This window comes from Lontra canadensis, unplaced genomic scaffold, assembly GCF_010015895.1.
Source record: "Lontra canadensis isolate GAN:19392208 unplaced genomic scaffold, GSC_riverotter_1.0 scaffold16, whole genome shotgun sequence".
NCBI lineage: Eukaryota > Metazoa > Chordata > Mammalia > Carnivora > Mustelidae > Lontra > Lontra canadensis.
Window position 1 is genome coordinate 18851874 of NW_022631010.1, and position 72089 is coordinate 18923962.

Sequence of the window (72089 nt, forward strand, 5' to 3'; positions counted from 1 at the left end):
TAGGGGTTAGGGCTTCAACCTATAAATTTCGGGACACAATTCAATCCATAACATGGCTGCAAAATTCTGCAAGATAATCCATGTAACTTATTCAACACAGTGTTGGTACACGGTATACAGTAAATTAATGTTGGTGATGGTTACTACACTGTCACTGTTATTATTTAAAAGTGCAATCGAAGGTATGTGTAATGAGCCAGAAGTTGGGTATAACTCTAAAAGTCTTGGTCATTTTTATGAGACTCAATGTTGGAGACTCAACTCTGCCCCTTATTACAGCTGTGTAAGCTTGTGCAACTCAGTTATTCTCTCTGAACCCTAGTTCTTCAGCTGTAAAATATAAAAATAGTACTCATTTCAGGCTTCTTTAGGGATTAGGCATGTGGAATGAAGCAAAGGATGCATTTAAGGCACTCACACACTGCCTGTCTCATAGGAGCCCCTGAATAAATCATAGCTACTATATTCACTGGGATAGAACATTATAAATAAGAGGGACACCTGGGTGGCTCAGTTGGTTAAGCCGCTCAGATCATGATCCTGGAGTCCCGGGATCGAGTACCATATCGGGATCCCTGCTTGGCAGGAAGTCTCTTTCTCCCCCCGACCTCTCCCCTGTCATGCTGTCTCTCTCATTCTCTCTCTCTCTCTTTCAAATAAATAAATATAATCTTTAAAAAAAAAAAAGAACATTATAAGTAAGAGATATGAGGCAACTTGCAATAAAAAATCCAAAGACCAACACAGAGGACAAATTTCTAGGCATACAGTTTACCCATTTCCAGAGATGAGCCACTTAAATGACTTAGCCTTTTCAGTGAAAGGAAACTGATCAGTTAAAAATCACAGTATCCAGAAGATAAGAAACAACCAACTGTTCAGAAAAGGCACAATTATTTATGATTTTAAAAGTGAAGAATATTTTATTCTGTGAATCTTCATAATAGGCAGTCTAGCAGGTTATCCATTTCCTTCTGCTGCCTGGATTCTTACAGCTCCCTGGGCTCCTGTCCCTCCCTGACTCTTACACTCTATGAGCTTCTTTCCATTGAATTCCCTTGCTTGCTCAGTGTAGGCAAAGTAGATGTCTCTTGCCTGGAAGATCCCTATTTGATCCATATGTCATCATGGAGCACACTTTATGTGCCAGGCAAGGTCCTGGGTACTTGACCTGTGTTAACCGTTTTGATCTTCACAGTAATCTCCTGAAGTTGGTATAAGCAACATGCCCATTTTACAGATGAGGAACAGGCAGGTTAAAAAACTGCCCAAGTTCATTCAGCTACAAGTGACAGATACAATGGGACAGTTTGTCCATGACCTTAACCACTGTTTTTCCATAGGAAAAACCCAAAGCAGTACCACTGGGTGCCTTCTGACAACATCCCTCAGCTTAGGGTCAAGGTATCATGATACAGAACATCCAGAATAAGCAGTCTTTGAAAGGGAGCACGGTGATGTGGCCCAGGCGTGTGGCCATCTGCAAGCCCATCATAATCCAGGGCTATCTCAGGGTGTCCTGGGAAATGAAAGGATTTCCTATCTATTGTGCATTTCTAATTAAATCCTGTTTTCTTCTGCCAACCATTTGGGGATATCAAGCCACTGAGTTTTTTAAATTATATGACCCAACAAATATCAGGGAGTCGATAGCAGAGTGACTACAAGCACAGGTCAGCCTACTTAAAAATCCCAGCCTTGCCATTTCTCAGCTGTGGGATCTGGGGAAGTTACTGAAATTCTCTAAGTTTCTTGACCTCTAAAATGGGTGAAATGATATTTCCCTTACAAGGTTGATGTGACAGGCAAATGAGAAATCTTTTTTAAAATGAGCTCAACTGCTGACAAATAGCAAACGCCAAATGCATGGTGTCCCCGTGTTGTTGTTACTTGAGGCACCATGATCCCATGGTGTCAGTTAAGTACAGAACCACTGCTTGAATGACTCAGGAGCTTGGGGGTAGGATTCACATTGTTTGAAAGCTGAGGGAAAGGGCATGCTCCTGAATGGGTGTCTTCTGCATCTCTCCTTAAAGGTGATCAGAGGAAGTATTTGTCAGCCCATCCATAATCCTCCCCAGAAAATTCCCTTTGGTTGGATTAACCACGTGGACAACTGGGAAGACTATTCTTTCTATGCATGGTTGCAGGAGAATTCTCCTGTGTAACCAACAGTCACTTTGAACAGATGACAGGTAAAATAAAGCTTGGCAAATGCATGAACAGAAGGTCCAGTTTGGGAAGGCCAACTTCTTCCAAAAGTAGTTAACTGCAGAGTGCACATTTGGATGAGGGGACTTGTTTCATAGAGAGGTTAAATGTGTAGATCTTAAATGAAAGCAAATGGAGAATGGAGTCGTTTTCCAAACCAAAGAGTTTGGTTTTAAATGATTGCTCCCCTGTTCTTCTTCCCAGTAATAACTGGCATGGTGATGACACTAAAACCTTACCATCTGTAGACAAAAGAATGCTTATTATCATTATTATTATTATTTGCATTTATTTTCTCACCAAAGGGTATGCATCCAACTGAACACTTAGATAATGTCATTGAATGGAACAAGCACCAAGGGACAGCCCCTCAGTAAATGTAACTGGATCACAGGCATGAAGGAGACACATGGAGCCCCTGGAACCTGCACACATTGCTGGTGAGAATGTAAAATGGTGCAGCCATTGGAAGAGCTGGTAGCTCTTCTAAAGGTTTAACATAGGGTTGCCATATGACCAGCACTTCTACTTCTAGGTGTAATCCCCAGAAAAATGAAACCACACTTCCATGACAAGAAAAAAAACAAAACAAACAAAAAAACAAAACAAAACAAAACAAAAAAAAAACCAAGTTACACATGAATGTTCATTACAGCAATTTTCATTATAGCCAAAAAAATGAAAATGACCCAAATGTTCATGAACTGAAGACTGGATAAACAAAATATGGTCTGTCCACACGAGGGAATATTAGTCAATAATAAAAAGGAATTAATTACATGCTGCAACATAGATAAGCCTTGAAAGCATTATGAAGACAACCACAAAAGACTGAATAGTGCATGATGCTATATATGGGAAAAATCTACAAGAAGCAAATCCATAGAAGTAGAAAGCATATTAGTGGATGCCTGGGGCTGGAGGCAGGGGAGGTGTGTCTGCTAATGGGAAATGAGTTTCTTTTTGAAGTGATGAAAATGTTCTCAGCTTAGACTGTGATACTGGATATTTAACTCTGTGAATGTACTAAACCATTGAGTTGTACACTTGAAGTGGTGAATTTTGTAGTATGTGAATTATATCTCAATAAAGATGTTAAAAATGAAAGAGTTGGGATACCTGGGCTGGCTCAGTCGGTTGAGCATCTGACTCTTGATTTTGGCTCAGGTCATGATCTCAGAGCCCCACGCTGGGCTCTGCGATCAGTGTGGAGACTGCTTGGGACTCTCTCTCTCCTCCCTGTGTGCCTCCCACACCCTCTAAAAAAAGAAAAAATTAAGTAGGCAGTGTGGCTGAAGCTATGCAGAGAAACGTTCTACAAGTAGCTGCAGAAAGAACAGAGATGAATGTCACTAGTACCTAAAGGGTGGAGGCCAATGATGAAACTAAGTATCCTGCAACAAAGAATCATCTAGCCCAAATGTCAATAGTGCTAAAGCTGAGAGCCACCACTTTGGTTGAAAGGAATTAGGTGAATAGTAGTGTTTACTTTGTAGGGTTGTTTCTTGCTCCTTCCAAACCCCCAAAGCAGTATGGGTTAAGTAGAGGTGGGAAGTTGTCACCCAAGGATATCAGTTTCTGAGAATTTCTCTGTCTTGAACAGCCTATACAATCTGGTTTTTAGAGTTCCTTGCTACCCAGGACCTGGTTTGGTGGACATTCACTGACATTTGATCAACTTCCAAGAGCTGATAGTTTGGAAATAAATAAAGCGTAGTCTATCATTAGTCTGTTTCTATAGGCATGTCCCATGTTGAGTGTATTTTCAAAAACTCCCAGGGATCAAAAAAAAGTTACTTGTCATTTATTGCTGAAGACTGGAAAGTAAATTTGTCTTAATGTATAAACAATCAATTCATTATTTGTGTGTTATTTCTGAACCTAATTTGAAAGAACCATAAAATATTCACAAAGTGGAAGAGTTGATTTTTATCCACTCTCTAGCCTAGAAATAAAGTTTGTAGATTTATTTATTTGATGGAAAATCCATCCAGAAGCCAATATAAACACATGGAGGCTAGCAGGTTTCTTCTAGGATTTCCAGAGATTCTTTATGATCAGTCACATTTAGAGACAAGTCAAGCAGCTAATCAATCAAGCAAATTAGAGGTAGGGATTTGGGGGAAAGGATATGTTACTGTAAGACTGGGCACATAGCAGGCACATGCAAATAATTCTCCTGGAACTTGGGCACATTAACTAGGACTCAGTTTGCCTATCAGATATTTAAAAAAAAAAAAGTTGCCAGGGAGTCAGGGTTTGATTTATTCACTCCTGGGGCTTTTAAGATCTCATTTCCTTTACATATGAAATAAAAGGGTTGGAATAAATTAGTGGTTCCCTGAATTTGTGGAGCTTATTAAATAAGTGTGGATTCCTAGGCTGAATTTCTAAGAAGTCTGAGTCTGGAATCAAGCCCAGGCACCCGGGCTTCAATTCATGGATGATTCTCATGTGCATTCCTGATTTGGGAATAAATGGGCATAGTTATCGTGTTGATCCTGGGTGCTTTGCCTCCACAGAGATCCGGGGCTTCGCATGATGTGGCATCAGTTGCCCCTGTGCACTTTGTCCATGTTAATCATGAAGTTTAAAAAAAAAAAAAAAAAGATAGAAATCTGCCAGGGAAGACGAGGGCCTGGCAAGAAGGGTGCTAAGGGGCGGGAGGATTTGAGAGTGCTGGACCGTGTTGCTATGGCAACCCCATCCTTTCCCAGCGTGTGTTCTGAAAGCCTGCCTGTGCTGTGCTGGTGGGGCTCCACCTCCGATGGAGTGCAGATCGCTCACGTCGTCAATTTGGAGATGAGGTCTTGTGAATAGAACAAGATAACTAAATAAAGGTCACATCTGAATATTAACAAGCAGCATTTCTCAATCACCTTTAGTGTTTGGGTGTTGCACAGGTGAATTGCAGGCAAACCAAATGGGGCACTGGTTTCTGGTTTTGTTTTGTTTTATTTTGTTGTTTTCAGAGACTTCTCTGAGTTTGCTTCTTTTATGCTTCTTCTCACTCCAAGCCCCCACCTTGTGGATGGAGTTCGTTGTGTCTTTATTTGGAAGAACAACAAAACTGTCACAAGTTTTAGCTGATTTGAGAAAAGCAGGATACTTAATCTCAGAGTCAGCCCCAAGAGGATGAACTTGGCTTTCACTCTAAGTGCGTTCTTCTGCATCGTTTGCTTTCTCTCCGCGCTGCTTGTAGGATGGTGTGAGTGACAAGAGGGAGGAGGTCTGCTGTGGAATACCAAGTCTGAATGTCCGTGCAAGAGTGTGATGGATTCAGAGTTTGTTTTCTTGCTGATGGCCCAACAGTCCACGCTGATAGACTGCAGGTCTGTCTGAAATGTCAACTCTAGTCACAGCTTTCCTACTAACCCATAAAACCTAGTATTTATTGGAGCCTGCTCTATGCTGTCCTAAGCATTTCTATGAATTATTTGTTTGGTCCTCAGGGCAAGCCTGTAATATAGGTTCTATTATTTATCCCCTTTTACAGAGGGGAAAATTGAGATTTGGAGAGTTTCTCTGACTTGCCCAAGATCTCACTGCTAGGTAAGTAGTAGAACAGATCCAGACATCTGCCTGGCAAATCCCGACAGCCAACACCATCTCCTAATTAGCTACATAACATTTCTTATGTCTGCATGGGAAGGTGGGCTTAGACAAGGCATTTTTGAATAGGTGTCACTTGAAATAAGTTTGGGGAATTCCAAGTGATGTAAATTAAACAAAAAAATTTTACAGGGTTTCTTAAAGGGTATGTATTATGCTACCATGTAATGATAGAATGTTTACCTGCTCCCCACATTCAGTTGACCTTTGAGCATATCTTCCTCTCAACTTGCAAGACTATTGTTGAATAAAACCCACTTTAGGTAATACAGCATGGGATGATTTTTTTAAGAGCCCTGCCAGGATTAAAGCAAAGGTTCTTTGTCTCCCTCACCTGCTAATTCCTGCTGTGTTTTTAATCTGGAAACTTTCTCTGTCTTGACGCCTCCCCTTTTTATCTTTTGGCAACTCTATTTAGGTACACATTCTATATAATAAAATTCACACATTAAATGCATACATTGGATATATCTCGACAGACACATACACCTGTGAAAGTACCACTACAATCATGACACCAATGCATCCCTTGGCAATGCATCTCTCCTGACACCCCACGTCCAGCCAACCACTGGTCCTTCCAGTTTTCAAGTGAATCTTCAGGTTGAAGATTTTTCCTCAGCATGGTGAAAGGCCATGTGGCTTCTCACTCATTTCAGCAGCCAGATAAGGGACTTTCTCTGTTGAATAAATTTCTAAGCCCTCTTCCTTTCAGTTTCACTAATACAACCTGGTGTGCCACCGAGACATTGCACTAGGTGTGTTCATGAAGTCGGCGCGGGTGTCCTCCTTCTGCTCATCTCTAGGACAGAAAATCCACCAATGCCCTGACTGTCAGAAGAGAAATGAAAGGCTTTCATGTGTATTTGAGGAAAGTGGGGAATGGCCACTGTCACTAGAAATAGTAAGAAAAAAAAATAATAAGGCAATAGGAGGTAATCCACTGGGTTCTTCAAAAAGACTTTTAGCATTTCACACACATTTGTATGGAGGGAATTAATCTTGTGCTTTCTTTCTTCATAGAGAAACAAGAAGCGGCAGACTTGTACTATTTTGTTGAGCTGTGTAGCCTGGAGAATATTTCTTAATTAATGCAAAAATTACCTATGCAGCTTCTCTTGTGAGGTCAGAACTTTGTTAGCTCCTAGGGAGACAGAGATGAATAAAACAGAGTATGAGTTATCAAGGAGTTAAAAATCAAGTGTCTTCATATCGTTAATTTTCATTGCAGCATTTAGTTCTTAGCCTTTGTGATGAAAAGTGAATAAAAAGATTTCACTTTCAAGTTACCCTTTGTAACAGTTAAATGTTTAGAGATTGTTTATATATAAAGATCACTTAAATTTCTCCTCTAGCAAGTTTGAAAAAACTGATCCCATAGAAAATGGTAGTGTTAAAAACACATCTTATTTTGAGGTTGTGCAGTAATTTCAACTTTTTCGACAGCCTTCAGCATGAATTAGCTTAACTCAACCCCCAGACAACCTGGTGAAGTAGGGAGCACAGATGTTACAATTCCAATCTGGTAAATGTTTCAGGAAGGACTCTGAAAGGATGGAGGGAATGACACTTTTGTTTGAGGGTTGAAGGATAGCACTTTCTAGCTCTATAATACTTGGCAATGGCTATGGTTGCCTCCACAAGACAGTGATAAATGATACAGTTTGCCCAGGATTATACAGCAGGTTATTGCTAGAGTAAGGCAGGAATTCACCATTGGAAATGAAACAAAACATGGATTTGAATTTGCTGCTCTGGGGTGGGACGGAAGCTGGGCATCCAAAGGACAGTGTGTGAGGCTCCCAGGGGGCTTGAACCAATGCGAGAGAGGAAAATTTCACATCTACAGTGTGGTGAATCTGATGTGAAGTTGACCTAAGATGACTGGTCATGTCTCTACCACCTGCTACTCAGAGCCTTTGGAGAGCTCCCAGAAAGAGAGCTGGACATCCTTGCTGCTCCGTTTGGCCCTCAGGCTGGACAGAAGTCATGCTCAGCTGCCCTTTAACATTTGACTTGTAGGCAGAGCATTGCCAACCAGAGCCCTTGATCAGACCCAAGAAAAATTCAGAGGCGAGTATGCCATGAGTAATCTAAGGCACTGGGGGATGTTCATCCTCAGAGTTCTAGTTCCATCTATCTCCACTTAACCATCTTCATTATAGTGTATTTATGCACTCATTGATTTACTCTTTTCTTCATTCTTTCATTGAATGTCATAATTTTTAAATTCCCAGATAGACATGGTGAAAATAACTACAATCCTACTAGTATCTATCAAGTTGCCTGACATTGCTTCATATTGTCAATCAATAAAACATTTTTTGCAACAAGTCTTTTGGTTTCCATACAGGTATTCTTGAAAAGATGAGGATGCCTATACATTTTCCAAATGTAAACTCTGTGGAAACTTAAAAATACACATTTTATCTGGGATTTTTTGCAGATTTGAGCTATATATTCTTCCTTACCATCTCTTTCTCCTTCAACATTAGATTGCTATCAATATTATTCTTCGTTCTATTTCTATGGTTAAAACAAATCTTAAGCGGGGTACCTGGGTGGCTCAGTGGGCTAAAGCCTCTGCCTTCAACTCAGGTCATGATTCCAGGGTCCTGGGATGGAGCCCCATATTGGGCTCTCTGCTCAGCAGGGAGCCTGCTTCCTCCTCTCTCTCTCTCTCTCTCTCTCTGCCTGCCTCTCTGCCTACTTGTGATCTCTGTCTGTCAAATAAATAAATAATCTTAAAAAGAATAAAAATTAAAAAAAAAACAACTTAAGCTATTAGCTATCATTTGGGTAGTGCTCCAAATCCATTATAGCTATCAGGAGGGATGTAGGTCTAAACTTGGACACCATGGCAGTAAATGACTTCAAAGGAAGCCAACCAGTGAGCTATCATAATGTCTGTTCCCACTAGAAACGTAATGTATTTTCCTAATCAAATTATCTTACATTATTGAGTTGTTCCCTTCACAGAACTGTTCCTAGTATTTCCCCACAAATGATGCTAAGCTGACTAGCATGTAATTTATTACTTCAGTTTATATTCTGGCTTTAAAGAAAGCTATTTAAAAATGTCCAGACCTGCTATTTAATCTGCTATGAGATACTTTGTGTGATTTGGAATTAGGGCCCCAAAGAGTGTGTCTTACTCACCATCCTTGGCAACCTAGTCCAGCAGAGTGCTTGAGATAGTAGGTATACAATTAGCACTTGCTTTCTCTTGTCACCTCCTTGATTCATTGCTACAGAGGTCAAACTCAGGGATTCACTTCATGTCTGTGAGATTGGTCCTTGGATCTCAAAATGTCTCCTAGATTTTCCCACCAAGCCCACTTCCAATCCTGTAATTCTAATAGTCACATCACAGTTCCCCTATAGCAGAAAGAAAGTGACTTGTATGAACAGTTGCAGATGGGGAGAGACCATGACAACCTCTTTGTGCGTATTATCTCATTCTATCCTCCTGGTAGCACTTTGAGACAAGTTCCTTCATCTCCTTTTTACAGATGAAGAAACCATGGAGAGCTGAAGAAACTGTTTTTTTCTGACTCAGGAAATAGTAGAAACAGGACTACTATCCCCAATTTCCTCCTCCTCCTTCTCTTCTCCTCCTATTCCATCTCCTCTTGCCCCTTTCCCTCTCTTCCTCCCCTTCCTCTCCCCTTCTTCTTCTCCCTCTTTCTCTCCTTCTTCATCCTCTCCTCTCTTCTCCTCCTCCTCCTCCTTCTCCTTCTTCTTTCTTCCCCTTCTTCTTCTTTTTCCCCTTCTCCTCCTCCTTCTTCCCATTCCTCCTCTTCCTCCTCTTTTTCTTCCTCCCCTCCTCCTCTTCCTTCTTCTTCTTCTTCTTCTTTTTCCTTCCTTCCTTCCTTCCTTCCTTCCTTCCTTCCTTCCTTCCTTCCTTCCTTCCTTCTTTTCTCCTTCTCCTTATTCTTTCCAATTTCTTTTTCCAGGTCTACTAGACTTCTTTCCTAAACTCTACACCTTGCAGATTATTTGCTATACCTCCCACCTCTACCCCAGTATCTTCAGGCCTTCTCTTCTTTGCCTTACCCTCCACTTCTGTCCAAAAGCCCCATTGCCTTTTCTGCCAGGTACTGGATCCATTCTCCACCTGGTGACAGGGAACACAACACTTGCCTTAGGGAAATTCCAAGCTAATTAAATAAGGCTGTTATACATAAAGAGATAAAATATGATTCAAGATTTAGGTGGTCATTGAAGACTAATTTTAGAATGACTACAAGACGATGTGTGATAATTGTCTGTTGAATGGACAGTTCATGCTGTGTGGGACTGTCAGGGAAAGAGATGTGGAGGAGCAAAATTGAGCTGGGCCAAGGGGGATGGGAGGACATGGATTGGAAAAGAAGACGTCAGGGGCACACCAGTCAGAGCAAATGGCAAGAGGAAACATATGGGGCCCACATGAACATGCGGGTTCAAAGGTAGGAACTTGTTTCTAAGGAGCTTCTGGGTCTCACTATGAGAGATGATGAGTTCTTTGGAAGAACACACTTCAAGATCATTGAGTTTGTGAGGACAATATGCTGTTTCAGTCTTTTCATTACTCCATTCCATTTGTCTGCAGGTTGTTTAGAACATTGCTTTAGCACCACAGAGGACTGATAAATTTAGAACCTAAGATTTAAGTGCAGACCAGAAGATTTGGTTCTAGAGGAATGTACCTTACATCTCCACAATAATAATAATCATTGTTTCCCTAATTATCTATCTTTTCAGGGTTGCCTCTGCTTTATTATTTTTTTTTTTTAGTAATTACTGAGTTGTAAACACCAAAATCAAGTACTTCTCTGTCTTTTTGCAATAAATTCAGCTGCAGCCTGAATATTCTGCCTGAACATTCTGACTGTAACTTTGACCTGACTTCATTTTCAAGACTGTCAAAACTAATCAGGGACAGAGAGATTTTCCCGCTCAGCGTCTGGAAGTGCAAAGATACCAAGGAGGAAACTCAAGTGTCATTAACATCACCTTTCTGCCTGCTTTTTATATCACTCTGTAAAATAGTCGATTTCACAGCCAACAAGGTTTATTATGGGAACTGTCCTTCTCTCCCAGGAGTTTCAGATTTTTCTTTCTCCTGAGAAGCAGGAAATGGGTTCCTGACTTTGGGAGATAACATGGGTTTTGTTGTCACATTGACCTACCATTGATGGCTAGGTGACATTGGGCAACTTGCTTAACCTTCCCTGCCTCAGTTTCCTCATTAGAGAGTACCTCTAGAGATTCAGTGATGACTCCATGAAATAACATGTAAGGCAACTTGCAAAGTAATCAGCACAGTGAAGTACTCCATAACATTAGCTATTAAGATCTGTAGGAGTAGCAGTGGAAAACTTTGAACTCATATTACTTCAAATACAATAGTCTTCTCTTTTAATGAAATGTACAGAAATTTCATTCTAGAAAGACTTTTCTCTTCCCAGAAACAACATGACCAAGAATAGCAATATTTTTTGAGGGATAGAGGTGAGGAGCAGAATGTCAGAAAAGTGAAGAGGGAGGCATATTACTGTCAGGACCTGTCTTTCATTGATTAATAACTACAGTCACAGTCTGTCTAATTTTTTTTTAAATTTTATAATGATTTAAATCTTATGGAAAAAGTGTAAGACTGTGCCCATATATCCGATCAGGAAGGGTAAAAGATGAGCGAGTAGGTCGAGAACAAAGACAATCTTTCATGAATTCACAGGTTCATCAAAGGCTTCCTTTCTCATCATCTTTTTCTTCAACTAGTGGAGAAAAAACACTACATTTGTAGGACACGTTAAGCTCATGGAATCCAGTAAAGCATGCTTACCTAAGTGTTGCCTCTGAGTCGCAAGATAATCCAGTTTCTCATGATTTAAAGAGGACTTGGCTTTAAGCCCAATTTGTTGTTGTTGTTGTTGTTGTTGTTGTTGTTAGAAAGGACTTCATAACAAAGCTATTCTTCACATAATACCTACCTAACTGGCTAGGTCTCAAGCTGCCTCCATCGACTGTGATATTTTTTGTCATTCCATTTTTAGAACAAAGAACCAAATGACAAGGGGAAAGCTTAAATTTTTCTGAACAGCATTGGGTTACAAGGACTCTTCATCTGAGAGATGTGATGTCTGGTGGACCTATGCAATTAAGGTCTGGCTATTCACATCACCCTATATAAAACAACCAGTTAAAATGGAACCATGCAGTGCGTAAAGGAGCTCTCCACTTTTAAGAGGAAGCAGCATTGAATGAGATACCCAACACTGGGAAGAGTGGGGAAAAGTGATTTTTATGATGACATTGGCCAAAAGTGGCAGATGCCAGTGATCTGGATGAGCTGATGGTCACCATGGTTACAAAGAAAGCTTGGGATGAGGAAATCCCAGGGTCTTAGGAGGGTTCTGAAGAGCAGTTGTCCTGGTGATGGTATATGTGTATATGGAAACCTGAATCATAGGCCCTTATATTCTTCCTGTGCCATAGTTTTTCTTTATTCCTGCACTGAAAAATCTTTTAAAGCTAAAGGTATAGTCTCAATTTGGTGGCCTTATCCTCACGGGTCTAGGGTGATCTTTTTTTTTTTTTTCTTTCCTAGAATGCTTTGAAAACATTGTCCAACAGAGTAGTCCTGTCCTCTGGGATGATCTGAAGCCAGTTAGGAGTTCTACATTTCTGTACTGGATTAAATACCAGCCCCCAAAAATGGGGTGGGATAATCAGGTATACTGTCACTTTCTGTGACCCAAATATTCCTCAATCTGCCTAAGGAATTGGAAGGAGCCTAGGCCCTAATGATGAAAACTGAGAAATAAACCCACATTTATGGGAGAGATGGCAGGGTCAGTGAGGGTGCACGCCTGCATGTGCGCGTGTGCGTACACACACACACACACACACACACACACTTCAATCTTTTCATTTTGAATTTGGTAAATTTGCACCTAGAAACCAAAATTCTCACCACAGACCTAATTAAATTAGAAACTCCACAGCAGTGGGGTCCAATAATCTGTGTTTTAAGGAGGACTCTAGGGCATTCTAATGCACACTGATGTTGGGAAATCACTGTGTTAAAGAAAGTTTGAATGGTGGGAACCAGTCCCCAAAGGATCTTCTGCTTTTGTCTCAGTCACCCAGGAAATCGAAGTCATGTTGGTATTACAGCTGACGATTCTGTCTTGGAGAATGAAGGCTCAAAATGTTTATTTTCACATAGAAATAAAAATCATTCTCCTTTAGGTGAATTTCGGAAAAATAAATAGTCATAACCTGAGAAGTCCACATTAATCTTTTTTAGTTTAATGTGATCTTTTTAAAAATATTATTATATTTTTTCAGTGTTCCAAGATTCATTGTTTATGCACCACACCCAGTGCTTCATGCAATACGTGCCCTCCTTAATACCCACCACAAGGCTTACCCATCCCCTCACCCGCCTCTCTTCCAAAACCCTCAGTTTGTTTCTCAGAGTCCATAGTCTCTCATGGTTTGTCTATCCCCTCCTATTTCCCCCAATTCACTAATCTTTTCCTTCTCCTAATGTCCTCCATGTTATTCCTTATGCTCCACAAATAAGTGAGACCATATGATAATTGACTTACTCTGCTTGACTTATTTCACTCAGCATGATCTCCTCCAGTCCTGTCCATGTTGACACAAAAGTTGGGTATTCATCCTTTCTGATGGAGGCATAATATTCCATTGTATATACGGACCATATCTTCTTTATCCATTATTCTGTTGAAGGGCATCTTGGTTCTTTCCACAGTTTGGCGATTGCGGCCATTGCTGCTATGAACATCGGGGTACATATGGCCCTTCTTTTCACTGCAACTGTATCATTGGGATAAATATCCAGTAGTGCAATTGCAGGGTCATTGGTTAGCTCTATTTTTAATTATTTCTTTTTCTTTTTAAAAATCCTCCTAATCTAAACTGAGATTTCAAGTCTTGCGCTTAGTGGAACTATGAATTCTTATGCATTGCAAGCCTTTCTGTGAATCTGAGGATAGCCTCTCCTTGGTGTGTAACATATTTGCATAGCACAGCAGAGAAAAGAATCTATATAACACTGCAGGCTTGAACGGATTCAAAGTAAGTAGGAATTGTGCTCATATTCAGAGGAAAAATGTCCATTCTCTTCATAGCTACTAGTACTAGAGTGTTTCTTATTTGAAAAAGGACTCCAAACAGCTTTGCTTTGAGTAGCCAGATCCTTAGGGAGGAAGAAGGTCTCCAGGAGGCAGGACCACAAAATACCACCAAAGAGGATGCAGTGTGCCAGGGGAGAAATGCATGATATGCCTGAGAGGGAGGACAGAAGATATAAAAAAGACAGAAGGGTTGGAGTGGGAGGAGACACCAACATGGGTGATGTTGGAGCTTGCCACAAGGAGGGGGCTCATGCAGAATGCTCTGTGGTTAGGTGGCTGGAGGAAATTTGAAGATGCCTGATACCAAATGGACAACTTCTGTGTTATTGCGCTAGAAATGCTCCTTCTCTGCCCTTACCCTACTCATAAACATTTTTTTTTTGTGGGCAGGATATTTTGTGTTTTGTGTGTGGAAAACAGAGTCTAAGGGCTGCCTGGATGTCTGGGTAAATGCAGTAAGGGAAACACAAGTCAGGAGACAGAGGTCGCCACGAGAACACAGGTGCCATGGAAACATCCAGAAATCTTGGGCAAGGCTTAAAACTTTCAGAGTGTTGAAGAAGAGTTTGGGCTCTAGAACAAAGAGACCTCAGTGGGTGGCAGGTTTGCATTTATTTGTGGTGATATTTGCTCATATTCACCATTTCAGGAAACAATTCCACCTTGCCAAGTGAGGGATAATTTGTGACTATTGCCTTCTTTAAGTTGCTAGAATATGGTGCAAAAGCTAATAAAAAGGATGGTCTTCTCTCTAGACCAGCGATGGCCAATAGAAGTTTACACAATGATGGAAATGTTTTTATCTGTGCTGTCCAATACAGTAATCATTAACACATGTGGCTACCGCACACTTGAAATATGACCAGTGAGACTTAGGACAGGAACTTTTCATTTAATTTAAATACATTTAAACTTAAAAAGTCCTGTGTGACCACCATGTTGGACAACACAGGTAAAGATTAGTATTTTGGTCTAAAAGCTGCTTCATCAGTAGGATTAGTAAAAGGAGTCAGGTGTGAACATTAGGGAGTGGTGGGGTCTCTGGTAAACCAGAGAGATCCTGCACCATCTGGGAGGGAGAGACAGCCAGCTCCAGCAGTTTGTTGCCATAGAGAAATGCGGACCTAAGATGACAGATATTCCAATTGTTTAAGAGAAACTAGAACTATGAATTTCATGTAATATCTCCCAATCTTTAAATGCTGACAAGTCATTCTAAAATATTACAAATCAATGTCTGAGACAAATAAAACACAACAAGAAAGTATAGCCTAGCACTTGGGATCCCAGGCTTCAGAGACTTTCTGGCTCCTATCCCTGAGTCCTCCACTCCCTTGCTGAGTGATTGTGGCCAAGTGGCTTAACCTCTCTGTGCTTCAGTTACCTCATTTGTGAAATGAGGAGAGTAATCATCTCTATTCCTCAAGGTGTGATAAAGATGGAACTTATTACTATTTATTTTATATTACATTAATTTATTTATTACTATTATATATTATTATATATAATCCATTTAAAGGCACAAAGTAGGTATAATATAGGCAATTGGCTACTCTTCTTTAGCCTGTGGGCTGGTTTTGATCCATGGCCACTTTATAACCTATGATATAGGGGCTTCGGATTTTTGTCCTATAGTGTCCTTGGCTGCCCTGGAAATACATTCCATCAGCCTGGTGTTCCGGCCAGGAGTGAAGAGGTTAGAGATCTGGGTAGGAATCACTCTGTAGCCAGATCCTGATCCCATTATTCAGGACACCTGAGTCCTGACCCTGCTGACAATTTTCTCAGTGTCAGAGCACAGATGCCAGTATCCAGTCCTTCAGGATCCAAGTTTCTGTCTCTAGTTCCTTAGTGACACAGCTTCAGCTCTGTGCCAGTTCATACATTTCCCTATTTCCACTGTGCTGCTTTCCCAGATTGGAATTGGACTTTCTGAACGGGCTTGTCCAGGCCTCATGTCCATGTCCCCTCTGCCCTTACCCTTCCATGTTGACCTATCCCAGCTCACCTTTGTCTAAGTCATTACTAAAGCAAGAGTTAAGTTGGTAAGGAGATAAGCTTACTCTCTGGGTTTCTTTAATTCCATGGTGTGGGAGCTCTGATCCCAGTTAAGGAAATGTTCCCAACTTCCCAGCATTTTCAACACAATACTCCTTTGCTATCTACACACACACACACACACACACACACACACACACATATCCCACAATATAAAAATCAAAGAAAATGGGAGAGCCACAAAATGTGTTTCATAAAGACAAAGAATATATAGAAACAAAAATATTCAGGAGGAAAAGCTAGAAAAGAAAAGCAGAGAGAAGTCTGCAGTTTTAGTATCTAAAGAATCAATAACTAAATTGACCACAATACCAAGACTATGAATTGTAAGAATGTAACTAGTGTACTCTTAGTACACTAAGAGTGTACTATTCCATCAATTGTTGGATGCCCAAGATTATGAGCAGTGCTGGTGAAGATAAAAGCAAGAAGGATGAGACCGTGTGTCTTTACAGCTGTATTTCACTTAGCAGATCACACAGCAGTGAGTGTCTTCCTCATCAAATCAGAGTCCTCTATTTGCACATGGGTCTGTTCAGTCAGACTATTTGCTCTTTGAACACAAGAACCTTGTCTCAATGCTTTTGAGCCTCATGCCAAGCATGTAGTAGGATCTTTGCTTCCTTGTTTTCTTCTGTCTTCACAATCACCGCATGAGGTTGGCAGGTTGGTGTTATAATGGTTGTGTTAGCACTAAAGGATCCTGAGGCATGAAGCTGAGGTGGAAATAAGCACGGTTTCTGATCCCAGAGAACATGAGCTAGATTTGAGCCATGTTAGGGGTGCCTGGGTGGCTAAGTGAGTTAAGCCTCTGCCTTCAGCTCAGGTCATGATCTCAGGATCCTAGGATGGAACCCCACGTTGGGCTCTCTGCTCAGCAGGGAGCCTGCTTCCCCCTCTCTCTCTGCCTACCTCTCTGCCTACTTGGGATGTCTCTCTCTGTCAAATAAATAAAATCTTTTAAAAGGGGGGGGGACACCTGGGTGGCTGATTTTCATACTGATATTTATAAACACGACTGCAGTTTGTTCTGTTATTTTTGGTAGATCTAGATATCATATTAGAACCAGAAACCGTTTGAACACTTTAAATCTTTTTTTTTAAGATTTTAGTTATTTAGTTGACAGAGAGAGTGAGAGAGCACACAGCAGAGGCAGAAGGAGAAGCAGACTCCCCACTGAGCTGAGAGCCTAATGCGGGGCTTGATCCCAGAACCCTGGAATCATGACCTGAGCCAAAGCCAGACGCTTAACCAACTTAGCCACCCAGGGCCCCCACTTTAAATCTTTTACTCTATCTTGGGAGAGTTAAAGTAGGATTAGAATAATCTATTTTTTGATAACTTCAAACTGTCTAAGCTTAGTGCTCTTTAGAGATGTAATTCTTTGAAAGCTTTCTTTTTTATTTTTTTTTAAATTTCTTCTGGAGTTCTTTAGAGTTTCCATTATTCTAAAACTGATCTAGGCTTTCAATTTTATTTCGAAAGTTTTAAGAAATTTTTGGTTTTATGATTTTTTTTTCTATATCAACTAGTGCTTCCCTTTCCATATTTTACCTTTTTTTTTTTGTAATTCCACATTCTTCCTTCTTTTTCTTATTGTAGTCATTTATTATGCTTTGTTGTTGTCATTTTAGTATGGTTTTATTTTAAATTTGCTGTTTTGTATATAATTTTTTATTTTGTTGATTTTCTAACTCCTTATTTGATTTTCTCTTCACTATTTCCTCCCTCTGTTTTCCTTTAGCTCATTTTAGTCCCTTTTTGACTTAGATGTTTAATTTATTTGATTTTATATTTCTAATAATTACATGGCATTTAAGACTTCAGGGTTTATTATTAACTAGTTTTAGCTACAATAAATTGTGTGGATTGTTAGATATTTCTGGCTCTTTCACTCAGTGGATATTTCTTTTCAAAACTATGCTGTATGCTTAGCCTTTTTTCAGTTGATGATGGTGTCCTTTTTGTGGTTTATCGGTTTATTCTTGGTGGAATCCTTAGTATTTTGTGTGGCAAAAAGAAAAGACTTAGTGATCTGTCCTAGAACTTTCCTGTAATCCTCAAGTCCTGGATACATACGTCTATCTACCTACCCATCTATCTGAGCTATAATTGGCACACAACATTACATTAGGTTCAGATGTACAACATAATATTTGATATTTGTATATATTGCAAAACTAACACCACAATAAGTTTTTTACCATCCATCATCACACACAGCTACATTTTTTTCTTGTTGAAAAAAAGTTGAGAACTTTTAAGATCTACTCTCTTAGCAACATTCACATATGGAATATGGTACCATTCACAATAATCACCATGCTATGCATTATATCCCCAGGATTTACTTATTTCATAACTGGAAGATCGATACCTAATTTTTTGACGTGACTAGTTTTGACATAGAACCATGTCAAAATGTTTTTTGTTTTGCTTTGTTTTGTTTTGTTCTAAGCGTGAGGATGTTGTGATAAGTCCAAAAGAACAAACATTCAGCTTTTAAAAAAATATACAAAAACAATGCAGTGTGTATGGAAATTTAGAGTCTCAAAGCCAGGTGTGCCATACACGTAATGTTCTTTTGATTTTGTAACTGAAAAGACAGATTACTCTGCACCCCATCCCTCCAGTACAAAGTGGATCTAACCCAGTCCTGATTTTGTTCCTATGAAACCCAGGGATTTTTCAAGTCAGTTGAAGCTCATTTATGTTTGTGTCCCAGTTATAGACTAGAGCTCGGAAGCTCTAGCTACATAGATGGCTCCAGTATTACAGGGAAATGAGTAGGGACTGAATTGTGTCCTCTACTTATTGACTAAAGTGATCTTCTGGATGTCAGTGGTGTATGTGTCTTTCTCAAACAGAGGGCCAGTCTCACTCCAGCTCCTGGCTACACTCAGTCTTGGAGGTGTAACTCCATTTCTTACTGGCTCCTAACATGGCACATGCAACATCAACTTTTGATGCAACAATATGTGATTGTTTCACCATGTGACCCCAGGAACAGAGCTACCCTCCCCTACTCCCTGCCCCCACCACCCATCCAACCTCATGCCAGGCTTAGAATCATAATAAACTACAGGATTTTCTGGCATACCACTTGGATTCAAGAGAGATGGGTGTCTTGCCCTCTCAGAATCCCCCCACCACCATGATGTGAAGTCCACTCTCTTCTACTTTGCTCTTCCAAAGTTTTTCTTTCCTTTTCCCTTTCAAACTCTTCTCGACACTTTTCAATATTCCACTGTCTTCAATTCTTGCTTGGCTTCTGAGAAGAAGTTGGATGTAATTCTTCTCTTAGTTCCTCTCTAGATAATGATAAAGAAATGATACTGATAATGATAAGAATGATAAAGAAAGATAAAGAATGATAAAGGATGATAAAGAAAAGATAATGATAATGATAAAGAAATCCTCTTTGAGGATTTTTTCCTTTATCTTTGATTTTCTGTAATTTCAATGTATGTCCAGGTGTCTTTTTTTCTTTTTCCCCACATTTAACCTACTTGATATTCACTCTGAATCTATGTTGTGGTCTGACATTAATTTGAGGGAAATTTTCAGTTATTATTGTTTCAAATATTTTTATGTTCATTTTTGTTTTTCTTCTCTTTCTAGTATTTTCTTTACTCATATGTTACACCTTCTGTAATATATGAGTAATTGTCTGTTTTTCTTTTTTTAGTCTTCGTTCACTTTGCTTTTTGGTTTTCAGGGATTCTATTACTCCTGAAGGGTAGAGATTCTTTTTTTTTTTTTTTAAGGGTACAGATTCTTTACTCAGCTGTGTCCAGTCTATTAATGAGCCCATCAAAGACATTCTTCATTTCTGTTACAGTGTTCTTAGCAAATCTTTGCTTCTTTTTTAGGATTTCCACCTCTCCACCTACATGGCTGATCTGTTCTTGGGTGCAGTCTACACTATCCAGTGGAGCTCTCAACATAATGATCACAGTTGTTTAAAATTCCCAGTCTGATCATTCCAACATCCCTGCCATGCCTGGTTCTATGTTTATGTTGTTTCTTAATTTTATATTTTGCCTTTTAGTATGCCTTGTAATTTCTTCTGGATAGGCAGACATGATGTACTTGCTAAAAGGAACTCCTCTCAATAGGTCTTTAGTAAGTTGATGGTGAGGTGTGGGGGGAGTGGAAGTGCCCTATAGTCTCATGATTTTGTCTCAGTCTTTTAGTGAGCCTGGGCCTCTGGGCTGTGAACTTCACAAGTATTTTTCAGTTTTCTTCTCCCCTCTTAGGTAGAACAAAATAGTTTCCCTGAGAGCAGGCCTTGTTAAGAAAAGCAGAAAGCTCGGGACTATTTCAAAATGGCTTTTTTTCCCCCCTTTCCTGTCAGAAGCAGGAGGGGATTTTTTTCTCTCAGGTTTACTGTGACAATTTGCTCAAGCTCCTTGAGGGAAATCTCACCATACTGTGTACTCCCCTTCGTGACTGGGTTCCCTGGAGTTCTTAACTCTCAGAGTCATCCACTCTGATCCTTCAGTGACTCATCATGTGCAACTTGGGTTTTCCTAACCAATTGTCTGGTCTGATAAGCCTTGACTCCTGCATTCACCTTTTTGTCTCTATAAACTTGGGAGTTTGCCCTGTGTCCTCTCTTCTTTCATGAATCCAAGAAGTGAGGATTTTTCAGTCTTGCAGCTTTTTTTCTTAAACTCTCTTTATCTCTGTAGTCTGTATCCTACAGCAGAAGGTTCCAAATCGCCATGCAAATCTGCACAACCTAACACAGGATAATGGTGAGCCATTAATCTTAAAAACTAGAGGATGTAGTGTCTGTGCATTGGCTATAAATTATCCTTACAGCTATCCCTTGCATTTCTCTAACAGGCAAGTAAGGGAGAATCTGTAGGTACATCATGCAGGTGAAGAAATGCAGCAATGATTAATGTAAGGGCCTGCCCCTCCCAGAGGAACTGGCTTGTGGATCCCCGGATGTAGGGGCGGGCCAGGCTGGGTGGAGACGTCCAATCGGTGGGGCACGCGTATATCCACTGGGGTGAATTGGGATTCAATTGGCCACCTGTGTAGGGGCGGGGCTCAACCACCCCCATAAAGGTTGGTCTGTGAGGCTGTGGAGAGAGCAGAAGAAGGAGAGCTGTCGAAGGAAGAAGAAGAAGAGTAGGCAGGAGCAGAAGAAGGAGAGTCGTCGGAGAGGGAAGAAGAAGAGTTGTAAGAGCTGTAACAGCTCTTGTAAGAGCTGTAGGAGCTGTAACAGCTCTTGTCAGAGCTATAGCGGCGCCAGCGGCCCTGATGCCAGAGGCCCCGACACTAGTGGCCCCGAGCTGCCAGCGGTCCCAGCGGCCCCAAGCCACCAGCGGTCCCAGCGGCCCCAAGCCTCCAGTGGTCCTGAGCCGCCAGCAGCCCCAACGCCTGTGGTCCTGAGCCCCCAGCAGTCCTAAGCCGCCAGAGGCCCTGAGACACCAGCAGCCTCACCACCACCGAGACGCCAGCGGCCCCGCCCACACACCGCGACCCTCGGCAGCAGTGCCATGGGGGACAGCCGAGATGCCAGCAACCTCGCCACGAACCCTGAGCTGCTGCCTCGCCAGAGCTGCGTCATTCCGGGGAGCAGCTTCGTCTAGGAAGAGGTCTCATCGGTGAGCGGCCCTGCGGGAGCAGCATTATCAGGGAAGAGGCTTCCTCCAGAGCAGCCTCCCCGGAGCAGCCTTGTCTGGGGAGTGGCCTCGCCGGAGCAGCCCTGTCCAGGGAGCAGCATTGTCCGGGGAGCAGCCTCGCCGGAGCAGCCCCTGTCCGGGGAGCAGCCCTGTCTGGGGAGCGGCCCTGTCCATGGAGCAGTCTCGCTGGAGCAGCCTTGTCCGGGGAGCAGCCTCGCTGGAGCAGCCCCTGTCTGGAGAGAAGCCCTGTCCGGGGAGTGACCTCATTAGCAGTGGCCTCATCAGGAGCAGTGGCCTCCTCTGGGGAGCAGCCTTGTCAGAGTGGCGTCATGGGGAGCAGAGTCTGTGTCATCAGTGTTGTCCTCCTTGTCATCATTGCTGTCGTCATCGCCTCTTCGTCATTGGGAGCGGCCTCGTCCTAGGAGCGGCTTCCTCCAGAGTGGCCTCTTCTTGGGAACGGCCCTGTCCGGGGAGCGACTTCATCAGCAGCAGCCTTCTTGGGAGTGGCCTCTTTTTGGGAGCGGCTCTGACCAGGGAGCGGCCTCATCTGTGGAGCAGCCTCATCTGGAGCGGCCTTCTTGGGAGTGACCTTGTCGGGATCATCGTCGTCCTCTTTTCGTAAGAGACAGCCCTGACCGGTCAGTTTGATTCTTGATGCTTGGCGCAAAATAAAGCTTTGCTTGACCTTCGCTTTGTATCAGTCTCGTTCCTTTGATCACAGAATCTAACACTGGGGGCTCATCCGGGATCAAACGACGAGAACTGAGCCAGCATCGGAATTTTTAGGAAAAGCCTCCGGAGGTATTGGGATCTTGGGTATTGGGATCTTGGGTATTGGGATCCTATCTGTCTGTCTGGTTGGAGCTCCAGGGTATAGCCCACCAGGGAGAAGCTGGACACAGCCATGCTCCCCAAGTCTGGAGTGGATGCGGGGACGCCCTATCCCTCTGCTGATAGGTCAGGGGGGTTCGAGTTCCCCTTGGCATCAGGGGGTTCGAGTCCCCCTAGACGGTCGAGGGGTACGAGTCCCCTGCCGCGGTCAGGGGGTTCAAGTCCCACTGGGTGGTCGGGGGGTTCGAGTCCCCCTGGGCGGTCGGGGGGTTCGAGTCCCCCTAGGCTGTTGGGGGGTACAAGTCCCCCACCTCTCCCTAGACAGTTGAGGAGTTCGAGTCCTCCTGGATGGTTGGAGGATAAAAAAAGTCCCCTCTGGTGGCAGGTTCTGGGTAAGAACTGCTGGGCCCGAGGTTGTCTTTGTCTTGTCTCTTTGTTGTTTGCTGTGCTGTTTGTTGTTTTGGGCAAACAGAATAAGGGGGAAAAAGAATAAGGCAAACAGAATAAGGGGGCTCTGACTTTCGTCTCTCCGTTCCTCCTAATAGATGGGCTTCTCTCTCACTCATTTCGTGTGTTAAGGGCTATAACTGGAGCCAACTGGGGTTGGTCTAATGCCGGGTTAAGGTGCCCAATGTTGATGCTCATTGGAGCCAGGTGTGGAATATGAGTGCCTAGTGGGCCACTTTTGGTAAGCAGAACTGGCACTGCAGGATGAACCAACCTTGAGACAGAGACTTTAAGGAATATTCCCAAGCAGCTGCCAAAACTCCCTTTGTTTCAGGGAATTCCTTGCCTTCTCTGGCCAAACATGGACTACCTAGCCCCTTTCCCTTGCTGGCAGGGAAAGCATGGCATCTGAAGTGGAATGGGTCCAGGTGGAACATGAGGTCTGTTGGCAGAGGGTTGGCTGGGCTGATGGTTAACTGTCTGTCTCAGGGTTTTAATGGGTAATTGTTAAAGTAGCTTTCAGAGTCTTTGGTAACCTGAAGCTTTGAAGTTTTGCTTGGATGATAAATGGGATGAAGTGCTAGGGCGCTCGTTGCTGGAACTAGTTTTGTGCTTTTGACATCTGTTGGTAAACATGTTTTGTGCATAACTGCTGTTGCAACAGTTCACAATTGGTTAATATTTAGTCTTCACTAGAGATTGAGATGTTTCTAAGAAAATGTAAATGGTTTTCTTTGTCCACCCAGAATTGTAAATGAGATCTCTTTGACTCATAAGGCTTTTCCCTGATATGCAAATTTACTCAAGAAGTACTGCTAAATCAATGATAAACCTTGGGTTACATTTGGGTAAATGCTGTAACTACTCCAGAGGTTCTATACATTTCCTAAAGTTTTAATGTTTTGATAAGGGTCATCGTTTGATATTTAACCATATCTATTCTGAGTTTTTTTTTGTCATTTGTAATTGTTTTAATTCTCTCGTAAGATGAATTCCGCCTTAAAGGAAATTCATATGGGAGACTTTCAGAACAAATACAGGTCTTTGATATGTTGAAATCCTGGAACTGAATTTCCAGGAGTAAAAGTTGCTCTCGGGCTAAACCAGAATTAGTACGGTGACTCAACGTAAGAATGAGTCTCCAGGAGTTTTCCTAGAAAGGCTAATTGAAGCCTATAAAATATATAGCCCGATTGATCCCGAGGCACCTGAAAATCAGAGGGCAATGAATCCTGCTTTGCCAGTCAGTCAGCTCCAGATATAGGAAACTTCAGAAAATTAAAAGATTTGAAGGGAAGAATCTGACTGAGTTAGTGGGAATAGCAGAAAAGGTGTTTAACAACAGGGATGCGCAAGAGGATGAAAAACAGACAAAAAAACCGGTTAAGGTTTTGGCATCACATGAGGTGGAGAGGAGATGGGTAGGGGATAGTAAATGGAAGGAAAACCTAAGCACAGAGAAGGCAGGTGGGAAGACTTAGATTCAGATCAGATACAGTGCTTACTGTAAGGAAAAAGGACATTGGGCCAGGAAGTGCCCTAAAAAGAAGACAGCAATGCTTGCCCCCAGAGACTGAAGGGGCCATGGTTCGGAGCCCCTCCCCAAACCTCGGGTAAAAATTGAAGTGGAGGGGAAATCAGTTGATTTTTTGATGGACACAGGCGCCCCATTTTCATCATTACTTAAACCTATGGGAAAACTATCTGGAGAGGGAGTTTGGGTACAAGGAGCAAATGGCACAGAGAGACATAAATGGACAATAGAAAGGACTTTAAATTTGGCCTCGGGAGTAGTTAAACATCGATTTTTGGTCCTCCCTAATGCCCCATATAACTTGATGGGAAGAGATCTCCTCCACAAGTTAAGAGCTGGCATGCAGTTCTCGGAAGGAGACATGACTGTAACCTTGAGACAACCCACTGTACAGGTGCTTATGGCAGCAGTAGATGAATACTTCCTTTACGAGCCAGTCTCAAAACCAGAGGAGACAAAAGTGGGGGGGGGGGCCTTCTCCAAATCCTACAGGACGAGTTTCCCCAGGTCTGGGCAGAAGGGAAGCCCCCTGGCTTGGCCAAGGAACAACCTCCAGTGGTGGTACAGTTAAAGGCGACAGCTACAGCTATTCGCGTTCGGCAGTACCCCCTTCCCCGGGAAGCAAAGGAAGGGATCAGGAAACACATTAACCACCTCCGAGGAGACGGGATCCTAGTTCCTTGCAAGTCTCCATGGAACACACCTTTGCTGCCTGTCAAAAAGGCCGAGACTGGGGAGAACCACCCGTCCAGGACTTGCGGGAAGTTAATAAACGGGTTGAAGATATCCACCTGATGGTGCCTAGCCCCTGTACCCTACTCTCCCTCCTGGGCCCCAAAAGAACTGTATATACTGTCTTAGATCTCAAGGATTCAAGAATTCACCCACCATTTTTGACGAGGCCCTACATGAGGATTTGCATGAGTACAGAACCTCTAACCCGGGAGTCACTCTGTTACAGTACGTTGATGACTTGTTAGTAGCCGCTGAGGACTATGAATCATGTTTGTGGGGGACGAGAGCTCTCTTACAGACTCTGCAGGAAAAAGGGTATCGGGTGTCAGCGAAGAAAACACAGCTCTGTCAGAGCCATGCCACACATCTAGGCTTTGATCTCCACGAGGGAGTGTGTTCACTATCTGAGTCCAGGAAACAGGTGATCACCCGATACCCCTGTCCCACCACGTCCCGACAAGTAAGGGAGTTTCTTGGGACGCTGGGCTATTGTAGGCTGTGGATACCGCAGTTTGCGGAGATTGCCCGACCTCTCTACGAACTGACAAAAGGAGGGTTCACTATGATAGAGTGGACAGCAGAGGCAGAAGGAGCATTTTGGGAATTGCAAACAGCCTTGCTGAGTGCCCCAGTGTTGGCCATCCCAGATGTTACCAAGCCCTTCCAATTGTATGTGGATGAAAAAGCAGGGGTAGCCAAAGGAGTTTTAACTCAGACTCCGGGGCCTTGGCGAAGGCCAGTGGCCTATCTTAGCAAGAAACTAGATCCAGTAGCAGCTGAGTTCCCCCCTTGCCTCCGCATAATTGCTGCAACGGCCCTCCTGGTCAAGGATGCGAGTAAATTGACTTTGGGTCAAAATCTCATCATAACCACCACACACGCTATTGAGGGCCTTCTCCGGACTCCACCAGACCAATGGATGATGAACGCCCAAGTAACGGGGTATCAGGCCCTTCTCCTCAATGAACCAAAAGTGACCTTCCAACCCCAGCAGTGCTAAATCCAGCCACATTGCTGCCAGAGGAGCTAGCTAACCATCCACACGACTGTGGGGAGGTCCTAACCCAAGTCATAGGAATAAGGCCGGATCTCAGAGACATTCCCCTCCCGGATGCCGAGATGACTCTGTTCAGAGATGGGAGTAGCTACATGGTCAATGGAAAGAGGTATGCAGGGACTGCGGTGGTTTCTCCTGAGCAGGAACTCTGGACAGCAGCCCTGCCACATGGAACTTCGGCACAAAAAGCGGAACTGATTGCACTCACTAAGGCACTGCAGATGGCCAAAGGTAAAACCGCCAACATCTATAGGGACAACAGGTATGCCTTTGCTACTCTCCATATACATGGGGCTATTTATAAAGAAAGGGGCCTATTAACAGCAGAAGGAAAAGGAATTAAAAACAGAGGAGAAATGTTGGCTCTCCTCCAGGCTATTTGGGACCCAAAAGAGGTGGCTGTTATGCATTGCCCGGGACACCAAAAGGGGACTGATCTGATTTCAAAAGGAAACCACTTAGCAGATCAAGCCACAAAGCAAGCAACTCGAGAAACAGTGCAGGAACTGGTTACACTCCTGGCTCCAGCCCGACCAGAAAAACCGAACTATTCAGAAGAAGATTTAAAGTATGTGTAGAAATGGGTTAAATTGAACTATGAAGGGGACTGGGCTAAGACTAAAACAGGAAAAATAATTCTTCCTCGAAGACTAGGTAAGAAGTTAGTAGACCAGATACATCAGGGTACTCATTTGGGGATATGCAAACTCAAAGACCTTATAGGCAAGCAATTCCAGGTTTCTAAATTAGGGCATATGGTTCAGGATGTAGTTGATAGATGTGCTCAATGTCAGGCAGTTAATGTGGGAAGAACTAAAATGGGAAGAGGGAAAAGAGAAAGAAGTAAGGAACCAGGAATTTATTGGGAAATAGATTTTATGGAAATGAAACCCGGAAAATATGGGCATAAGTATATGTTGGTTTTTGTGGATACCTTTTCAGGCTGGGTGGAGGCTTTTTCCGCCAAACATGAGACAGCAGGAGTGGTAGCCAAAAAGCTACTAGAAGAGATTATTCCTAGGTTTGGGCTGCCTCTTGCGATCGGGTCAGACAATGGCCCTGCATTTGTGAGTTCAGTCTCACAGGCATTGGCCAAGGCCATGGGCACAAATTGGAAACTACATTGTGCCTATCGGCCCCAGAGTTCTGGGCAAGTAGAGAGAATGAACCGGACTCTTAAAGAGACATTGACAAAACTAATTCTGGAGACTGGCGGTGGATGGGTAGATCTCCTTCCTTTCACCCTCCTCAGGGCCCGATGTACACCCTATTTAAACAAGGTGACCCCATTTGAAATAATGTTTGGGAGACCCCCCCACACACACACACACTCTGTCCTCGGCTACAGGAGGTTGTCCTAGCAGAGATGACTGATCAGTCTGTACTCCAGTCACTGCAGGCATTACAGTCTGTCTTTAAAAAAGCCCACGCAGGGATCCGAACTGCCCAAACTGGGACGGAGACGGTGGTGGAATCACATCCTTACCAACCCGGAGACTTGGTTTGGATATGTTGCTATCAAGTGGGGAACTTGGAGCCTCGCTGGAAGGGACCATTTACTGTTATCCTAACCACCGCCACAGCAGTAAAGGTGGAAGGCATTAGGGCCTGGGTTCATGTGGGTCATGTCAAACGAGCCGAGAGAAAGGACGCCCCCCAGAGATGGAAGCTGCGGCCGACAGACCCCGCTGACCATGGACTAAAACTAAGACTAAAAAAACTAAGTTTATTGTTGCTGTACTAAAGAAAATTGGAGCGATAAAATGTTAGTCTTAATGCTCAGTATAACATAGAACTAGCTGAAAAGTCAAGGATTTGACTAATCTCCAAAGAAAAGGAGGGGGATGTAAGGGCCTGTCCCTCCCAGAGGAACTGGCTTGTGGACCCCCGGATGTAGGGGCGGGTCAGGCCGGGTGGAGACGTCCAATCGGTGGGGCGTGCATATATCCACTGGGGTGAATTGGGATTCAATTGGCCGCCTGTGTAGGGGCGGGGCTCAACCACCCCCATAAAGGTTGGTCTGCGAGGCTGTGGAGAGAGCAGAAGAAGGAGAGCTGTCAAAGGAAGAAGAAGAGTCAGCGGGAGCAGAAGAAGGAGAGTCGTCAGAGAGAGAAGAAGAAGAGCTGTAAGAGCTGTAACAGCTCTTGTCAGAGCTATAAGCGACGCCAGCAGCCCCGATGCCAGCGGCCCAGACGCCAGCGGCCCCGCCCACACACCGTGACCCTTGGCAGCGGCGCCACGGGGAACGGCCGAGACGTCAGCAACCTCGCCGTGAACCCTGAGCTGCTGCCTCGCCGGAGCTGCGTCATTCCGGGGAGCGGCTTTGTCTGGGAAGCGGCCTCCTTGGTGAGCGGCCCTGCGGGAGCAGCATTGTCAGGGAAGAGGCTTCCTCCAGAGCAGGCTCACCGGAGCAGCCTTGTCTGGGGAGCGGCCTTGCCGGAGCAGCCCTGTCTGGGGAGCGGCCTCCCTGGAGCAGCCCCTGTCCGGGGAGCAGCCCTGTCCGGGGAGCGACCTCATTAGCAGTGGTCTCGTCCAGAGCAGTGGCCTCCTTTGGGGAGCAGCCTTGTCAGAGCGGCATCATGGGGAGCAGAGTCTGTGTCATCGGTGTTGTCCTCCTTGTCGTCGTCGCTGTCGTCATCGCCTCTTCGTCGTTGGGAGCAGCCTCGTCCTGGGAGCGGCTTCCTCCAGAGTGGCCTCTTCTTGGGAGCGGCCCTGTCTGGGGAGCTACCTCACCAGCAGCGGCCTTCTTGGGAGTGGCCTCTTCTTGGGAGTGGCTCCAACCGGGGAGTGGCCTCATCTGGGGAGCTGCCTCGTCCGGAGCGGCCTTCTTGGGAGTAACCTTGTCGCGATCATCGTCGTTGTCTTTTCGTAAGAGACAGCCCTGACCAGTCAGTTTGATTCTTGATGCTTGGCGCAAAATAAAGCTTTGCTTGACCTTCGCTTTGTATCAGTCTCGTTCCTTTGATCACGGATCCTAACAATTAATACTTTTTTTTAAAGATTTTTATTTATTTATTTGACAGAGAGAGATCACAAGTAGGCAGAGAGGCAGGCAGAGAGAAAGGAAGGGAAGCAGGCTTCGATGTGGGGCTCGATCCCAGGACCCCAGAATCATGACCCGACCCGAAGGCAGAGGCTTAACCCACTGAGCCACCCAGGCGCCCTGAGCAATGATTAATACTTTGATATATCCTGTAATGCTGAATAATATGTTAAAAAAACTCTCCACCAACTTAAAACTTTTCCTATCCCAAACCCAATTTCTTGGGTTCATGTTAGAATTACGGTTGTATTGTCTCAGAGTTGGGATTGGTACAGAGTCAGTGCAGGGATTGGGGTAAAGTTCAGAGATGAGTTGGAATTAGATAGCCCCTGGAAAGCTTCTGATACAGAGTTCAATGATTCCTAGCTTGCCAATCTCAGAAATGGTCTTCAAGCACCATGTCTGCTCATTCTCTGAGCATTCTGATGAAACTTGACTAGTTTGTGTCTCCCTTGAAATGACAACGGGTATCTTCATTTCGTTTCAACTAATAAATTTGGCTCACATTATTTTTTCCAGTTTTATTGCAATATAATTGACACCTAACATTGTGTAACTTTAAGGTGTGCAATGTGATGATTTGATATACCCATATATTGCAAAATGGTTCCCATAGTAAAATCTGTTAATAGGGTTAAGTTAAATCTATCAACTCCTGTAGTTAGTCTTATGTGTGTGTGATGATAACTTTTTTTTTTAAGATTTTATTTATTTATTTGAGAGAGAGACAGTGAGAGAGGGCATGAGGGGGGAGAAGGTCAGAGACAGAAGCAGAATCCCCATGGAGCTGGGAGCCTGATGTCGGACTCAATCCCAGGACTCTGGGATCGTGACCTGAGCTGAAGGCAGTTGCTTAACCAACTGAGCCACTCAGGCACCCCCATGTGGTGATAACTTTTAAGAGCTATTCTTTTAGCAACTTCTAAACATCTAATATAGTATTTTTTTCTAAAGATTTTATGTATTTATTTACCAGAGAGAGAGTGAGAAACTGAACAAGCAGGGGGAAGGGCAGAGGGAGAAGCAGGGTCCCCACCCCCTCTAAGCAAAGAGCCCAACTCAGGACTCAATCCCAGGATGCTGGGATCAGGACCTGAGCCAAAGGCAGCCGCCCTACCCAATGAGTCACGCAGGCATTCGTAGAGTATTATTAACTATAGTCATTGTGCTGTTAGATCTCCAGAGCTTATTTACCTTATAGCTAGGAGTCTGTACCCTTTCACCATTCCATCCATTCCAACCATTTCTTCCCATCCCTCAGCCCCAGGTAACCACCATTCTACTCTCTGTTTCTATGAGTTGTGTTTGGTTTGGTTTTGGATTCTACATATAAGTGAAATCATACAGTATTTGTCTTTCTCTGTCTGATTAATTTCATTTATGAATTATGAATTAATGCCCTAAGTTTCATCCAAGTTGTTGCAAATGGCAGGATTTCTTTTTTTTTAATGCCTAAATAATATTCCATTGAATACACACACACACACACACACACACACACACACACACAGAATATTTTTTTTTGTCTGTTCATCCATTAGTTCACATTTAGGTCTTGGCTATTTTAATAGTGCTGCAATGAATAGCATGAGGATGTGACTACATCTTTGAGGTAGTGATTTTATTTCCTTTGGATACATACACAGAGTGCAATTGCTGGATCACAAAGTAGTTCAATTTTTAATTTTTTGAGCAACTTCCATATTGTTTCATATAGTGGCTATATCAATTTCCATTCCCACCAAGAGTACACAAAGATTCCCTTTTCTCTGCATCCTCCCAGTATCTTTTGTCTTTTTGATAATAACCGTCCTAATGGGTGGGAAGTGACATCTCATTGTGGTTCGGGTTTGCACTTCCCTGATGATTAGTGATATTGAGAACTTTTTCATGTAGCTGTTAGCTAACTGTAGGTCTTCTTTGAGGGGGAAAAAAACACCTATTTAGATCCCTTGTCCATTTTTAATCAGATTATTTTGGTTTTTTTTCACTGCTCGGTTTTATGATTTCCTTATATGTTTTGGTTATTAATTCCTTAGGAGATATTTCTTTTGTAAATATCTTCTCCCATTCTGTAGGTTGCCTTTTCATTTTGTTGATTGTTAATTTTGCTGTGCAGAAGCTTTTTAATTTGACATAATCTCATTTGTTGTTTTTTCTTTTCTTTTTTTTTTTTCTTCTTATTTTTTTTTCTTTCTTAATTTTTGCTTTTGTTACCTGTGTTCTTGCTGTCATCCCTGCCTGGGTGAGGCTGTAGGCTGTGTTCAGCAATCTAGCAGGGCCATATGCTAGGCTCCACTACTACTTAGGACTGTAGGCTGGGCTCCAAGACTGCTCAGAATCACTGCTCAGGCTCCCCCTGGTTATGTGGGGCTAGGGGCTATATGCCTAACACTTGGGCAGGACTGCAAGTTTTCTTTCCTGCTTGGGTGGGCCTTAGGGTATGCAGCTGGGCATCTGTGGTCAGGCCTCCCAGGGGGCAGGATTGGAGGCTCTGCTCAGCAGTTGAGCAAGACTAGGAATTTGCTCCTTTGCTCAGGTGAAGTCGCAGAATGATCTCCACACCAGTATGACCTGTTGTCTGGGAATCCAATTCAGGCAGAATTGCCTGCTGAGCTCCCTGGCTAAATGAAGCCGTTGGCTTTGCTCAGTGTTCAGGTGCTGCTGCAAGCAGGAAGGCAATCCACCAAGATCTGAGTACTACTTACTACCAGCCACTTCCCACTTCTCTGTTCCTATCTGATACCCAGTGATTTAATCTAGTAAATCCCCCCAGTGGTCCTTGTGAGGTAGACTCGAGTGAGACTCCTGGGTAGTGCCTGCAACACTGAGGGAGCTGGATGTCCATCTTGGGGTCTTTCTTCCCACTGGAGAAACCATAGGTCAGGGGTCACCCTCAGTAAATCACTGTGCTAGCCTGGAGGTGGGGCAAGGGTGGCAGAGTGTAGCCACTCTTCTTACTCTTCGAATGTGGTCCTTTCTCAGCCTCTGTGGTCCGAGAAGTACTTCACCCTCACCTCTGGTTTTGGGCTTATCCCAATGGTGTCTTGTCTATAGAAAGCTGCTAATTGGTCTTCTTGTGTGTGGGACTGAGTTGGGAACCACCTGTGTTACCATGTTGATGATGTCACTTCTAACTGTCTATTATTAGTGGAACTTACTCTATTTTCTACTTGAAATGTTCAGAGTGTCCATCATGTTCACTTCAGAGGTCTGGCTATGGCAGCCTATTGGTCTGGGATCTTAAACCGTGGGGAGGTTGGGAGAATAGCTCACAGTGAGATCCTAGTCTCTTCTTCAGGGTGGATCTTTATTTTTTTTTTTAATTTTATTCATTTATTAGAGAGAGAGAGTACAAGCAAGGGGAGGGTCAGAAGGAGAAACAGATTCCCCTATTAGTGGGAAGCCAACATGGGGCTCAATCCCAGCACCCTGGGATCATGAGCTGAGCCAAAGGCAGACACTTAACCAACTGAACTACCCAGACACCCCAGACTTTTATTTTTTAGTCATAAAATTTCTCAAACCTATAAATCACTTGAGCAATATGGAAATGAATAAGATAAAGGTCCTCATACTTGGCTTTGGAAGTAAGATTAAAGTAAGAGACTGGGATGGAGCAATAGTGAGGTACATCAATCATGTGAATTACCCAGTAGTAAGAAGCGCTAATTTCACATTTTGACTAAGCAGACTTAATATAGCATGAAAATGACTGCACTCAACTAACCCCACCGTTGAACAGGAATGCTGCTCTTGGAAACTTGGCTGTGAAGGTAAGGAGAAAGGGCAGTGGTTAGATGTGTTTGCATAGTTGAGGATGTTTAATTTTTTTGTTGTTGTTCTTAAATAAAGGTGACTCTTGGGATATGTGAAAGCTGAGAAGAGCAGAGACTCTTCCAATACAACTGGGATTAAATCTGCAGATGGTGAGAGAAGCAGAGCCAAACCCTCTCTCGCCCTTCTGTTGCACAGGGCTGATGTTCCTGGCTTTCTTGAAGGTGCCAGATGGAAACCACTCTTGAGCAACCTTCCTTGGTGACTCACTGGCTCATTATCTCACAACCAGCTCATGTATTTATAAACTTTGTCATTTGAGCTGGTGAATTCTCCATTACATTTGGACTTGATGGTCCATTTTATTGGTCCCATAACTGACCACCAAGTGGAGAATTTAACTAAGGACAATTTCCAATGCCTTGTGAATACTCTTCCCATATAAAGGCAAGCATTTGTTCAAGTTAGCTGGTCATAGGAAAGGAGAGTAAAGGCTTTGGCTTCCACGCTCCCTAGAGTTCCAGCAATATGGATCCTTTTAATGAAGCCAGCAGACACATCTACTTGCACTTGGCTCCGGAATGATCAAAGCGACTCAGAGCTGTAATTTTAATATGCCAATTATTTTCTGAAGAAAAACATAAGACTGCTTTATATGCGTGGAAATAATTTGTGTCTATGTCTAACATCATAAATGATTTGCAATGAGTTTGAATTTTTATTCTCCAAGAAAGCCATGGTACTTACAATGTAGCAGCTTTGGTGTTGCTATAGACATTGGCCCAAATAACTATGAATTATTTGCTGTAAATCATTTTAATGTTGTAGATTATTGTCAGTTCTGTTACCATTGGATCCTGTGAACTGTATAGGACCAGATCATTTTATGATGTGAATTGTTTTATAAGCAAAGGCTGGCCCATTGGCACATGTCAGCTTATGCACAGATTGGCAGTAGAGAGCTTTGTGAAGAAAGAGATAAATTTGGGGGTGCTTGGGTGGCTCAGTATGTTAGATGTCCAATTCTTGATTCTGGCTCAAGGTTCTAAAACTAAGGCATGGGTTGTGAGCCCCTGTCAGTGCAGAGTTCATTTCAGACTCTCCTCTGGCCATGACCCCAGATCACTCTCCCAAATAAATATTTTTAAAAAAGAGAGAGAGAGAGATTCTCTCTTTCCCTCTCCCTCTGCCCTTCCCTCCCCTGTGTGCACATGTGTGCTTTCTCTAAAAAAAGAGAGAGAGAGAAAGAAAGAAAATAAAAAGAAAAGATATAAACTTGGTTCAGGCTTTAAAATATATTACACACTTATTGGTTACCTTTACAATCACTTATGCGCTCCCTATTTTTTAAATAAAACAGAATCTCCCTTCTAATTTAAAATTTAAGATGTTATATTCATTTGCAAGAGATACAGAGAGAAAGAGAGACAGAGAGAGAACAAGCAGGGGTGGGGAGAGGGAGGGGGGGAAACAGGATTTCCACTGAGCAAGGAGCCCAAAGTGGGGCTCAATCCCAGAACCCTCCCAGGACTCCGGGTTCATGACCTGAGCAGGGCAGATGTTTAACTAACTGAGCCATCCATCCAGATGCCCTAGAATCTACCCCTTTACACTAAAAGAATTCTATTTTATTTAAAATACCACTTATAAGCTTTGGGACAAAACTGAATAAAAATTATTCATAAAGCCACCTGCCCTAAAGAGGGAACATTGCTAATGTTTTTATTTTCCATAGATGTCAGTGTTAATGATTGGAAGTAAAAATCTATTGTATTGGAAGAGGATGATGAATTTGGTTAAGAACACACATACAAAATGTAACTGGCAGGTTGAGTTGGGTTTAGGAATATTTGGAAATGTTTTATGTGTGATGGTACTAGAAATGACATGTGTTAGGAAAATGAGACATTGGGAGAAACAGATCAGGAGGAAGAGACTGCACAATATTTACGTTTTCGAGACAAGAAAAATGTGGGCCAAAAACTCATTTTGGAGTTCAACCAGATGAAGCTGAAGTTGAGGTAACATGAAACCAAGCAGGTACAACTCCTTTTGCTCAAGTTATGGGTTCCTCTAGGACAATGATAATACAGTGAGAAATCCCACATGCATTTGAAGTAAACTGTAATTTGAGGGCAAAGGCCTGTATGATCTAGAACTTTCTACCTGGGGGAAAGCCAGGGAAGGAATCTGAGAAGGGTTTGCTCTGTAGGAAAAGGAGATCACAAGAGGAATATTTATTGAATGGGGATTTGAGACACAGATTACTGTGTGCTTAAGGGTGTGGACCGCAAGGGCACACTCCCTGGGTTTAAATCCTGGTTGGGTAAGAAACCTAGTCTTTTAGTTTCCTTGACAGTAAAATGGGAACAATAGTAGTTGTAGTAGTTGTAGAATTGTGAAACTAGAATGGCGCTTGCTTCACAGTGAAGTAACTCCATACATGTTACCTGTTATCATCCACCAATGGCTAGCCTGACCATAATCGGTGTGGATAAGCTGGGAGTGTTGGAGTGACCTTACTTCCTGTGGCTGTTGCTTCATGGAAGACACTTGAGGATTAAGACAAGACCAAATGGCTTGTCCTGGTAGATTCTGTGAGAAGACTTGGGTGACTAACAAGTGGGGAGGCTTTTTCCATCTTGATGACTTTTTCTGCCTTAAAAACAATTTTTTCTTTGCTCTTTTCTCTGACAAAGGGTTAAGATAGGTAGATGAGAGCCAACATTTGTACATATTAACATTGGCAGTTGTTCTAACATGCATGTGATTTGACTCTTGATTTTTCCCCTTAATATTGCAATAAGCATATTCTAGTTCCATACGTTTTTTTGTAATGTTAATAATGCTAATGCTTAGTATTTTTTCAGATTTTATTTATTCATTTGTCTCAGAGAGAGAGAGAGAGAGAGAGCGCACAAGCAAGGGGAGCAGCAGGCAGAGGGAGAAGCAGGCTCCCCGCTGAGCAAGGATCCTGATGTGGAACTTGATCCCAGGACCCTGGGATCATGACCTGAGCCAAAGGCAGATGCTTAACTGACTGAGCCACCCAGGTGTCCCTGTTAATGCTTAATATTATGCTCAATATTAATATCCACATAATAATCTATTGTATAAGATTGTCTCATGATATACTCAACTATTGTCTACTCTTGAAAATTTTATGGATTCTGATTCTGTGATACTATAAATACTGTGGCAATCAGGTTCTCTTATTTTTTATTGAGCACCTACCTGTTCCAGGTACTATTCAAGGCACTTGAGATAGCAATGAATTTAGCATAAATTTTGGTCTACATCTCTGATTTTTATTAGGAACCCATTGTCCAGTTTAGCAATCACCAAGACATTTGTCCATTGATTTTTAAGAAAATTTCATAGTCAACTTCTGCTGGGTTGGAGAAAGACACAACCAGAATTTATGAATGCTAGTCTCACCTCATTCAAGGGCAGAAATTTTATCTCTTGGTTTGTAAGATAATTTCTCTTTGATTATATCTGGTCACTAAATGTTTTTTCTCTCTCTCTCTCTCTCACACACACACACACACACACACACACACATACATTCTACACCAGGAAAGGAGAAAATTCCCATCCAAAGATCAATTTCAGCCAATCAAGTCCTTAATGTGCATTTTTTAAATGATGGTGGTATAATGCCTTGGTCAGGGATATTCAGTAGGGCCAAGAGTAATGTCCAACACCCTCAGCCAGTCAGCAGAGGAGTAATAACCATGCACTGGGTATGCTGGTTTTATTGCTAGATGTAGATAGAGTCCGTAGGATCAAACAAAAAATACTTGAAATCTGATGCCATTATGGATCCTCTTGCAAATGAAAAGACTTTCGGTAAGTGGTTCTCAGATGAAGCATTTTCAAACAATCTCATTTTTTAAGGCAAATGTTTAAGTTTTAGTGAGTAGGTAGAATGGTTGGGGAGAAAACAATGTTGCTCTTCCAATGGTTGGAAGCCTATCCCCAAGAATAATTACACTAACCCACTCTTATTCCTGGGGTCAGAACTAGGACAAATAGGTGGATATCAGTAGGTGGTATTCTTCGCATCAACCGAAGAACAACAGAAATTAACAACAATCAAAAGAAATGAACATGTTTCTAAAGCTTCCATGGAAGAAACTGAGCTTCTGTAAGTGGAAAAATTTAAGCGTAGGCTGGATAAGTACCTTCAGAGGAGGCTGAAGTGGGATTTTTGCAGTACGATGGTTCTTAAGCTCGGTGTGTGTGTCTGTGTGTGTGCACATGTAATTGTGTATTCATGCCACACTTCAGTAACTGGAATTTGTGGTGTCCCTCAGAAGACATTCAAAGACTAGGAAAAGCTTTAAACACATGAGTAATAACTACAGTATAATCATCACTTTGGCGTAGGAATACCCCAAAAGCTCTATAAAAAGTATATGCTGTTTCCACATTATTCTCATCACTCCCCTTCTAAAACTGTTTATGGTCACAAAAGACCCTCTTCCATACGCACAAGGAAAATTCCAGCATTTTGCAGTGCTTCAGTAAAAACAGAATTTATCTCTAGGGCTGGGTTGATGCTATTCTACACCTATTATCACTTGTCTAAAACCTCATTTATTCAGCCCAGCATTCCCCCAATGGCATTGTCGTAATTATGACCCAAAAAAATGAGCAGTACCTGTGACAGTGTCAAGTGTCCCAGTATACCTTAGTGTACCAGTGGTTATGGAGGATACATTTCTGATCATTTCTGAGGGCTTGAAGTCTCTTCTCTGGCTTTGTGTTATGTGTGTTGGAAGAAATTAAATAATAATGAACAAATACCCCCGATATTTTATAAAAGGTGCAAATTCTTCTCCTGTGAAGATTGGTTTATTTTAAAATCAACAGCAGGAGGACTAGACCTTCTGAAAAGAAAAAAAAAATTATTTTCTCCAGTCCTAGAATTTTAACAGAATACAGAAATCTCAAACACATGCTGTTAAAATAAAATAACAGCAATACATAAACCATTGACACTTACATTAAAGACTGCGATTTATCCTGTTTTGAAGGTTTCAGAAAATAGAGTCACAAAAGAACTCCATTTGCTTTACTCATGCCACCATCTTGACATATCCGGAAGAAACTGAAGAATCAACATGTTACATTTGAGGCTTTTTATTTGACTGACAACTTTCACTGTTTTCTAATAAGCAAATAATAAATCCTCTGTGTGGAAATTTTAAAAAGTACAGATAAACCCAAGAAATCATTACCAAGTCACTACTTAGAAATAATCTCAGTTCACATGGTAAATTTTCTTATGTATGATCATAAATTTCCCTGGGATTGCAGGAATAGATGAAGTATGAGATAAATAGTTATAGTTAGAAAACCAAACTTTTCTGTATGTATTATCACTGTCACTGTGGAAAGCAACATCTGACCTAGAGGTAATAAACAAGCATGCTTGATGAGTAGAAAATGTGAGCTGGTAGCATCATGGAGGGCTGCTGGGTGGAGGGACCTGTAGCCTTTGGAAGATGACTGTGCCCCAAACAAGGGCCCCAAGAAGAACGTGCTGTGCACACTGATGTCAATGACAGGACAGAAAGCCTTTGATCTGACAAAAAGGCATGGATCTGACAAAAAGGCAGACCTGTCTGACCCACCCACAAACCCCAGGCCTAGGGCTCCACCCCAACCACGTGGGACTGTTAGCCACTGTGTTATGTCCAAGAAGGTGCTCCCAGAAGTATCTGTTGAATGTATGAGCAATAGAGTGACCAGAACCAAAGGAGCCTTTCCCCAAACTCTTCCTCTTCCATGTATAAATTGGCCTTAATCAACCTGTAATTGTTATTATGATTATAAGTACAAAAGATTCAGTATAACAAGATGGTTTTGTTTTTTCCTGAAAACACATCTCCCGAGCTCCAGCAATGACCTCGGGACTAGGAACTTTGAACACAGTGGAATTCTGCACTAAGGTGACTGTTAGAAAGTGACTAGCCATGGATGACCTTCATGCTGGAGAAGTAAATTGAATAATAGTGTGCTCTAGTTTGGGACTATTTGCTATAATCCAAATAAAGAAAGTATTTTACAACTGAGTGACAAGGACCTAAATTCATCCTGGAACCCTCGTCTAGAGGGTAAAACTACTAACTAAACTTTTTATAAGACCCCTCCATGAGGTTTGGTTCACTGACAGTTGAAAAATTTCTCTTCTTTTTGTGAATTTTTGCACATCCATCCAATTCAAGAAATATAGAGTCCCTTAAAGTACTTTCCTTTCTTTTTTACTCTAGTTGAAGATGATCTGTTGATGAAGGCTGAATAATAAGGCCCATCATTTTACTATGACATTCCCAAGCAAGTGAAAACAACACTTTTTGGAAATTTGGTTACTAAATATTCTGTAAACCAGTCTGTTTCTAAGAAACAAATTGAAGAAAAAGACAGTAAGTAAGAAAAAAGAATAAGAATAAGAAAATAAGAATAAGGAAAAAAACGAGAAAATAAGGATAAGAAAATAAAAATAAGAAGAAAAGTAAAATAAGAATAAGAAAGAATAAGCAAAAACAGTAAATAAAAATAAGAAAAAGAATAAGAAAATAAAAATAAGAACAAGAAAATAAAAATAATAAAAAATAAGATAAGGATAAGAAAATAAAAATAAGAAGAAAAATAAGAATAAGAAAGAAGAAGAGAAAATAATAAGTTTTTTAATGTGAGGTACTGTTGAAGAGTAACTTGACTAAAACATACTACGATCAGATCTATAAACTCTTTGTGGTCAGTTACTAGATAAGACTTGGGAGCCACTGGTTCTGAATCAACAATGATGAGTGAGGTACTGACATCCGAGGAGGGCACACTTGTCTAGTCTCATCTGCAACAAAATAAGAAGAGTTTTAGCTCTTCTTTTAATCCTGTCCAAAGGATCAGCCCACTGTCCTGACAGTTCTTTGCAATGCAAGGTCCTCCCAGTCACCTATGCCATTTACAACTAGCATTGTCCTTATGCATTTACCAAAGCAGCAAATAAAATTCTACCTCCGACTTCCCCCTTTTCCATGATTTTGTGAATCTGGGAGAGAAAAAAAAAAAAACTCACTTTTGTCTTCATCTGAGTGCATTTGAGCCCCTGTTGGAGGGGGTGACTCATTTTGTGTTTTATTATATATTATTTTTTTTAAAGATTTTATTTATTTATTTGACAGACAAAGATCACAAGGAGACAGAGAGGCAGGCAGAGAGAGAGGAGGAAGCAGGCTCCCTGCTAAGCAGAGAGCCCAATGCGGGGCTCAATCCCAGGACCCTGGGATCATGACCTGAGCCGAAGGCAGAGGCTTTAACCCACTGAGCCACCCAGGTGCCCCACATTTCGTGTTTTATATAAATCAAGGACGAAGCTGAACTTGGCTTGAAAAAAAGTGTTCATTTTTCCGACTGATATTTTCTATTTCCTTCCAGTGCAAAGCTTAGAAACAATCCACAACACTATTAGCATTATTTGTGATTTGTCATTCACAGAAGCTGCAGATAATTTCATGACACATTTATTTCAGGTGTCGCAGCTCACAAAATATTGTTTACACCCATCACCACTTCAAAATTAGGGTAGCTACATAGTGGAGTAGTTATTTAGTGCATGAAGTTGGTAGTTATTTACCATGGTTATTATGTAGCTAATTATTATTATTATTTTTGAGAGAGAGACAGGGCATGCATGAGGGAGGGGAGGAGAAGGAGACAGGGAGAGAGAATCTTAAGCAGGCTCCATGCCTAGCTCAGAGCCTGAGGCAGGGCTCAGTCTCATGACCCGGAGATGATGATCTCAGTTGAAATCAGGAGTCAGTTGGTGAACCAACTGAGCCACCCAGACGCTCCTTTGTAGCTGATTATTAAATGCATTCATAAGAAAACACATTTTATAAGAAATGCAGAAGTACTATCTAATCATAAGATAGACCAGATAAACCCAAATTAAAGGACATTCTGAATATAACAGACCAGAATTCTTCAAAAGTGTCAAGGTCAAAAAAGGCTAAAGAAACATAACACCTACATAAAATGTGGGACCCTGGACTGGTTCCTGAAACAGTAGGACATCGATTGGGGTGGGGTGGGGTGGACAAAAAACAGTGAAATCCAAAAAAGTGTACAGTTTAGTTCATAGAATTGTACTGACGTTAATTTCTTCGTTTTGATATTTTGATATTTTGATAAATGTCCCATCATTATCTAAGATGTGAATATTAGGGGAATCTGGGCGGAGGTTGTACCGAAACATTATATACTATTTTTGCAACATTTCTGTAAGTCTATGGTTATTTCAAAATAAAAAGCTAAAAAGAATTACATTTGGGAACTGCAGAAAAAAATAAACACATGTATTACTCTACCACAATTTCTTTCTCTAATACTTTGATAAAAGTATTCCAAAATTATTACTTTCCTTTGAAATCCTATGTATTTTCTGCTTTAAAAATATCATCCTGACAGAGAACCCACTGCCTTCTCAGACTGCCAATGGGATCATAGCACAAAAAGATAAAGAATCATAAATTAAGGAACTTGAAAGTTGCAGATACCAAATGCCAAAGTGACTGGATTAAAATCTGGGAGAAATAAGTAGCCCAAAAAACCTCTTCACTTTGGCCTTGGTTTGGAATGGTTGGCATGAATCCAAGGTCCTTTCTTCAACTCCTCTCCACAGTTGTGTCCTGGAGGGACACTGACCCAGAACAGCAGGCAAGACCAACACACTGAGGGCTTCTCACCAGGAGCCACACCCCCATCCACTGGACACTCCCCCCACAATGCAACAGATCACTCATGTTTCTCCACCATAGCACATTTGTCTTGAGCTTGGGTCAGGGTTTAAATGATTAATCACATCCCGGGATATTTATGTCTCAGATCAGTTTCCAAGCTGCTTTAACATGCACACACAGGCTTTATCCCTCTGCCATATGCAATTATACAAAAACAACCTTGTGGGTATTACTGGGCACCTCAGCAGGTGCTGTCGATGGAGCCAAATCAACAGAAGAAGCTAATTGGAAGCAACATGCTAAGACGCTTTTAGGAATGGATGTTTATCCAAATGGCTGTATAATACAAGAGGCGGAGAGGAGAAAAAAAGCAGTGCCAAGAAAGGTGGGATGAGGGGGTGTGGCTGCACAAGCAGATCTCTAAAGATGGCTGCAAAGTCTGCCCCCCAATATGGGATGGGTATCTGGGGACCAAACCTTCCTCCCTTTCCTCTCCTGCTCTGAACTCAAGAGGCCCTCACTGGACGCCAGCGAACTTCAGTAGCTCAAAATGGAAACATGAGTTTGCTCTACTCAGTGCTCAAACATGATTAGAAATAATGTAATAAAATTACTTGAAAAAGTACAGGCTGTTGGGTTTTGCAGTAGTGAATTACGGTTTGGTCAACGTGTACGGAAGTAGAACAACATTAAAATTCTACTGTCAGGTGATGTAAAGTCCATTCACAAACTTGGGGGGACACACCTCCATTCAGACTTTCAGAGCAGGGACCCCCCCCCAGCATTTTGCCTGTGTTTGGCCAGTTAAATGTCGGATACTGCTGCTTGAGGGGTTATGAATATCTGCGAAGAACTAGTGATGTTCAGTGTGGAGTCAGAACTGAGAAGGGCAAAAGGGACATCTTAAAAGGAGAACTGAATATAAATGTTCAGTGAGGGGTTGGAAACATCTCATTTGGAGATCTTGAGGGAGATATTTGGAGCAATGCCTGGTGATTTCACATGGGTATGAAAAGAGGGTTGGGCTTTTCTAGGTCCTCGTATGCCATGGAGCCTTAGAATCTAGCTTGTGTTTTCTCTGGTAAACAGAATTTAAACTGAGGCAAGGGTATCTTGCATTCCCCTTCAGGGAACTCCTGAACTACAGAATGGAAGGTCAGATGGCTCACCTCCAATGTGCTAGACATGGTATTAGATGCGTTACAGGCACTATTTCCTTTAGTCCTTGCTATGGTCTTAAGAATGGGGTACTATTGGTCCTACTTACAGAAACGTGTGAGTTCTTTGTGGAATGGTGTTCTGTATTTAGCACCAAGCTATAGGTTCCTGGCTCCCAATCTTCAATGGGGCATTCCAAATTCTGATCTGGTCAGAACTTGTGAATTTCCCTTAAAAAGGATCCATGTTCCTTTCCCTTAAGAAAATAATCACATTCAGGGGTGCCTGGGTGGCTCAATGGGTTAAGCCTCTACCTTTGGCTCAGGTCATGATCTCAGGGTCCTGGGATCAAGCCCCACATTGGGCTCCCTGTTCGTCAGGGAGCTTGCTTCCAAGCCCCAGCCCCCAAGGGCCTCTCTGCCTACTTGTGATCTCTCTCTGTCAAATAAATAAACAAAATCTTAAAAAAAAAAAAAAAAGAATGACATTCAAAAAAAAAAGAATCACATAGATATTTTCAGAGAGGAAGTGCTGTAACACTCACATTATGCTTAAGCGCTTGTAATTTTCTTTTAGTTGTGCAAATTTGTTGCAAATAATCCTTTAGATGAATACATTACAGAAAAGAGTTAAAGAATCCACCAGTTTATGACAGCAAGGGTGAAAATATTTCCAGGTCAGACAGAAAGATTTTAATTGTGAGAGAGGACATCTCTGATTTAATTAACAAGGACCATGAACTTAAAAATGGTGTCATTTCTGAAATGCCGGTGTTGGTCAAGTATCACTGTAACCGGATGAGAAATTAAGTGCCTCATTAAGAACTCCTGCCAACTCTGAAACCAATAGAGGATGATGGATGGATGGATGGAAAGTCCAGCTAAGGGCAACAGATACGGGCATTGTTCTCGGAAGCTTCCTTTGGGGGCCAGCTCAGCACAAGTAGAGGGCCGAATGGAGGGACCTTTGAACCCAAGTTCAGGCTTCAGGTCTGGAGGCATCAAGGACCCAAGTAGGATGAGCACGAAGTCTAGCTTTTCTGCCCCACTCTGCCCAGGGTGACCTTTAAGGTAATCCTTAACAGCGTGGGGTTTAGAGTTTAAAGAATAGCATTCAAATCTCTCCTGTGCCACTTAATACCTCTATGATATTAGGCAAATCCTTCACTTCTCTGATTTCTTAATTTCCTTGTTATAAAACAGGACTACAATACTATCCTCTAAGAGAGTTTCATGAAGTTTAGCTAGTTAATATATATAAGGAACTTGGCAGATTTCCTGGCACAGTGCTCAATGAATAGTAGAAGTGACTATTGTTAGATCTTCTAGCCAAGTTTCTCCACTCTGGGCTGGACAGACGAGGGGGAGCTAAAGCAACAGAGCAAATTCACAAGAGTTGGACAGATACACAAATGGATAAAATGTCCCAATGTGTCGATTCTACAAAAGTCATATTAACACAAAATATGTAAAGTATCATTAACGTATTTTTCATTAAGTTAAAATACTAATACTTTACTACTTATTTAAAGTAAGTGGAAAAATACCCAAATGAAAGAACTTTCGCAGGTTCATAAACAGACTCTTCTCCCATAAGACCTACAGTTCCTTAATATTACATTTAGAACAACATAAGCCTTGAGCCTGGAGAGAAATCTAGCACCCACAGCCCTTAAGGAAATCACAACCTGGGGCTAAACCCATACTTAGTAAGGAAAGAAAATGCTTTCTTTAAAATATTTGTACAGCATTAGGTCTATCTTTTACACTTATATTCCCTAGAATAATTCTGTTTTCTTTAGAATCATTTAGTAGTATGCATGTTTATGTGACAAATATTTATTCATTTATGATTTTTAAATGATAATTCTCAGGAAAGTGTAGCCTGGCAAAAACTTCCACATGTACCCAAAAGATTGGCCAATTGGTTGTGGGCTCCACTGCTTTGAATGGTGAAACCATTAATTATTCAACAGACATTGATCGTACACTTACTCTGTTCTAGGCACTTGGTAGATGCACAGGGTCAAGCGTTGGGCTGTCTTGGAACCTATATTCCAGTGAGCGGGATGTAATAGCACCAAGAGTAAGCAGCTACATTATGCCCACATGCCACACATCAACTGAGCTCTCCCCATCCCGGGCAACCACTGCATGAGGTAGGTACTATTACCACACACCCATTTTACAGAGGGGTACACTTGGGCACAGAGAGGTAAAGTAACCTGCCTACAATCCCACAGCTAGAAAGTGGCAGGACTAGAATTAGAACCAGATGCTCTAGTTGCGGAGCCTAGATCCTTAACCGTTAGGCTCTACCACCTCTTTAAAAGAAAGAAGAAACTGGTAAGAAAGTAAACATTGAAAAAAAGAGTTTCAGAGAATGAGAGTGCCACTATCATACAACAGTGATAACTATTATGAAGAAATTAAACTGGACATGGATAAGAGGTGTCAGTGGTAAAGATTTCTCTGGGGCACATGTTTGCACTGAGATGGGCAATGAGCATGAACTAGTCATGGCCTCATCGGGCTGGGAGGTGTGTGTGGATGGATGTTGGAGTGACTAAGTAGAGATAACAGTAAGACAAAGTTCTAAGGTGGGAACAGGGTTGGTGACTTCCACAGGCCAGAAGGGCTATAGCAGCAGACTAGACATCAGGTGGGGTCTGAGGGCTAGACAGGGCCCTGCAAGTCATTCTCGGAGCTGTGAGAGCCTGCGGAGGGTTTTCACATGATGAGACATTACCCAACACACACTACAGAGGTAAGACCCTAGAATTGTTTTATTCTGTCTTGTAAAAAAAAAAACCATCCTATTCTTGGTACTTTTGACATAGATGGAGCCTACGGGGTGCATAGTCCTTCTCCCTACACAAATCACAGATGTCACTTGACCATAGGTTTTCTGCTCTATGCATTTTCCACCAACTGATGGACCAAACAAACGCTCCTTGCTCCATAGGACTGGGATCACATGTTCTTCTCTTTCCATTCTAATCTCTGCACCTGGAAATGCATGCTAAGGAGAACAAAGTCAGAATGAAAGGACATAAAAGACATGGCAATGAGGAAAAGATGAGGTAGGAGGGGAGGGAGGAAGTGAAGGTAGGTACTGGAAGTAGGAGGAAAGAGGAAGAAGGAAGAAAGGAGGCATGGTCAGGGCTTCCAGAGAAATGTAATCAAAATGGTGTATATACAGACCCAGGGTTAAAGAGAGTTACCATAAGGTATTGGCTCAGACAATTATGGAGGCTGAGAAGTTCCATGGTGTGCCATCTACAAGCTAGAGATTCAGGAAGGCTGGTAGTTTGAAAGCTGAAGAGCTGTTGGTGTAGATGGAAATGTGAGTCTGAAGCCTACACCAAGGATATCACATGGAGGGCAGAGCACCCATGTCCCTCCCGGCTCCATATTCAGGCAGAATGAGAATTCAACATTCTCTTTTTGTTCTATCCAGCCCTCAATGGACAGGATAATGCCCACTCATCTGCTTTGCTGGGTACATGAATTCAAATGCTAACTTACTCCAGAAAAACCCTCAAAGACCCACCCAAAGATAATGTTTAGCTAGCTGTCCAGGCACCCCGGGGCCCAATCAAGTTGACAATGAAATTCACCACCACAGAAGAAGAGCAGGTTCAACCCTGGGAGCAGGAAGCCCCTTGTCTCAACCCCTAACCTGTTAGCTTCACTGCCCTTTATGGCAGCTCCCTACCCAGTCCTTCCTACCATTGTCTACAGCAGAAGCAAGCTAGAGTAGCCCACAGAGAGAATTTCTTTGCCTTTTGTCTCTGCTGCTTTTCTGCCTGGACTCCCAAAGGAAGATATTCCCTGTGCTTACTGCTTCGTGCAGGCACTAAAGAAAGACAGCAGTTGTCTCCCTCCCAATATTTCCAGTCTGTGCGTGACTGGAGATCTCATTTGCGTGACTAAACGCCCACCAATGAGCTAGTGGCCTGGTGGTCCTGGCAAACTTTGGGCAAGTCAAGGGGACTTTATGAAGCCACTGAACTGCATATTACAAAATCCTCTCCAGAGAGGACACACTCAGGGGCTGCAGTACTTCCCTGGAGCTAGCTGCGTGCTCTGTCCCAGAGTTGATGTAGAAGGGAGCGGCAATCAGGGAGAACCATGCCGACCTTCCAATTCTGCTCACTCTGTCTTAACAGCCACACCTTCAAGGTAGTCATGGGCCAATTCTGACTCAAAAAGCTCACCTTGACCTCAGTCACTTTTTTGTCAACTTTCTGGTTTATAGGCCAGTCACATCAGGCCTCAGTGTTCTCAATGTTAAGTTGTAGCAATAACTCCCAGTTACCTAGCCTGTGCTGAGAGCTAGGTGCTATTCCAAGCACTCTCACAAGCTGCTTCATGTCATCCTGATAGGCACCTTCTGACCAAGGGATGACTGTCACCCCCATTTTACAGATGAGGACACTGACCTGAAATCGTATCTGAAGTCCATCTCCATAGAGAGAAATGCTTCCTTTGCTGGCCTCACTGAATTGTATGAGAAATGGAATTCCTTTTCAGAATGCTGCTGGCTGGCTTCTCTGCCTTGTCCTCACAGATCCTGGGTTGCTCAAAGTGACCATGTGTCTGGCCACAAGTTGTTAGCTTTCCAGACCTCTCTGCAGCTGGGAGTGGCCAAGGGAAAGTCAGAGTTAGTAAAATTGCTTTCTCCAATCTTGGATTCAGATGGATCAAAGATTTGACGGACTCACTAGAAGAAACACTTTCAATCCTGTGTTTGTCCATGCAAACTAGACTGATGTTCTGGACTCTACCACCTTCTCTCCCTATACTCTTGGAGCACATTTCCGGTGGGGAGATCACACATGCAATGATCAACAATAAAATGAGGCAGGGTGTGGTAAGAACTTTGGGCGTGATGTAGGAATGCCATGAGGCCACAGGAAAGGGAGAGAGTTCTTTGGTTGGGAGGATCTGAAGACACATCATGGGAGAGATGGGCTTTGAAGCAGGCAGCTGGAACCTCCTGGTGTCAAGATTGGCTGGTGCAAGTGCATGGTGAAAGTGTGTGAGGAATGCCAGGGGATCAGAGATGGGCTCCATTTGTGCACACACAGAATGCATGGAGAGAAGAGAACAGGGTTTTGTCTCTGATGTTCCAGTCTCTTTTCACCTTTTCCTTATGGTGTGTTCTTCATTCTTTCCTGTCAAAGAACATCCTACTCCTTCTCATGGTCACCCCTTAACCACAGTTGATGGTTTTTCCTGACTTTCATTAAATATCCCCAATCCCGGGAACATTTTCGGTTCAAGTCTCTCTCAAGTCTGTGACAGAAGGGCAGAGTACAGATGCTACTGGAGAAAATATTGGTCTTCATGTTACTCACACACTTCAGTTTTCATGGTGGGTCCCTTTGGTTGCAAACCCAGCTGAAGCCAGATCAAGGTGGGTTGTACAACCAAACCTTGGAAAGGACAATGTCAAGTGATGATGTTCAGGACACTTTATTCCAAATATGGCACCTTGACATCTTGAATATTTTAAGCTAAAGGAGTATGAGAAAATGACAGAAGCAGGGAGGTCATTCTGACCTTCTTCCCACTGACCTTCTTCCCCTTGAAACAGGTCACAAACCCTCATGTGAGAAGTGTCCTCCCTACACTCAGGGGAAAGGGCATCCTAATCTCTGAAGACAAAGGGATGGCAAGAAGGATCCTAGCAAACAGGTCTTGCTGAGTTTCCCCCAGTTAGTTCTGCTTACCTCACACTCTTTGACCTATCGAATTCCTCCATGACCATCCACTCTTAATCAAACCCAGCATAAATATACATAGGTCTATTTGTTTCTATGGGTTTTTATTTCCTTATGAAGGCTACTGCATTATGTAAAACTTTCATTAACTAAATTTATAGGTTTTTCTCCTATTCATCTGTCTTTGTCAGTTTAATTTTCAGACCCAACCAGGGCCCCTAAGAGCGTCCAGGAAAACTGTTTCCACCCCCCCTCCCTGATATGGATGAACCCAGGACTCATCCAGGTGAATGGAACTTGGTCTGTGCATGGGTTCCATGCCTGCCTCTCTGTGATAATTTCATTTTCTCTCCCATGAAGAAGAAAGCATGGCTGAGGCAGCTCCCAAGTTTTATATTTTACTGCTTCACAGAGAGATTTAGAATTCTTCCTGTTTCTTCCTCCAGGAGAATTCATTGAATCAATCAAAGATGCAAAGTAATCACCTGGCAGCCCAAAATTGTCATTGGGATCATGGGGTCCCTAAAAGAAGGGATGTGTCAGGGCAGATGGCACCCTAGATATCTATGACACTTATTTTCAGCATCTTCATTAATAGCTCAATTCAGTCTCTAAGTCAAGCACATTATTGAATTTGCTGAATCTTAGGTGTTTCTAGACTTTTAAGCAATTACTTGTTGCCTTCTGTTTGGATATGAATTTCTTTGGCCAGCAAGATCCCAAACCCTCCTGCTTCCTCTTGACTTATCTACCTAATTTCCTGTGTTTGTTCCTTTCTCTTGCCTCACTACATACCCACCTGAATTGTAGGAATTCAAGAAGACCTACCTTTCCTTCTCTGATAGTAATTAGCTCACACTTTTTTCTTTTCTCACTTCCTGCTTCTACTCCCAATTACCACCCTTTCTATAATTTATTAAGTTAGAACAGAATGATGACAGACAGCATGCTGTCTCATTAACTAGATATTTTATTCTGTGTTCTTTGTTTCCCAACTAGATTCTAGGTCCCTGCCAACAGGGACCTTGTCAGATACTTTCTTCTGCTCTACCTCATATCATAATGTCAGATGTACAAGTTAGGTGTGCATAACAAAGCATTCCAAAGCTTAGTAGCTTAAAATAACAGCCATTTATTTAGCTCATGTTTCTGTGAATTGATTATGTGAGGCTGGGCTTAGGTGGACTGCTCTGCTAACTTTGTCTGGGCTTGCTCACAGATCTGTGGTCAGTTAATTGTCAACTAGGCTGTTCTGCTTCTGGAGTTGACTGGTTGTTCCCTGGAGTGGAGCAGGACGGTGGGCTGCCTGCTTCTCACCAGCCAGCACACTAGCCTGGGTTCATTTACGTAAAGGTGGAAGATTTTCAAGAATAGCGAGAGAGGAAAGGTCCAATGTACAAGCACTTTTTAAACTTCTGCTCCTGTCACACTTGCTATTGTCCCATTGACCTACAGCCAAGGTCACAGTCAGTATGGGAGGAAAATAGCAGCATAGATAGAGGAAGGGGAGGAATTTTTGCCTGTTTTTGCACTGTTATATACAGCATATTCTAAGTTCTCGATTAAAAAAAAAATCTCCTGCTTAGATTTTATATTTTCCATTAAAAAATCCAGCTCTTAAAAAATTAGTAGAAGTGATTCTCTTGAAACAGTTATCCCTCTGTCATCACGTTCTTTTTTTTAAATTATTATTGGCTTTTTCCACACTGTATTTGTGCTATTTCTTCCCCTCTCTCATTTCTTCATTTGCTCCTTTTAATTGACTGGATGGAACCTATTTATCACATTGAAGCTGGATCCCGCCCCTTAGGGTTTTTCATGGGTACATGTATGCATGCGTGTATGTGTGCAAACATACACGTGTATGGTAAATAGGGAAATATTTCTCCTTTACCAGGTTTTAATTTCCTGTACAGGCCTATCTTGTCTTATGGCACTTGGCTTGATTGTGCTTCACAGGTAGCACATTTTGTACAAATTGAAGGACAACAGCAGCCCTGCATCCAGCAAGTGTCCCAGCGCCAGTTTCCAACAGCATTTGCTTACTTTGTGTCTCCGTGTCACATTCTGGTTATTCTCATAGTATTTCTAGCTTTGTCATTATTATTGTATTTTTTTATGGTGATCTGATCAGGGGGTTGTTGTTGAAGGTTGAGGTGGCCGATCAGTGAACTTTGATGCTGCCCTTGTAACTCTTTGGAGGCCCCATAAAGCATGCCCATATAACAGCAAAGTTAACAGATACATGTCATGTGTGTTCTGAGGGCAGACATGGTAGAAATAGCCAGAGAACTAGAATCAGAAGTGCAGCCTGAGGATGGGGCTGAATTGCTACCATCTCATGACAAACTTTGAACTTTGGGGAGCGGCATCTTATAGATGATCAAAGAAAGTGGTAGAATATACTTGAGATGAATCTCTATGTAGAATCTACCCCTGGGGAAGATGTTGTGAAGATTGTCAGAATGACAACAGAGGATTTAGAATAGCACGTAAGCTTGGCTGATAAGCAGGGTCAGGGTTTGAGAGGATTGACTCTCGTTTTCTCCAAAGAAGGTTCACTATGTGGAAATTCTGGCAAACAGGATCACACGGCTACAGAGAAATCATCATGAAAGGAAGAGATGCTGCAAACTTCCTTGTCCTCTTATTTTAAAAAAATTGTCACGGCCACCTCAACCTTCAACAACCACCCCCTGATCAGTCAGCAGCCATGAATATCAAGGCAAGATCCTCGAGCAGTAAAACGATTACAACCTGCTGAAAGCTCAGATGATGGTCAGCATTTTTCAGCAATGAAGTATTTTTAAATTAAGTCACATGCATTTTTTAGACATAACGCTTTTGCATACTTAATAGCCTATAGTACAGTATAAAAATAACTTTTATAGGCACTGGGAAACTGAAAAATTCATTTGACTTGCTTTAATGTGATATTTGCTTTATTGCAATCCTCGAGAACTGAACTCACAATAGCACTGAGATATGTTTCTAATTTTCTAGAGCTAAGTCAGGTTAGAATGGGAACAAACTAAATACACAACTTTTATGTGTGCTAATTTTCTCAACGTTCTGTGCTAGGAAAAGCAATGTTACCAGAACTGGCTGGACAAGGCATTTATTACTTAGGCCTCCTTTGAAACACATTCGGGAAAACCGTTTTGAGGCAATGAGGCTGTAATGGTGGTAAACAGCCATGGTCCATTGGACTTGCAATTCAGCAGCCCGGAATGTTGACATTTACTTCCATATGTGACGCTCAACCCCACCAGAGAAGGCCCAAGCATGTCAGTGAACATTCAGGTCAACAAAGTACTTGACCTATTTGGACCAATGATTATTCAACATAGATTTTGCTCCCTCAATTTAATGGCTCTAAGTAGAGAAATGTGTTGCACATCCAGAAATTATTCAGACCTTTTTTGGAAGAGTTATATAAAATTTTAGAACTTTTGGAGAAGAAAACCAAATAGTTTAAGAGTCAGCTTTGAAAAGGAGACCCAAAGGCATTGGATTTACGGAGACTGCTCAGCCAACTCCATAAAGTCTCATCCCCATACTGAGTCCTCATTCTGTATCACTTGTAGAATTTTGTTTCTTTAATCAAGCCATTACTAACACAGATATGTTTTCCCTCTGCCATTTCAAACAGCATTGGGAAGAAGTGGCACAGAATTTTAGTTTAGATTTTTCCCAGAAGCAGACCCTGAGACAAGGACTTGCAGGCAGATACATTACTTGGGACACAGTCCCCCCAAGCATGATGAGGGAGTGCTGAGTGAGGCAGGAAAGCAGAGCCAATAGAGAACATGTGAATGAGTATTACTCAGGGGTGGGGTGGAGTTGGGGGACAGATGGACTCAACCATGCTTAATATTCAGGGTCAATGTCCCAGTGAGCAGAAAAGCTGGGTGCTCCTCTACTTGTTCTCATCCTCTGTTGGGTAACAGTCGTCCCCGGAGGCATCAACTCCCTTGCACCCCCTGGGACCCTCTTCTCATAGACGCACAAGCTCCAAAGGTGCTGGATAGCCCTCAGGCAGGTGAAAACAGGAAGAGGTGAGCTCAGGTGGGCTAGGGGGATGAGAGGTGTGACATCAGCAGCATCTACTACATAAAACATGTCCTAATGAGTAAATCTGGGACTGAGAATCTGCTTTATGGTTAAACAGCTGCACAATGGTGGAAAAACACCTACTCTTCTAGCCTCAGTCTCTCAATCTGATAAATGAAGACATTGGGCTATTTTTCTTGGCCAGGATAAGGTGGACTAGCCAAAAAGCCTGTAAGGAAAGATGGCATATTGGGAGGTCAAGAAACGTGGGCTCTATTCTCTTTTTAAAGTTGTGTTTTTAGGTACACCTGGGTGGGTTCAATTGGTTAAGCATTGCCTTTGGTTCAGGTCATTATCCCAGGGTCCTAGGGTCAAGTCCCGCATCTGGCTCCTCACTCAGGGAGGAACCTGCTTCTCTGCCTGCCATTCTCTGCTCTCTCTCTCTCTCTCTGACAAATAAATAAAGTCTTTTAAAAATATAAATAAAAAAATAAAATTATGTTTTTCATATTGCTGCCCTAATAAAATCCTAGTTCCATTTATAATTGTGAAAGTGACATATGAACATCTTTTCCTCTAGTCAATTAAATATCCCCATTACTATGAGACCCTGGTACATACTAAAGAGTTGGTTTACAACAATGTCTATCTTCTTGCCTTTGGTCTGTGGATCAGCTGTGTCCCTGCTGGACATGGTTCAAGGCACCAGTGGAGTAGAGCTCTACTCCATACATTTGTCCTTGACCAGCAGCCATTAGGATTATGCCTCTGTCATGGAGGTTCCCAGGAATCTGAGAGGCGAGCCAGTTGGCTGAAGCATGTTTAGGGTCTCTGTTCAAGTGGCATTCATTACTGTCCCATTGGTTAAAGCATTAATTAATATCCCATTGGTTAATGGATATCCACTAATATCTCATTGGTCAAGTGGTATTCATTAATATCCCATTGGTGAGGCCCAAAACAAATGGTGAAGTGCCCTCAGCCCACCATGAAGCCATGGCAATGGTGGGAACACTTATTTATATAACCAGAAGGGAGCAAAGAATTGAGAGCAGCAGTGCTACCCACCACAGCTTTCTCCTGTTCAAAGTCATCTTCCTCATGAGTCTCTTAATCACACCTGTTCTTTTGGCTTCTTCTGACCCCTCTGAACCCATTCGCTGCCTGCTTAGGTCTGTCTCCTGAGACTTATTCTCACCTGTCATGACATTTCCTGTAGAGAAAATGTCTGTAGCAGACTGTTTTAGTGCCCTGCCATGCAACCATTCCCCAGACGCCATTAGTGTTGGCTGCTAATGGCTCATGGTTGCCCCCTCCCCAGAGAACTGCCCTCTGCTGATGAGATGTCCCACCCCAGGAGGGGAAACCCAGAGATATGGTTGATTTATGCAGAGTGCAAACTCTAGCCCCTTTGTCTCAAGGTGAGGACAGTTGGGTAATATAATTTATGCTCCAGAACACCCCTGGGAATGAGGCCAAGGCTAAATTTCCTTTGCAACTACAACCTTGCTTATGTCTTTCCCTATCCTCACTCCCTTGCCTTTTTCTCCTAAGAGAATATCCTCAAAAAAATCAAATGCATTCAAGTCCTTGTCTCAGGCTCTGCTTCTAGGGCATCTGACCTAAGACAGTACTTATTTTTTGACATGTCCTTTAGTACCCCCATGATATCCTGTACATTGCCCAAGCCATAACTCTACATGAGATGAATAAAAGCTTATAAATTTTCCTTGTTCAGTACAGATGCCAGAAGCCTTCTGGAAGCCTGCATCCAACAGCCCCCAGTTACCTGCACTAGAATCTACTTCACATTTCTTCCTTCTGACCATGTGGTCATTGTAGTCCCTTATCCAATATCTTATACGATCTGCATATGTCTATAGCGTCTTCCTCATCCATCACTTACTGGAAGGCACTGTATGTCGTCTGATAGATTTTAACCTGATGAGCCCCTGTGGACTCCTAGTGATGATGCTTCTTGTCTTGCCACAAAGACGATGTTAGCCTCAAGGTCCAGGGGAGTGGAGACTGATCAGGGAGGGAGTAGAGACAGGTGAGTGTGAACTTTGGAAATGACACAGCTGTGTTTCAAACACACTTCTGCCATTTACAAGCTGTTGTTTTGACCAGATTAGTTAAAATCTTAAAGCCTCAGTTCAGCTTCTATCCTTGAAGGACAATGGTACTGGAAGGACAGCAATATTCTCCTTTGCATCCAGATAAAGGCATGGTGACAGCTGCAATTTTCTATCATGCAATGAGCTGCCTTATAGCAGTGTCCTGAATCTTGTTTGTTTTAGCTAGAGCACCAGAGATGATGTGTGGATCTCAGGCAGGTCTGAGCCAGGAGCATCACCCTGATGGCTTTCGGTCATTAAGTGCCTGCTAGGGGTCAGCCACCCTGCTCAGACTTTTGCACAGGCTGCATTGGAATCCTGGCAACAACCTTGTGTTTGTCCATCTCCTGCTTCCTTGTTCCCTTTGAGCAATTGATCTGCTAAGTGACCTTGAGAATGCTTGCAGCTGTTGACTTCCATCTCAGGAAATCAAGGTTTGGAAGCAGATGGCAGGATTGGACAAAGAATTGTAGACATGCATTGCCTGGAAGGACCAGGTAGAATGACAAAGCTTGCAGTGGGTGCCAAGTACTGGGTTAGAACATGGAGCTAAGAGGATCACAGGGTTGTGACCCCAGCCATGAGCCTATGGTCCATTCTTGCTTGCTTTCTGTAGAAGTGGTTCTTCATCATCTCTTCAAGACCCGCCAGTCCCATTGGTTCTCCTAAGAGTACACAATGTTCCAGTTATGGAATGGATCAGTCATGGTGATGAAAAGCACAGCACAGGGAATCCAGTCAGTGGATTATAATAGCATTGTTTGGTGACGCTTGGTGCTGTACTTGGGGTGAACACAACACACCATACAGAGTTGTCCACTCTGTTGTACACTTGAAATTCGTGTCATGTGGTGAGTCCGTTATACTTCAGTGAAAAAAATGGAGACTATAAATGCACACAGGCTCCCATGCCTTTTCCTTCTGTGAGTCCAGATCCTTTTTTCAGGCTCACCTTCCTGTTCAGATTTCTGCCTCCCCCCAACATGAATCGCCTGGGCTTTGGAAGGCTCAACCCCAATGCAGAGGAAGAGAGGCCAAAAAGATAAAAATACCCTCCTCGCCTTCATACCCAGGAAAATGTGCGGTTACAACTGAGATTTTCTCCAGGGCTGCAAGCTGCCAGGAGCATGGCGCTTATTAGCAGTGTCCTCGATCTGAAATGAAAGCTCCATGGGTTTTTTCCACATCCGTGACTCCTGTTGGCACCAAAGGCAGCTGTGTAAATCTCCAGCCCCTAAATCCTGCTTGGCAATTCCCCAGGGCTGCTCATTTATTATTAATTACAACCATTATTTATATAGAACTGGAGAGTTTTACGTCAAGGCTGGGACCCAGCTCGAACATAAAGCTGTGCAGGGAGCAGTTCATAGGCAAGGGAACACCAGGGGTCGGTCCTCTGGTCTCTCCCCATCTCCTGCTCCCCCACCAACGGCAGAGGTGGAGAAAGGAGAAGGGAAGAGGTACGTGCAGGAAGTGGAGGGAGAAGCAGGCCTAAGCATAACCTTTTATGCTCTGACAAGTTTCCTTTGGCTGCAGGGGAGCAGCTGAAGAAACAGAGAGGGTGACACACTCTGAAATTGTGGGGTTGGAAGGATACATTACTTTATACACGCATTATTGTATTTGTCCAACAGCCAATCATGGAGCGTCCTTTAGGTCTAGGGGTAGGAAATGCAGGATGCATAACACAGACTTGGTCCCTACCCTCCTGGAACTTGCAAGCTAGCTGCATTAAAGTACAACAGTGAGACCAGCCAGAGCGGGCAGCCTGGGTGTGGGGGGCAGGGGAAGGAGTGCAGTGGGGTGGTGGTCGGGTCCCCGGGAGTGGGATTCCAAAGCGGACAATTCCTGATGAGCCAAAGTGGCATGGTCGTCCTTTCTCGCTCAGCATGGTGGTTTTCTAGACCTGGATTTTTGTTCTAAGTCTCCCAGAAGATGAACCCGCAGGCTTTCTCTGCAACATCAATGCAGTTTTGCACCCGTCGTTATTTAGAGCCCACTAACCTGGCATTCCACACACCCGGGCCCGTTCTGAAGGCTTTTTACATAGAAACTTACATACTTGTTGTAACAACTTCAAGGCAGATTCTGTTACTGTTCTCATCTTACAGACAAGGAAACTGAGGCACAAATAGCTATCTTGCTGAGTTACGCAGCTGTAAACTTGGGGTCCAAATTCAGGTAGTGTGGGTCTGGAAAGAACCTTGCAACCACAGTGTGCTTTGATTTGAAGGTGCTGCAGCCTCCTTTCCTTTTGTGTCCTATCACAGTGAACTATCATATATTCACCCAAGACAGGGTACTGAATCCGGACCTCAGGCCTGGTGCTAAGAATACAGAGACAGAAAGCACATTGGTCCAGGAGAAGGGCGAATGGCGGGTAACTGCCTAATGGGTGTGGGCTTTCCTTTGGGGGTCATGAAAATGTTTGGAAACTAGATGGTTAAACAACAGTGTGAATGTACCACTGAGCTCTTCACTTCAAAATCATTAATGTGGTATTATGCGTATTTCACTTGAATTTAGAAAGAAAAGAAGATAAGGATGAAGGTGAGAGGCCTGGAGGGGTGAGAGGTGCACCCACTTCGTTCTAATGCTGTGGGAGACGGGCTCTAATGAAAGCTTGCGTACATCTTAGGTATTGCTACGGGGACCCAGAGGAAGCAGGGATTTCGTTATTCAGCCTCAGTGGTCAGGGAAGCTTTCACAAAGCATTTTTGAGCTAAGCCTTAGCAACGATCACAAACCCAGAAACTTGCACCAGCCAGGAATGTAATATAAATGTGTTGTCAGCAGCAAGGTCGCAGGATGTCACAAAGACCACCAAGTTCAAGTGTCCATGCCCCTCCCAGGGATCTTCAAAGTTTTAAATGTTACACATGGTGGTGGCCAACAAAAGGACCCATTAGCTTCCTCTGGGCACATTGCTGAGGATTTTCGCCCCAGTCTTAAAGAATCAGGAGAAGGGCACCCGGGGGGCTCAGTAAGTTAAAGCCTCTGCCTTCAGCTCAGGTCATGATCCCAGAGTCCTGGGATCGAGCCCCACATTGGGCTCTCTGCTCACCGGGGAGCCTGCTTCCCTTCCTCTCTCTCTGCCTGCCTCTCTGCCTACTTGTGAACTCTATCTGTCAAATAAATAAATAAAATCTTTTAAAAAAAGAGAGAATCAGAAGAATTTTCATGGGGGAGGACACTATTTGCGGGGAGCATCTTAGCTTGGGTTATCCCAGAAACAGATCGTGGGAACAGTTTGTCACACTAGTCATGTCTGTGGGCAACTGGAACATGACAGTTACCTAACAAGGGAAAAGAAAGCACTTCCCTGCAAAGCCGGCCATTGGTGGTTGAAGGGAGCCTCCTGGGGTGCTAGCTCTCCAACCCCTGTGGCTGGTCCTGAGTGCTCATAGGAAGGGCTCCTGTGGCTGAAAACCACATGTACAAACAACAACCTTCCAAGCAAAGAGTCATAGGTGTTTCCAAGAAGCAGCCCTCAGTATGTGCACATGCCAACCCAGAGAGAAGGGGCCAGGCATGGACAGCATGGGCAGCAATGTATAGAATGAGCTAAAATGCTTTGCCTTTGACATGCCGCCATGTTGTTCTTGACTTCCCATCATCTATCTTCTTTCACACTCCTTTCTGCTGCCCTAATCAATAGCCATGAAAATAATCATCTATCACAGATACAGAATGCTTCTTCCAGTGTATCAGGCACCGTACTACGTTCTATCCATTCATCAGCTAATTTCTTTATTTGTTATTCAAACAGAATTTATTGAATACTCCCCATAGCCAGGAATTGCAATAGGTTCTGGGAATAAAATGGTGAGCAGAACAGGCACCAGCTCTGCCCCTGCAGGGAGTATAGACAAGTCGGGGGACAGGTATGAGTTGAACAATCAGATGAATAAAGCATGTGCTAGGATGAGGGTTCTGATGGATAAATTGCACTGGAGACCTGATTCATCTGGGGTTTGGAGAAAAGTGCTCAGAGAAATGGCCTTTCAGCTGAGACTTGGAGGATGGGCCAGAGAAAACTGAAAAGGTGGATCAGAGCACTTCAAGTGGAGGCAATAGCTGGCGCAAAGGTCCTGAGGGAAGATAGAACACGGAAAATTGGAGAAATGGAGAGTAGACCCATGTGGCTGGGACATGGTGAACAAGATGGGTGGGAGGTGAGGGCAGTACAGAGCAACCTTGGGGACTGTGAAGGACAAATTAAGAGTAAGTGAAGCAGGAAGCCTCTGACAAGCTCAAACTACAGCAAAGGGGTAGAGGCGGGGGAAGAATCTCATTGCATTTTAAAAAGATTGCTCTAGTTCTAGAGTTCAGAAAGTCTGGAGTACATCAGCCACAATTTGGGAAACCAATGGAGAACCACTCTAGGAATTTACCAGTTTGTCCAATTCTATTGCCTCTATAGGATATCTTGGAGTCTCCCTTATGCTTTCTAATTAAATAGTTCAATCACTATGTAGGTGTTATCCTCTTGGAAACCTGCTCTGTGCTGGGTGCCATCCAATAAACCAATCGATAGAACTAATTTGTGCTAATGGGGGGAAAATGTATCCATTTTATCCCAGGGTTTCTGAATAGTGCTTTTGTGCAGTTATAAGAACAGTATTCAGGACTTTGACACATTGGCTTGTGACCCACTAAGAATCCCACAGGGAAGTGCTGTTGCCCACCTTTATGCCATAGCACCAGCTCTGCAAAAAGAAAGGGCTCAGGGTCAGGTCATCTTTCCCCATACAGACCACTTTGATCCTAAGATCACGTTCAAGGGAAAACAATGTGAAGAGGTCTATTGTGTTTATTCTTCTCAAATCTTAGCAGTTCTCCTACTCAAAACCACTCTGGAGAACTACACTGACTGATCTGAGATATTCTAGAAGGTGTCAAATGGTTTTGATAACCCATAAATCAGGATTATCGAATGGAATCTGGACACCAAGGAAAAGCTTAAAACAATGGTTTTTTCCAATGTGATCCCTTATATTATGAAAAAATAATAGTCATTCTCATAAACCCAATTTATCCAAATATTGTAATCAATAAGATTTTTTTTTTCATTCTCACCTAAAATGAGTAACAAAAAATCTCAAGGAATGTCATTGTCCTAATTTAAGGCAGACATTTACTGATGGCCTGACCTTGTTCTTCCATGAACTCAATACCATAAATAGTGGACAAATGTGGTGTGTCACCATTTTGAATATCCTCTCTCTTCTCCTGGGAACCCTCACCTGAAACTGGAGTGGGACCTCCCAACATAGTAAATACCAAGCCCTTCAGAGAAATGTGTACCTCGTTGATGTTATTTCACCAAATGAGATAAATGTGTTCAGCAGCACTGATTCATGGTCTGTAGGAAACACGGAAGCAGCTGCAGAGATGGGGGAACTCTTCATCTCAGGTTCGCAAGCTGGTGCTCTCAGCATGGGGACTTCATTTGGCTGCTTGTTTTTGAGTGTATAGGTTTCCTGCTTGCTTTTGACTTCTTTGTCTTTTGTGATTGGCTAATTGTCAGAGGATAAATAAAAACATTCCCAATGAAGCCCTTTTCATGTATTATATCTTCTGAATACATGAAAAATGATGTTTATGAAGACACCTACCGGCAGACCCCTGTAGAGAAGTTATTTTGTGCCAAAAGCCTACTCAGATTGAGAACGTTGCAGAAACATTTGAAGGCTTGAAAGTTATGTTTTTCAAAAGCCCACAGAGGCTTTGATAAAAGGTCTCTAAATCTGAACGATCTTGAGTTTGCTGTGGGTTCTGATTTTTAGAAATACAAATTATTATTCTAGGGCCATGATAAGCCCTTCTTCACTCTCCTGGAAAACAGAGCAAGGAGAAATTAATGCACATTTCAGCAGAGAACATATTTTAGTGTCTCAGGAAAAACTTGGAAACACAAAAATATACATTAGTTAGGTCCTCCAATACATGTTCTAGATGAGTAATGCAGGTACTTCATGGGATAGTAGAAGCATGAGCAGGGTCTCATTTACCATCAGAATGATCTACTGAAAGAGTTTTCCTCACACTGGAGAGGGCTTTTTATACTTATGGCATATATGGCATTATGGACAAATGTGACCATAAGACAGCTTACCACTATGGCTTCAAAAGAGGGATGCTTAGGAACTTTTAACTTGAAATTATTATTTAATGTTAATAAGTTACTCTTCTTGGAGCTCATTAGATGGGGGATACTGATGTTCATTCTCAGCACCTTTCGTATCTTAAGAGATACTAAAGCCTAGGATATCTTTTGTTCAATAGATTAGCACCTCTCAAACTCTCTTGAGCACATGAATTCCCTAGGGACCTTGTTAAAATGTAGGTTTTGATTTTGCAGGACTCCAGTGGAGCCTGAGATGCTACATTTCTAACAGGCCTCTAGGCGAGGATGCCGCTGCTGAGACCACTCTTGGATGGAAAGGCTGTAGATGGCTTGTGTGTCAGGGACCTCCAGCCTGTGCTGGGTAAACTTGACAAGCTGTACAAACTCAAAATCTCCTTAACATTGTGAAATTAGTTCTCTTTTTCCCCCTCTTTAAAAACCACCAGCTAATTGGAAATAGCTCAGAAATGTATTTATAAAAGAAAGAAAGACTTTGTCTGGTGCGTGTAACCACTGTTACCATTATAGCATTTGTCAGTGGTTCTCAACCCTCACTCGGCATCAAAGTCGCCTGAGAACCTTTCATAGACCACAGATGCTGGGACCCACCTCTCACAGGTTCAGTTTTGATTGACCTGAAGTTGGAGGTGGGCATTGGTATTTCATAAAAGCTCCCCAGGTGATTCTGATGTGCGGTCAAGATTTAGAACCATTGGTTACCTATGGTTCAGGTATTTATAGTCACATAACTATAGAGAAACATACCTTTTATTTTTAAAGGAAAACAGGGTATACTCTTCCATCAGCTTTTTGAGTGACTGAAAATATTTCCCTGGAGGGACTCATACTCATTTAGTTGACCCATCTCCTTTTACTGACATTTACCTTGTTTCCAATTTCTTTCTATTGTAAACAGCATTGCAGTGAATATCATTATACTTACATATTTGAGTGCAAGTCCTTGGGATAAATTCCTAGCAATGGAACTGCTAGGACAATAAGACAAAATTTCTATCTATGTTGTGAAATTCTCTGTACTAATTTTCATTCCCATGAGCTGTTTCTGAATGCACCCACATTGTGATACCTCCTCTAACACTGAGTATTATTCTTCTAAATTGGTCAAGTAGGTGAAAAATATCCCATTTCAATCGCATTTATTTGTTTGATAGTGAAGTTGGGCACTTTTCGTACTTTCTCTATAAACTGCCTTTTTGCATCCCAGGGAGAGGGATATTTATATGTTAACTGACTTATGCCCACCCAGAAACCTGTGGCCTGGCCCCAGAGATCACCACACAGGGACTCATAAGTCCCATGGCTTCCATATTTGCCCACATGAGGGGTGTCCTCTTGTCCCAGGAAGAGGCCAGAGGAGGCCAGAAGGGCCTCAAGATTATGTCCCAGGAGTGACCCTCAGTCAATGAAAGATCAAAGTTGGCAGATAGATGCTCCAACCTCCCTGGCCTGCAAGAGACAATTCTGCAATGTTCTATACCCTGAGCATCCCTAACAGGATGGAACTCCAGTTTACTACGGAAGGAGCTCACTCTATACTGTTCCTCTTACCTTCTTTCCTCTCTTCTCTGTCTTACTCTCCCATTGCCTCACAAAGCTTCCTGCTAGATAAACTACTTTGACTAGTTGTATCATTTCAAACTGGCAGGGGGCAGTGGGGGAAAGATTCCAAATTAAGACCCTTAGGAATCCTCATTTCTTCAGGTCAGTTGCACTATTCTAACTTGATGATATTCACTGTGTGCTGGTGGAGGCATGCCAGAGTATGTCCCGTGTGCCAAATCTCAAGAAGTCCTGAGACAGACAGCTACACAGAGACCTAAAGGGACACAGAAGACACTATTCATGAAACACTAGAATGCAACAGCACCATTTCCTAAGTCTGAAGCACCATGGCATATTTGGAATAGCTGGTCCAAATGTAGTCTTCCACAAATATTACTCTTTGAGATGAGGTAAGTATGTGACATAGAGGAGGGCAGTAAAATGCAGAGGTGTATTCAAGGTTTGGGGAGGAGAGAGGTAGGATAGATTCAGATTTAAAAATCATACTGGAGGGGCACCTGGGTGGCTCAGTGGGTAAAGCCTCTGCCTTCCGCTTAGGTCATGATCCCGGGGTCCTGAGATCGAGCCCTACATAGCGCTCTCTGCTCAGCGGGGAGCCTGCTTCCTCCTCTCTCTGCCTGCCTCTCCACCTACTTGTGATCTCTCTCTGTCAAATAAATAAATAAAGTCTTTAAAAAAAATCATGCTGGAGATTTTTGCCTACAAGGTATAGCTTGGGTGAAGATCGGTACGACTTCTAGCTGAGTAAGTCAGGTCTGTCTCTAACATTGGTGGGCTGGGCAAAAGCATCAATGAAGGCTCCTTGCCAGCAGGTCTGGGCTCTGTCCCAGAGACATGCTTAAGCTCCATTCTGTCTTCTCTTCTTACTCATAAACTGTTGTCCATTGGTCACCCCTTGGGCCAAGGATTACATACACTCTGAATATGACCCATCTTAAAGAAAAAGACCTGGGGAATGGGGTACATGCAAGTCATAGAAGTAGGCTTGGGGCCATTTCTGTAGGAATTCTGGGGTTCTAAGAACTTGAATTTTGATCTGAAATTGCTCTGGGGTACTTGGGTGGCTCAACTGGTTGAGAATCTTGTTGTTGATTATGGTTTGGGTCATGATCTCAAGGTTGTGGGGTTGAGCCCCATGTTGGGCTCCATGCTGGATCCTAGAGTCTGCTTGGGATTCTCTTCCTCCCTCTCCTCTGACCCTGCCCGCTGTCCCCTGCTCTCTCTCTCCTTCTCTCTCTCTAAAAATTAAAACAAAACAAAACAAAACAAAAAAAAAACCTACTCTGTCCAATAGACCAATATAGTGGCTTCATGCCATATGTGCTATTAAAAACTTGAAGTATGTCTAGTACTACATGTTGAAAGGATGATAATATTGGGCTACACAATCTGTTATTGAAATTTGAAACTTCCTGTGACGTCACTTTCAGGCTTACTTTCAGTGCAGTCTGATAGCATACCCTGGCACCAGTCCTCAGATAAACTTTTGAGTACATAGCAGTAAAAATGAACACAAGGATGGAAGAATAGAGAAGTACCTAATGTTCTTTGTGCCATAAAAAGAGGGTTAAGGACAAGGGGTTCTTTGAAGTAAAATCTTAAGAGACGAGAGTTAGGAGTGGCACTGGAACATAAATATAAAGGACTCCTAAATCCTAGGGTGAACGAGTTCCTGCAGGCAGCCTTCTGGGCTGGGTGTGATGGGTAGCCTACAGAGATACAATCTTAGTAATCTTAGCTGGGGTTAGTTCTGTGGGGATGATGTTGCTGCCAATGATCCAACACTGTTGTCTCAATTTCTCACACAGGACAGACCATACATGGTCAGGACACCTGTGAAAAAGATCTAGCAACAACAAATTAGGATTATACATTTCTTTGGTTCCCTAGTTGTATAGATAGTGGATGACAACAGTACTAAGAATGAATATAAAAACAGTGGGATGAGTTACACTTCATAGATATGAATGGTTGCTGTATAGATGTAGGATCCTGGCTTTATTTTGAATGAAAACAACAGGAACTCGGAGGGTCAGGTGGATGAACACATGATATTACTGTGTAAATTGGTCACAAGTTCACAAGGGGCTGTCATCTTTGACTCCAACAGGAAATATGCACACACGTTAGCTAGTAAGATATAAGAAATAATAATTTTGACCCATGTAATGAAAAGATAGCATAAAATTAGAAAACATTTCAATGACTTTATTAAATTAACTGAAGGGGAGCATACAGTTATCTTAATAAATTCAAAAAGGTTTTGATAAAATTCCATACCTACTTCATGGTAGGAATTATTAAAATAAAACAAACAAGGACAGCTAGAAATAAAGGGGAAGTTAATTTACCTAAAAGCAGATGCCAATAAAAGTTATTTCTAATGATGAAATGTTAGAAACATTCCTCTTATTTCAGGAATAAAACAAAGATAGCCACTTCACTCACTTCTGTACACATTATTGATAGATAATGTTTTAAGTAATTGAAATCACATATAAACATTAAAAAGGAAGAAACAAAATACTCACTATTTAATGATGATACAATTGTCTACATTGAAAAAACCCCATTATACAAACTATTTATTACTACAAATTTAGCAAGATTTCTAGATACAAGATCACTATATATCAGGAATAATTAAAAATATAGTAATAATAATAATAATAATAATAATAAATTCATCCAAAAGAGCAATAAAATTCTAAGAAAGAAATATTTATTGAAATAAGTACAATTTATTTTCTTATGGAGAAAAAATTAAGACTTTAGTGAAGTACATGTAGAAGAATCTAAATAAAAGGAAAGATATACCATATTCATAGATAAGAAGTTGATATTGCAGCTACTCTGTGACCCAGCTTTACTCACAGATATATATCTTAGAAAAATTCTCAAGCACGAACACTGAACTATGTTCTAAGATACTCATTTCAGAACAATTTATAATGAAAAAATAAAAATCAGATACCTTAATTTTCAATCAATAGAAGAAATACACACATAGATTATAATATTTAAATAAAATGAAATAATATATGCATTTAAAATTAATGAACAAGGCCTATGTGTATCAATAAATGTGACTCTAAAAACAATGTTGAGTACACTTTTAATGGGTATGTATATACTTAGTATAAGTATAAAATTATGGCTGAGAATAAAGCACACCAAATTCAAGTCATAGTCACCTCCAACTGAGGGCTTCACCTGCATTTCTAGTATTTCATTATTCATTCAAAAAAAAAAAGAGAGAGAAAGAGAGAACGTGAAATAAGCTGTGTTGATATTTGTTAAATTTGAGTGATGTACTAGTTGCATCATTATTTTATTTCATAATCAAGTGCTGTTGTCAATTTACTTCATCTTTGCTTGTTTCATCATAGAAGTTTCACCTTTCCATGAAGGGTGATCACCTACATGGCAGGGACTGTATCATACACTTCTGCTTCTCCCAAAGCCCCCAAGTCTGTGCTAAACTCACAGGTGATGTGCAGTGAATACATTTGTTCCAGTTCTGTTGAAAGATAGGTAAAACTCTAAGTTGTGATGAAAACTGGCAATTGTCAGTTGCTTTCTCAGTGTTATCTTAGCATGACTTTGCATTGAGACCTCTCATGGTGTCTTCTCATTGATAAGACTTTAATCCAAAATAAATTGCAGTCTCAACAGTGTTGACTGGAGAGTGGTGAACTCCATCAAATGACCTCTTGTGTGTAGGGAAACTTTGTAACTGGTGCTAAATGTATAGATACAATGTTCCTGACCAAGAGGCCATCTTGGATGAATCCACTTTTTATAGTTTATTTTAAGATTTTATTTATTTGAGAGAGAGAGAGAGTGAAAGCATGAGCAGAGGGGAGGGGTAGAGAGGGAGCAAGGGAAAGAGGGCAAGGGAGGGACAGAGAGTAAGAGAGAAGCAGACTCCCCACCGAGCAGGGAATCCCTTGATCAGAATCCTGAGAGCATGATCTGAGCTGAAGGCAGACAGTTAACCAACTGAGGCAACCAAAAGCCCCTGGATAAATCTACTTTTTAAGAAATCCTGAGTACTTCCTCCCTTTCTAGGTCTTCTGAGAGAGAAGTTTAAGAATTAACAACAAAGCTTTTACAGGTTTTATGGCAGAAAAATAGTAATGAGTCCATTGTGCAGCTAAGTGTAGTGGAATCCTAGTCAATTCTGAATGCAGTGCCAGTAGTGGTCTACCTGCTAAACTGTGCTGATTACATCGTATCAGACATTTGTAAAGGACAAATGGTCACTTGTCACAACATATCTTCAAGTCAGTGTTGAAAGGGAAAAAATCATCAATGACAGGAACTCAAGAACCAGGCATATTCTACTTGGCAGGTGTTTGGGTATGTAAATAAAGTGGACCAACCAGGTGAGCATGGGCACCAGGAATCCAGACATAGATTCTGGCCTGGAACAACTGAGAAGAGAGATCATCTGATGGTGTTTTAGATATGGGGGTTGAGGGTCTTCAGTTTTAAGAAAAAAAGCCAGGAGCCCAGTTACTGTCCCTATGAGACATGACAAGATAAAAAACTCAAGCGTGCTGGACCCATGACAAGATAAAACACTCAACTTCAGGGGACTAAAGGACAGAAACCAATAGTTCAATCTACTACATGGCACCAAAAATACTCCATTCCTCAACACATAGATACAGAAACACACACACACATGTTCCAGTATCTGAAATTTTACCAACACATGGTAACTTTGGACTAGATGTTGTCTTTTATAAAACTCTCATGAAAATGCAAATATGTTAGCTGAAAGTTAACACATGGAGACTTTAGTAGTTATAAATGAAAGGAAAGTCATATTTTATTGATCCTAGTCTGCACTACATAAAATTCTATGAGGGAGCTCTTGTTATCCCCAGATATTTTATGAGAAAACTATAGTTGGGCAAAAGGTAATTAAATATTGCTAAAGGTCCTATGGCTGTCAGCTGGGATTTAAATCCAGATCCCTGTGTCAACAAGTCTCTTATACTTGCCATGATAGCATGCTGCCTCTTGCATCAGAGTAATTGAGAACAGAACATTCCCTGAAATTATTACCTGGGAGAATAATTTTGCTGAGGACTGAGGAGCAGACCAAATCAGGGAAGCCCTCACAATGGGTATGAATGGAGTCTGCAGGAGATCTAGACCCCTGATGAGGTGATGCCAAAGGCAAAACAAGCCTACCTCACCATTTGCTCTATGGCTATTTCTACTGTCAAGCTTGTTAATCTCACAGAATTGCCAGGCATGGTTCTTTTTCCAAGACATGGCAGAGCAGCAAAAGTCCCATTGACCCTCATTGCTGTTCTGATAATCCCCAGCATTTTAATACCCAGGATTTCCCCCCTTCCCAGACTGGTAAGACAGAAATGATGTCCTTTATTAGGCTTTGAAAACCCCATGGACAGTTTCCTGGGCCTGTAGTCTGACTTTGCAGAAGGAGCAGACAGTACCTGCCAGTGGAAATTTAAAGAGCTTTTGGTTAGTCCTGGTTCTGAGATTAGCATCAAAGGCTAAATAAATAATGTAATGTTCCTAATCACAAAGTCATGCAGATAGCAATTAGAACTGCATTACGGGGATTACTCATGTCGATCTCTGTACCTGAGATTAAACTTGGCTAATTTGCCACTCTTAGTTTAATTCCATCAATTAGAGAAATAAATTGCCAATAAAAGCTCATTTTTTAAAAAAGGTTGGTTTTAACCTTTTATAAAGTACTTGGGCAAAAGCATAGAGAAGAGCTTCCTAAGTGACTGCTAATTCGTCAAGATGGGGAGAGGGATGCTGTGAAAATTATGGCTCCAGACAATAGCTGAACACTACACTTAGTGAGAAAACAAGAAGGATGAGAAAAATTTGCTGGGGATTTCTAAAACAAAGCATTTCAGCTTAGATTGGGAATATACGTGAATATATTGAATATATACTGGATGTTGGGCTTCAAACATAATATTAAAATGGGCTAACATGAAAAGATTGAACCTTTTAATTTGAGCACCCATTCTGTTGCCAAATATTTATTGAGCTTTGGGTGTATACTGAGTTCTGGAAAGATAGTGACAGACTCCATGGCATGGTCCCTGCCTTCATGGAGCCGGCAGCCTTGCTGAAGAGATGGTCATTAGCAAATAAAAACACAGATAAGAACAGAATTATTATATGAAGAGAAGAGAAATTGTATTGAGAGAAGTAGGTGTGAGGGAAGCAATGGGCGCATGCAATGGGATGGGCATGAGTTCGACGGAAGAGATCGGAAGAATGACTTGATCAGAGTTTGTCAGGTGGAGGAGATCATTCCAAGAAGAAGGAATGGCCTGTCAAAAGGTCAGGAAGCAGAAAAAACATGGAAGGATCTGATAGAAGGTCGGACCACACAGAGTGGCTGGTATTTACTGAGCATTCACACCACATAAAGCATCTCTCAACATTATCTCATTTAATCGAATCATCCCCATTTTACTGATTTGGCTTCATGAGACTGAGTTACTTGCTCAAGGCCACAGAATCAGTAAGCCTTCTATTTTAGTACCCAGAAATGCCACAAGGGTCTGGGAAGAAATCACCTAACTTTTCTTTTCAAGGAGAGGGATGTGTGGTGGAGGAATATTGGCTGCAAGGTGAGCTCCTGTGGCCTCTTCCAGACCCTAATGGACATTTTAACCCAGACACATGGGAAAAACATGAATGCCCTCAGGGCTTCCTTTAGTAGTGCAATAAATAGGACAAATACACTGTCACCACAGCCCAAGAAGGATCCCACATACATCACTAACAATGGCCTGAGAAAGGAGAAAACTAGGGGGAGCAGAAGGTAGGCTCCTGCAGTTTTACAGGACCAGAATTGTGAATGCTAAGAAAAGTGAGGAAAAGAGGGACCATGATGAAAGTGTGTCTGGAACTTGGCAACTGACAGGATAAGGGCAGGAGAGGGAAGAGCAAGGAAGAAGGAGAAGTCCAAGATTTCACTGAGGAGCTGAGTCCAGGTGACTGGTTGGGAGAGACAGAGCTCAGTGATAAGAAAGAAGTCAGAAAGAGGAGCCTGTGCATCTACATGGTGGAGGTGAAGAGGGAGGTCATGGACATGGGTGAGACGTTAACCAACGTAAGCCCAAGAATCCCTAGTTCTGGTGCTAATGTTCCTGTTTTGGCAGTAGACCAGACATCGATATCCTGGTTATCCTCTTCTCCTCCTGAAGTGTGGGCCTTCCTATTCTGTTGCTCTTCTGTGGATGCCTTCCCAAAAAGTTCAGAAACATGTCTTTTCTGTGCCCCATGGACTTTGAACATTCCTCCATCACAACACCTTGTGGCACTTGTACTAAAGCTCCTTTCCATGGGTCTTGGTCTTCCGAGCTAGGCTGAAACTTGCTAAGGCCAAGGACTATGTCTCATGTCTTAGCCATGGTTTGTTTCCCCCACATTTGGTATGGCTCCTGGCACTTGTCAGAAGCTCACAATGTACCTGAAAAGGGGCCACTTATTCAAGGTCTGTCACCCATTACACTTGCTTGGAGGGTGGATGCAGGGATAAAATATAAAGTATAGAAATTGTGCTTTGAGACAGAAAGTCTTGGGTCTGGAAGGAGCCTCACTAACCATCCAGCCAGACCTCCTTATTATACAGAAGATGGAATTCAAATCTCCAACACAGGAACTGAATTTTCCAAGATGTCAGGGCTCAGATGAAAAATCTAGCTTTCAGGACTCAGTGTCTCCCTAGCCCCACAGACATCAACACCAAAGTGTTCTTTCCAAGTTTCTTCTCAGTTTCTTGCTGCTTAAAGTCCATCATGATTTTCACCAGGATGTCTTCGAAGAGCAAAGTGGGGGCCTAGAGAAAGAAGGCAGGACCAAGGGCATAGCCTCTTACCCAAGCCTCAATCTCCGCAGTGCACTCTAAGTGTATATTTATGTATAGGGTTATGAGTTATGGTTTTCCTCCAAACTGGAGTATAAATCCCATGAAAGCAAGGAGCAGGTCTGTGTTGTTGGTTTCTGTTTATATGGTTATGGCTGTGTGGTTGGCACATGGTAGCCAACCAATAAATACAGTTTGTGTGATTAAATAAGTAAATGAATAGCCCCTCTCCTTAATTTTCAATCCAGTAACTCTATCATGCTCCAGGGGAATTACAAGCCTCTCAATCTCTCTTGTACCTACTGACCTCTATGGCCCAAACTTGTAGGTAAAGAACGACTGGTTAAACACATGGCCAGGAAAACTATGAATTCAGGGCTTATCAACTTTCCTATTTTGTCAAATGCAGTCAGAACTAAGGAGTTTCTTTTTCATCCCAGGCTTTATGAAGAAACAACATGCATTATTTAAAGAACAACAAAAATAAACCCTTGTTAATATTGCATATCCATTTGCAAGCAGAAGATTAATACAATAATAACATCTTGGGTATGAAAAACAGTCTGTAAAATGCAAACCTTGCTGAGTGAAATTGCCTTCCTTCTTGGAGAAGAGTCACAGGAGGCTGGAGAGCAAATTATTTTTCTCAGCTCTGGGTCCTTTAGGGCATCAAATCTTCCCGAAAAGGATTATGCATCATAGAAAGTGTTAATGTACCTTATTATTCCATTTTTTTCTGATGAATTCTTTAAAATCAATAAAGGTACTTAACAGTTAAGAATTACATCAGGCCACATTGCAATACCAGGAATCTCTTAGATTAATATAATACCTATCTTCAGCAAGACGTTTTGAAGAAATCATAGAGGATGAATAGGTTTTCCTGCTGTGGGAACCCAGTGAATCATGTCAATTTAGGGTGTTTTTCTCCTTGTGGACTCACTGAGCTGTGGGTAGGATGGAACTTATGCAAGTATCACTCAAGTTTTCTGTATGTTTAGCGTTCTGTTGGTATGTTTCAAAAATATGTAAGTTCAATAAGTATGTGTCCCAAAAGTGGCTGAAGGATGGGGCAAAAACCCTCATGGACAGAAAGTCTGATGTAGTAGTTACCAGGGGAGATGAGACAGGAAGATGAGACAGGAAGATGGGGAAGGTTGAATATCTCTGCAAGACAAAAACGCAAAAAAAGGTCACAAGACAGCCCTTTGAACAATCCATTCATGAAGGGAAAGCTGGAGGTGCTGAGGGTTCAGGGAAGGGAGTTTCCCACTGGGGCTTGTGTGTATGTAAGAAGAGAGTTGACCCTTGAAGGGAAGAAATCTGATCAGAAGAATGAGCACAGAGATTATTCCAAGAGGCATCCAAGGATGACACAGGATTTGTGTTGGTTATGACTTTCTTGCAAAATTTGTGTATTTCAAATTCATTCATGAGGATGACAATCAATGATGCAATGTCAAAACCTGCATAGGTATCATTAGATGAGAGAAAGGAAATAGAAAGTACATGTTTACCAAGTTTGGGGTGCCAGCCTGAGCTTCAAGGATACTTGCTATGCCATGTTTCTCTACCTCAACTTCTGT